The sequence below is a fragment of the Callorhinus ursinus genome, unplaced genomic scaffold, assembly GCF_003265705.2.
Source record: "Callorhinus ursinus isolate GAN/ISIS: 27379988/994484 unplaced genomic scaffold, GSC_fseal_2.0 scaffold51, whole genome shotgun sequence".
Classification (NCBI taxonomy): Eukaryota; Metazoa; Chordata; class Mammalia; order Carnivora; family Otariidae; genus Callorhinus; species Callorhinus ursinus.
The window spans coordinates 4,671,808-4,734,979 of NW_027397113.1; the positions used below are offsets into that span (position 1 = coordinate 4,671,808).

General features: G+C 47.4%; 3 protein-coding genes across 10 annotated transcripts in view; 1 reads left to right on the forward strand and 2 right to left on the reverse strand.

Annotated features, from left to right (window-relative positions):
• RBM14 (RNA binding motif protein 14) overlaps positions 1 to 11,199 on the reverse strand; it is a 15,855-nt gene extending 4,656 nt beyond the window's left edge. The window contains exons 1-3 of one of the 5 annotated variants that reach the window (XM_025879223.2): positions 10,743 to 11,196; positions 3,875 to 5,339; positions 2,214 to 3,098 (exon numbers count right to left, since the gene is read on the reverse strand). In XM_025879223.2, coding sequence (XP_025735008.1) covers positions 2,891 to 3,098; positions 3,875 to 5,339; positions 10,743 to 11,079 — 2,010 coding nt within the window. In that variant the 5' untranslated portion in view covers positions 11,080 to 11,196 and the 3' untranslated portion in view covers positions 2,214 to 2,890. Of the gene's footprint in view, positions 1 to 2,213; positions 3,099 to 3,874; positions 5,340 to 10,242; positions 10,381 to 10,742 lie in introns of those variants that run through there. The other 4 variants (XM_025879224.2, XM_073883425.1, XM_073883426.1 and 1 more) reach the window with 4 other exon arrangements.
• A 17,839-nt stretch (positions 11,200 to 29,038) lies between these two features.
• On the reverse strand, positions 29,039 to 40,234 carry CCS (copper chaperone for superoxide dismutase). Of its 4 annotated transcripts, XM_073883430.1 has the most exons (9): positions 40,098 to 40,158; positions 39,688 to 39,760; positions 38,846 to 38,896; positions 34,668 to 34,805; positions 34,273 to 34,450; positions 33,427 to 33,487; positions 29,653 to 29,730; positions 29,477 to 29,580; positions 29,039 to 29,362 (listed from the first exon to the last, which is right to left on the reverse strand). In XM_073883430.1, exons 4-9 carry the CDS (start codon positions 34,768 to 34,770, stop codon positions 29,209 to 29,211), a joined length of 678 nt encoding a protein of 225 aa, XP_073739531.1. In that variant the 5' UTR covers positions 34,771 to 34,805; positions 38,846 to 38,896; positions 39,688 to 39,760; positions 40,098 to 40,158; the 3' UTR covers positions 29,039 to 29,208. The 4 variants fall into 4 exon arrangements, with proteins under 4 accessions (XP_073739531.1, XP_025734684.1, XP_073739532.1 ...); XM_025878899.2 differs by lacking the exon at positions 38,846 to 38,896 and having other exon boundaries at positions 40,098 to 40,234; XM_073883431.1 differs by lacking the exons at positions 38,846 to 38,896; positions 40,098 to 40,158 and adding an exon at positions 36,422 to 36,490.
• Positions 40,235 to 40,338: 104 nt separating this feature from the next.
• CCDC87 (coiled-coil domain containing 87) lies at positions 40,339 to 44,518 on the forward strand. The gene has a single exon (XM_025878974.2). It carries the CDS (start codon positions 40,387 to 40,389, stop codon positions 42,970 to 42,972), a length of 2,586 nt encoding a protein of 861 aa, XP_025734759.1. The 5' UTR covers positions 40,339 to 40,386; the 3' UTR covers positions 42,973 to 44,518.
• The last annotated feature ends 18,654 nt before the right edge of the window (positions 44,519 to 63,172 follow it).

A 63,172-nucleotide genomic window follows, 5' to 3' on the forward strand; every position in this document is an offset into this window, starting at 1 on the left:
AGAACCAACAGTGTGTGCAAACACTGGTAGAGCTTAACTGATGGGCATGACTAGAAGAGCAGCCTACCCAGAGGCTGACCTCTCAGGGACAGTCCCATTACCTCCAGTACAAGGGATGGGGCCCCAGGCCTACCCCAGACAGAATTTGAAACAAAGTCCAAACCTCAGAAGAGAGCAGATTGACAAGGTTAGAAGCCTCTATTTAATCTTGTTCCAGGAATAAATCATCTTAAACTTCTCCAACGAAGGCCAAGTTGTAGAGGTAATAGATGCAGAAGTGCAAAAATCTGAAGGGACACTGGGAGCCCATATTCCCCACCTCTTACCCCAAAACACACATTAAATGTCTGTCCTCCCATTCATTCAACCCAACCATCTCCAAGTTATAGGACCCAGGAACTCAGAAATCCACTAAAAGCAAAGTATGAGGAGTGGGCTATAGGATTAACACAGGTGGCATAATTTAATATATAAGAGGGAAAAGCGAATTTTAAAACAATCTGCAAGAAAGAAGAGAATGACAAATGTTTTAGCTTTGTAGTCTCTTTTACTTAACGAAAAACCTGAGGGCTGAGACAGCAAGGGCATCAGGATCTAAAGATGACAGGCAGTTAAGAGTGATCATCTAGGCCAGGTCACTCTGAAGAATTTGGGCTGCAATAAAGAACACTGGCCCCAAGAGCACATTAAGCTGTTTTTCACAGGAACCCTGGGACTGGGGTAATGGCAGAACCCTCACTGGAGAAAAAGAGAGACAGAAAGCCACATGACAAAGAAATATTACAAATACACAGGCCACAATCACAGCCCTGTAACCAACCCTCTATTTTCCAGAGTAATAACCAGAGCTAAGCTTGTTAGCTTGGCCCTCAGATCACCCCACCCTCCCTGCAGAAAAGTGACAAGAAACCTATGAACTCCCCCTCCCAGTCCTGTAAAGAAATGAAAAGGAACAGGAAAGCACCTGGAAGCAAAGCAGTGAGCAGAAAGAGAAGGAAAGGAACTATGGCCCCAGTAACCTCTGAAATTACCCCAGTTAGCATCCACAAGAGCTCATGGTTATAAAGATCATATACTTTTGCCCGCTGGGCAGAGGGAAGAGAACATCTGGGGGCAAGCTACTCTGTCACAGGCAAATTCACGAGAAACCAGTGAGAGGCAGAAAAGAACCCACCTGAACTCCACTTGATTGACACACACAAGTCCCCAAAATCGCCTCCCCCAGCAGGCTCCCAAATCGAATCTCTAAAGCCCCCTTTCCAAAAGGAACATCGATAGGTTCATCCCCAGCCAGTCTTCTTCTATTCGCTCATTATTAGTAAGCCCAAGCCTCCATCTTGTCCCTGGCTGGAACTTTTTTTTTTTTTTTTTTTGGCCAGGCCCTCTCAACAGCCCCTCGCCCCCCATCCCAGAATAAAAGTATAAAAAGAATCTTCAATTCCTCACTCTAACCCAGGATCCCTACTTGGGTTATGCTTGTACCTCACCCCCTTCCCAAACTGTGAGGATACCTTCAACTATAAACCCAGCAAGAAAACATCTGGAAACCCTAACAAATGGAGACAGGGTGAGTCTCAGGGCACCATTATGGCAGAAGTTGGCAGGACGCAGGAAGGACGCTCCATGGTGATGGTTCAACAGGCGGAATACCAGGGCTATGGCCAGATCCCCCATACCTGCTTCCAATTGTCCCTGCTCCTTTCTCTAACCACAGGGAAGTACCAGACACTGACATCACCCCTACCCCACCACTGGCTCCCTTCTAGGTCCCAGCTCCAGCATTCACTCAAGTCCACCCCCTGGAGGATCCACTAGACTTGTAAGCACCAAAGCAGCCCATTTCCTCACTTCTCACTTGAGAAGCCACACCCAAGAACCACCCTGCTGGAGCACAGGTTGTTTCTGAACTGGAGACAAGTTAGGAGAAAATGGGCAGTAAATATACTGCATCTTGGTGTGATCAATTCAAGTTAAGGGCTGAGAAAAGTCCAAGCAACTTGGTCTGGACTCTCCAGTCCTAAAGATGGCAGACTAGCAGGACAATGATGACCTAAATCCCTCTGGGCAGCAGGATAATCACTAATTCCCACATTCAAACCCCTTTCCGTAACTGCCCTGGGTTCTCCAGCTGCCTTTCCTTTAGCTATCATGTCTTCCTGGATGTCAAACTGGCTCCTCTGAAACTGAGTGCAATCAAGACAATGACAACCAGGTTTCCAAACTGCAAATTGCCCCAAGTTTTATTTGTAGTCCATACAAAAGGGAAAAAAAAATCAAGGTTTTCTAACACCACCTACTTGGGGAGATGGGGATGTGGGACTGTGCCACTCAGCATCAGCTAGAACATCGGGGGGTCAGTAGGGATTTGGACATATACCAACCGACTGTCCCGACAGGAACTCAGTCTCAACACAGTCTATAGAGGGACAAAGTCAGGGTCCCCTGGACTGCTGGCACAGCTTGGCGCATAGGAAATGGTTAAGCTAACCCTTTCCTGGCCTCCCTCACATCTAAAAAGAAAAAGGCGCCGCCGACCTCAGCTGCAGGTTGCTTCCCCATCCAGACGACCTTAAATATCGCGCAGAAAAATAAAAGGGAGCCAGGAAAAAATAAAAACATAAAAGAAATTCCCATCCTGGGAGATGGGAGGCAGGGGAGAGGGGAAACCGCAGATCTAGAGCCAGTAGCAAGATTTGCTGCTGAGGCGAAGGAACAAAGTAGGTTACTGCCGAACACTCAAAAGGACCATCTCCTGGGGAAGGCCCACAGGGGAGAGGGGATGAAAAACCGCAAACAGGAGAGGTATGGGCCAGTGGTAATAACCTGGGTCTGCACCCTACCCCACCTTTCCTCTCCTTCCCTCCCTGTGGTGTCCCATCCCAGGACGGCCCTACATGCGGCGCTGGTAGCCAGAGTGCATCTGAGCTGCCCGCAGGTAATCATTATAGGAGCCCGAATAGCGTGCGTAATCGGAATGGGCATCGGGCAGGCGACGGTAATCCAGCGAGGACTTTGTCGGCGAGCGGCGGAACGAAAGCTGCGACTCTGATAAACGGCGGTAATCAGAGAGCTCGGCTAAACGCCGGTCGGAACCATACCTAGTCGAGAGAAGAAGACAGTTGGTGAATGAGACAATTGAGGGGAGGGCTCCAGGTGGGCATGGGGGAGATGCCAATGGGGATAGGGAGGGTGTGATCAGATTGGTCTCCAACAAACAAGATTTTGTCAGAAGGCTCATCACCCTATCCAGGGCAAGAAATCAAGCCTGGTTCAACTCAGTGGGAAACCAAGCCCACCACTGAAGCCCTCCCTTCTCAACTGGCCAAGGTGGATTTGGTCTACATTCCCAAACCACAAACAAACTATCCCCCCGGGCCCTGCACAGAAAGACCTTGGTTGTTTATCAACAGAACGGCGGACAAAAGCAAGGTCCCCAACTTCCCAAAGAGTGGACGCACCTCATACACCTTGCCTTCAGCCAGTGAGTGCCAAAGGGACTACTCTTTCAAACCCACCCCACCAAAGCCAGGACAACCACATAACAGGCTTAAGGATCCTTGAGACGGTGGGAAAGGTTATGGGGCCACAATCCTGCAGGCAGTAGCTCCAATGGCACTTGGGCTAGCCTAGACAGGTGACACTTATCCCAGCCTGACTAGCTGGTACTACCCCAGGCTGAGCACTAACGCTCCACCTGAACCCTGGTGACCAGAGAAGTTCACAGACATCAACCCCCTCAGCCTTTGGACATCCCACGGGAGTAAAGGAGAGAAGACCAAGGGAGGGGCCAATGGCTCCAGTTTCCCTCCCATGCCAACCTCAGCCCCTTGCCCTAAGCCCCAGCTGGGGGCAGAGGCGGGGGGGCATACAGTACCTTTTCGACATGGCGACAGCCTTTTTGTAGGGATCGTCGTAGCTGGCCCGGGGTGGGGAGAGGCGGGTACGCTCATAGGGCGGCGGGGTGCTGTTGGCGTTGGCAACGGCCCCCTGGGACATGGACAGGTAGGCTGCAGACGGCTGACCTGCCCCATCGTAGGCATTGCCCGGCTGGCCACGGTAGGAGGCAGCAGCCTGGGGATGCTGCTGGGCAGCATAGGAAGCAGCCAAAGAGGCTGACGACTGAGTGCGGTACGGAGCTGCCAGGGTGGCAGAAGGCTGGGCCCCGTAGGCAGCTGCAGCACCATAGGAGCCAGTGGCCGCAGCAGCTGACTGAGCCCCATAGGAGCCGGACAGGCCCATTGATGCTTGAGCCCCATAACTATTCAGCTGGGTCTGAACAACCGGCTGGGCCCCATAGGAGCCAGCCATTGGGGTAGTGGCTTGTGCAGCGTAGGCAGCTGGTTGGCTGGCATAGGCAGCAGCTGTAGCTGGCTGTGCCACATAGGCAGCCGGCTGGGAAGAGTAGGAAGCAGCCTGTTGTGCAGCATACGGGGCGGACTGGGCATTGTAAGAGGCCGAGGGCTGGGCATTGTAAGAAGCTGCCTGGGCCCCATAAGCTAGTGAGGAGGCTGCAGACTGGGCCCCATAGGAGGCTGCCTGGGCCCCATACGAGCCTAGGGAGGAAGCTGCTCCCTGGGTGTTGTAGGAGGAGGCAGCCGCGCGAACCCCATAGGAAGAGGCAGCCTGTGCGCCGTAAGAGGATGGCTGGTTACCATAGGAGGCAAGGGAGGAACCCTGAGCCCCATAGGAGTTGAGCGAGGAAGCCGCAGCTGGCTGACCCCCGTAGGAGGAGAGGGCCGAGGCCGAGGGCTGGGCTCCACCATATGGGCCAAGCGAGGAAGCTGCAGCAGACTGGGAGCTAGGGCTAGCCAGCTGGCCCCTGTATGGGGCCCCAAGGGAGACAGAGGGCTGAGCGCGGTAAGAGGCTGCCTGTGCGGTCATGGGCTGAGTCCGATAGCCGACACCCAAAGAGGCAGAAGGCTGGGCCCTGTAGGCAGCTCCCAGCGACACTGAGGGCTGGGCCCGGTAGGTGGCAGGCTGGGCCGTCAGAGGAGCCACGTAGGAGGCTCGGGGAGGTGAACGGCGCAGGGGGCTGCGGTCGCGACCAAAGAAGGGTGGTGTGGGCTGACGGGCTTGCCCATCAAAGCCACCAGTGCTGTTGCCAAAAGCCTGCTGGTAGTCGAAGGTGGCAGAGAAGCCACCAGTTCCAGGGAATGCCGCATCCCCAGCCCCTGGTTTCTTGGTCTTGTCCCCAGACTGGATAGCCAGGCCGGGCCCCTTCTTCTGACCCTTGGTTGAGAGTTCCACGTTGATGCGCTTGCCCTTCACTTCTTTGCCGTTGAGCTGCGCGATGGCGGCTTTGGCATCTGCTTCCTTCTCCATGTGAACAAACGCGTAGTCTGATAAAGCAGCAGACAGAGGGTTAGCAATTAGGGGGGCAGGGCATGCTACCTGATGGGTCCCAAACTGGACACACAACAGCACCCAGCTGTTGCCAGCTACCTCCAGGCCTCCAAACCCTCCTCTCCAGGAGTATGTCATAAAACATGGCTCCCACATAACAAAGCTTCCAGACTGTCCCAAGCAGTCACCTTTCCCTATGGCCTTCTCCCCACTCTTCCCTTTCCCCCTGCTACCTCACCCAACTTTCTGACGAGAGAAGAAAGAGCAAAGATGAACACAGGAGAAAAACCTTTCCAGCTCCTCTAAGTGTAAACCACCTAACAAAACACAGAAAAGGTTCCTGGATCACTCAATTTTTCAGTGTTCTCTAACCCAAGTCACCAAACACTACTGCTCACCTTTGAAGTTTAACTCTGAAACACTAGAAATGACCACTATGTCTTAGCATGCATGACCCATGTCTCAGCCCAGGGTCCAATTAAAGCGAGAGAGCTAGACTGCAACACACAGTTCATTAAATTCCTCCAATGTGATCTCCCCTTTTCTCAGAGTACTTCTGTTTTCAAAGTATTTCCATGCACAGGCCTTCATTTGGGCCTCACAACAATCCTGTGAGGCAGGCAGAGCAAAAGATCATTATCTCCATTTTACAGGTGGGCAAACATGCTCAGAGAATTTATATGGCTTGCCCTAAATCAAAATCAGAGCCAGGAACAAAATCTCAGTTCTTCCGTGCCCCTTCGCTATACCAGTCTATCCCTGAGAAGTCCTGTGTAAGGCAGGACCGTGTAACAGGACTAGAAATTTTAAACTTAGAACAGGAAAAGCTGGAACACATTTAAGCCAATGAGGTGTGGGAATGGAAACCAAGCCTCCTGGCTGAGTTCAGGCTCAAGCCCCCTCCCCCAGGCTACATCATATCCTCTACTTGTTCCTCTTCGAAGGACAGAAATATACCTTACCCCTTGCACTCCTGTTCACAGAGCGACTGTTTACAGGAAAGATCTGGTTTCCTAGCTTCAAGGTGAGAAGCTGCAATTACTGCAGCTTGCAGGCTCTGCTAAGCAGGTTACCCTTGAGGTCCTCATTCAGGATCTGAATGAGCTGTGGTGGGATATAGACTTAAGACAGGATGCTACTCTCAATGTCCTACTCATCTACCACACAGAAGAAGACAGTATTAGATTAGAAGGGGGAGGAGTGGGAAGAAATTCTTATTTATGTCCAAACTCACAAACCACAATGGTGCCAGTAGGATATGAAAAACAATGACAAGATCATGCTCATGGGAAATAAGGCCATGCACTTAAACCCATCTGAATCTGTGGCTACTTAGTACCAAGTACCAGGACCCCATCTCTCTCACATCAGTTTAGGAAATGAAGAACTACCTGAATGAAATCACTAAAATTCCATTCTTGAAGATAAGAAATCCTTTTAAATAGCCTTGAAATAAGTATCCTCTAATGTCTAGAAATTTTCATACCAGGATGCCCTCTCTAGCTGTTCCGAGAAAGTCATTTTTCTCAATGTGAGGCAATGCCACCAACCTGCGTCTCTTACAAATGAAAATAAAAATATAATCAACAAGTGAGAAGTATGGTATAGCACAAGGAATCCTGAGTTAGGCACTTAAAAGCCTCAGTTATAGATCCTGATATCACTGACTTGCCAAATCTGTTCTACCCACCTCAAGAGTTAGGAGATTCAAATAAGAAAATAAAAGTGACTTGCAAAATATAAATAGCTATATAATGGTAAAAAATTATGATGATTATTTAAAGACTGATTATGATGATTATTTAACCATAAGCTTCTCTCCCTACAGAACATTATCCTTCATTTGTAATAACAAAAAACAAAAGCTACCATACCGTTTGTATATGCAAACTTACAACTGCCGGAGATGATAAAAAAACAAAATGAACCATCACAACTCTCAGTCCTCACACCCCCATGGTCAGAACCTTATTTCTTACCTACCAATTAAGGCAAAAGTGTTCCTTTTGGCTTAGCCACAGGGTACTAGAACTCTCCTGTGGTCTCTCACCTCCACTTTGGGTAAAGGTAGCTAAAAATAGATACTGGTGGTCAGAGATCTGGTTAAAAGCAGAGGCTGGGCTGACCCTCCAGAGAATGCAATGGCAAACAGAAAATGGGAGCTTGTAGGCAGATTAAGGGAAATGGAAAAAAATCTCCAGGCAATGAGAGAATACTAACGAATGGTATTACAGTCCTGGCTAACCTACCCACAGATTCCTGAGACTGTAACAAGCTAGGGAAAAACACCCAAAAACAAAAACTTCAAACAGTTTACAAGAGCAACAAGACATCCCACTGTCTACTCCCTATTTAGCTGGGTTTTGTTAAGAAACGGACCAAATTGAAATTTGAAAACTGAGATTTCACAGGTAAAATTCAACTGACCACCCAGATGAGTTATATCACTGATTTTTGTCACTGATTTTTAAAAAAACCATCAGACAGAATTATAATCAATTTACATCAAAAAGTTCCTCAGCCAGACGTTATAAAGAAAAGTGTGACTTGGGTTGTCCAGCTGATTCAATCACATCGGGGCTAACCCTATCACAGCCAGCAGCCAAACCAAGACCTAGCCCTATCAAAAATGCCCAGGAACCCACTTAATCCTAGGATGAAAAACCAGAAATCTAGAGAACTCCAGGAACCCACCTGCCTGAAGAGCTAGTTCAGCGGCTAGTAACCACTGAAAGAAATCCACTGCATTTAAAGGCACTAGCAAACAATGTTTTACACAGATCATCTATTGATCTGGTGGCATCACAATTCCTCTAGCATCAAAGTTAAGAGAATCCAGAAAAATCAATTTCCCTATCCTGAGAAGAGTAGAAATCTCCTAACTTTAAACTACAGATTTGTGTACAAGAGGGTAAAATGGCCACCTACAAAAAAAAAAAAAAAAAAAAGGAAACCGTTTCCTCTTCTGCCTTTCAGACCTCCCCTGAAGCCTAAATGGTTCCTAAAGCTGTCAGCAACTTACATACTTCATCTTTGAACACCCAACAGAATGTAACCCATGGACAGTAGTTACAATCCACTGTTGCTATGGAGATTCTTGCTCTATAAATCAAATCATATCTAAGCTTCAGGGGTAACCAAGCAACTATGTTTTTCCTCTGTGAAATAAAACAGAACTGATTGTCCTGTGCAACCTCAAGCTTCTGTGCTTTTCAAAGACCTCACAGCCCAACACCTGAAGACTCGATCATCGAATGCCTATTCCCAACCCAAGAAATTAGTTTTTATAAAGCCAGAACCAGTCTCTTCTGCTACATTCCCAACTTAAAAACTTCACTTTCTTTCACCGCAGAGAGACAGAAAAGCCTCAGTGGAGAATATGATAAGTCAAATTTTTCCCAGAGCCTCTTACAGCGAAGTATATCAGGACCTCTGTTATGTACCAGGGTAACTACAAATTAACAGCTAACCACTACTCCCTGATGCAGTTAACACATTTCTCCTAGCTCAATGTTTACAAAAGGATAAAATAGACAAAGCTTTCACTTTTCACTAAGAGTGAGCCAGGAGTTCTATAAACCACATGCAGTGATCCACTTCACCCTCCCCACCACTGTCACTTGGTTTCAGTCCAGAGCGAATCCAGACAAATTTCTGGTTTCTCTACCATCTGAAAGCAAGCTTCTTGACCAATGAGTTCCATGGAGACTGTCCCCTCAGATGCTAGTTTCTAGATTCCCAATCTAGTAGTCATCTTGCCTAAGCACAAAAGAAACTTAGTAGATCAATTAAACACAAAACTCTCATAATGAGTCATGTACCCCCATCCATTTCCTGGCCAGATGCCCTTCCTACTCTAACTCTAAACAAAAGCAAAAATCAGTGCACCATACAGCCTGCCTTAGAGCACCGAGCAGGAAAGCCTGATTCCGGGTATTCGTAGACTTGCATAACCTGAGCTGAGGGAAAGAGAATGCAGTATTAATGCAGAGCAAGGAATTGCTCCTAGCAGTGGAGACCATGACCCTTTACACTCTCCCAGTTATAAAAAGAACAAAGAATGGCCCAAAAGATAAGCCTTTCCAGGAAAGCAAATGAAGTGTCTTGGTGGAAATAAGCACCTGCACTCATTTATTTCCTATCCCCAAAACTTTTCACACAGAATAAGGCAAGGTATGAATCCAACACCAGGAGTAGGGCATCAGATGCTCCCCCAGGTTGCATCCTTCAAGATGGCAAAGCAAAGTTAACTCTGATCTGTTCCCAGAGGAAAAGAAACTGGCCACAACCACAAGGGCTATCCCACCAAACCCTGCCAACATAAAAGAAAAAGAACTTACAGGATAGGAACCTAGACTACAAAAGTCAACTGGGTCCCAAAAAGGAAGTCAGGCCTAAATTACAGTGATACATTTTTCTCGAAAGCAAACTAGGGATCTACCCTAAGGATAAGACTACTCCAGCAAAAACGAACAGCAAGTAAATGTGTTTTGCCATTGTTTAAGAAGACCTCTCACGCACCCCTCTCCATGTCCCCCTCAGCCACAGAGTATGACCCCTCGCAAAATCACCGACCTTATAAAAAGAACACTGCCCCGAGGGCATGGGCTGGCAAGTAGAAGCTAAGGAAGAGGCCTTGATAAAACAACCCTCCTTCCACATTCAAAAGGTCCGGGTTTCCAGTTTATAGATGTAAAATCGAGCCCAAAGGAAAAAAACCCAAGTTTGAGGGACTTGGAAAACAGCGTTGCCACGCTTAACCCATCTAACAATACTGAAAGGCCAAAGTGATTCGGAAGGGGCCCCTCCTGTACCTACGAGTAACTACACCCATGAGTAGACCCATGCCACACAAAGCTGTAAGATCCCAGCCCGAGAAACGTCCAAGGGCCCCGTTACCTTCCGCTCGGGAGCATTCATCGGGAGGGAACACGAGGGTGGCCTTGGGGCGTCAGCCCCCACCTTTTCCCTCTTCCCTTGCTCTCTGACCGACGTCTGGAGAGAAAGTGGGGAAGTGGCGAAATCTTCCCCGCTCCATGATCCGGCTTGTGCCCGTCACTTCCCAATTTCCGCTCGGTGCCAGGCCCAGGAGACCAGTGGAAGGCGCGCCCCCGGTACACTCCCAAGTCTCTCAGGCGCGTCCCCGGCCCCGTAGCTCGGCTCACATTGGCCGCCGAACCCACCCAGAGCCGCTTCCTCCCATCTGGAGAATGGTGCTTGGACCGCAGGGGAGGAGGGTGGCTCTACCCAACGCTCCCCCAACACCTCAGGCCTCGCTCCCGCGGACTTCCCCACCCTCCCCAACCGCGCGGTGACCGACCCCCGGGAAAGGGGCGTGGCTAACAAGCAGAGTGCCCAGAGCGCGCCCGCGCCCCCGCCCCCGCGCGCCCCCGCGTTACCTTTCACCACGTCACACTCGATGACGCGTCCGCGGCGCTCGAAAAGGCTGCGCAATTCCTGGCTCGTGCACGCAGCCGACACATTGCCCACGAAAATCTTCCAAGTGTTAAGAGGCCGTGGGCGCGACATCTCCACCACAAGCGCGCGCCCCGGCCGCAGCTCGTGGCCGTGCAGGGCCTCGATGGCGCGCAGCGCGCCTGCGTTCTCGCGCATGTGCACGAAGGCGAACTGTTTCATGACGGCGCAGCTCATGACCGTGCCGTAGGGCGCGAAGAGGGCTGCTAGCTCCTCTGGCGTTGTATCCGCCCCATCGACGTTTCCCACGAATATCTTCATTTTGCCGCCGCAGCCGCCTTCCCGGAGAGCCGGGACCTCTCCTCCAGCGACAGGCGAGACGTCCGACCGGCCGGCAGTCCTCCCCAGGAATGGCTGGCGACCGAGAACCCCGCCGCGCAGGCGCTCTGACCTAGCCAATCGGGGCCGACATCCCGCGCGTCCCACATCCAATCAGAGAGGCTGAAAGAAGATGCGCTCAGGTGCAGCCAATCCCAGAGGGTCTGGAGCCCGCTCGTTAGCGGAGGGGGCGGGAAAGGGACGACGGCGCGCGACCAACCGCCACTGCCGGGGGGAGGGGGAAAAGAAGGGTTGGAGAAGGGGGAACGCGCGCGGGGAGCGTCGGCGGCGGAGAGGCCTAGTCGGTGAGACGGGGCCTCTGGCCCGGGTGGGGCCGGGATCGGCGGGCCGAAGGAAAAACTTTGTTCAGTCGGAAGTCAGAGCTCCTCCCATTCTGGCAACCTACGCCAAACCTGGAGGTGGCAGCGAGCGTGTCTACGAGAGGGTCAGGCCTGGCGGAAGAAATCAGGACAGCCGCCTTCAGTCAGCAAACTGCCGCCTCCAGGACTGTGCTGGGCTGTCTAAGGGGCCTGAGAGGCATCTGCCCCGGGAAGCCCTCGTGCTGTTAATTCATTCTTTGGAAACACATTCCCTGATGTTGCTGAAGTCGTGGCAGAAGACGGAGACTGAAAATCGGAGTTTCGTCTCTGCCTTTATGGAATTTCCAAAAGAGGAATAATGAGATGTATCTCTCTTGTGTGCGTTTGAAGTTTTCCACAATAAAAAGTTTAATGAAACAATATTAGGTCAGAACAGTCCCCGAGGGAAGAAAAGTTGAGCCTTAAAAAAAAAAATTTTTTTTAAACCAATAGATGTATGTAAATAAAAATATTTTGCATGGCAGAAGACATCAAAAACATAAATACATGTGACAAACTCAGGAAAATATCTACCTACATGTTCATTCTACTCATTATACTGAGCACCTACCAAATGGTTAGTACCAAGGATATAGCAGTGAACAAAAAAGTGACAAAAATCCTGACCTTGGCGTTTATACTATGGTGGAGAGAAACATAATAAACAATTAAGTAAAACGTACAGACTATTAGATGGTATTAGGGGCGCCTGGGTGGATCATTCGGATGGGCGACCCACTCTTGATTGCAGCTCAGGTCTTGATCTCAGGGTTGTGAGTTCCAGCCCAGCGTTGAGCTCTGTGATGGGTGTGGAGCCTACTTTAAAAAAAAAAAAAAAATGGTGCTAAAGATTTGAAAGACAGAGCAAGCCATCCGAAGGGGAACCATTCCAGCCAGAAAGTACAAGTCAAAAAGTCCTGGGGCAAGACTATGTCTGCCTGTTCAAGGAATAGCAAAGTGCCAGTATGGCTGGAGACAAACGGAGTAAATAATAGAGCATGAGGATGTAAGGGGAGGTTGTAGCATCCTGGGGGCCAGTGAAATGACTGGTTTTCACTTCTTTTTTTTTTGTTTATTTTATTCAACAATTCTATACCTCACCAGGTGTGCATCACAAGTGCACTCCTAAATTCCCATCACCTATTTAACCAATCCCCCACCCACCTCCCCTCTTGGGTAACCACCAGTTTGTTCTCTATAGTTAAGAGTTTGTTTCTTGGGGGGCCTGGGTGGCTCAGTCAATTAAGCGTCCAACTCGATTTCAGCTCAGGTCATGATCTCAGGGTTGTGAGGTGGAGCCCCATATCAGGCTCAATACTAGGCGTGGAGCCTGCTTAAGATTCTGACCCTCCCCACCTCCCTCTCTCTTTCTCCCTCTAAAAAAAAAAAAAAAAGAGACAGTGTTTCTTGGTTTGTCTCTCTCTTTTTTCCCTTTGCTCCTTTTTTTTTTTCTTAAATTCAACATATGAATAAATCATATGGTATTTGTCTTCCTCTGACTGGCTTATTTTGCTTAGCGTTATACTCTCTAGATCTACCTATGTTGTTGCAAATGGCAAGATTTCATTCTGAATTTTATGTATATATATATATATATATGCTATAAATATATATATGCTATTATATATATATATGCTATAATAGCAAAGTGCCAGTATGGCTGGATGGGTAGATGATAGATAGATAGATAGATAGATAGATAGATAGATAGATAGATAGATAGATAGATAGATAGATATGGCTGGATGGGTAGATAGATAGATAGATAGATAGATCGATCTATATATCTCACAGCTTCTTTATCCCTCAGCAATCGATGGACACTTGGGCTGCTTCCATCATCTTGGCTAATGTAAATAATGCTGCTATAAACATAAGGGTGCATGTATCCCTTTGAATTAGTGTTTTGTATTCCTTGGGTAAATACCCAGTAGTGCAATTGCTGGGTCATAGGTTAGTTCTATTTTTAACTTTTTGAGGAAACTCCATACTGTTTTCCACAGTGGCTGCACCACTTTATATTCCCACTAACAGTGCAAGTGGGTTCCCCTTTCTCACATTCTTGCCAACACCTGTTGTTTCTTGTATTGTTGATTTTAGCCATTCTGACAGGTGTGAGGGGATATCTCAGAGTGGTTTTGATTTGCATTTCCCTGATGATAAGTGATGATGAGTATCTTTTCATGTGCCTATTGGCCATCTGTATGTTGTCTTTGGAGAAATGTCTGTTTATGTCTCCTGCCCATTTTTAAGATTTTATTTATTTATTTGACAGAGACATAGCGAGAGAGGGAACACAAGCAGGGGTAGTGGGAGCCCAATGCGGGGCTTGGTCCCAGGACCGTGGGATCATGACCTGAGCCGAAGGCAGACGCTTAACGACTGAGCCATCCAGGCGCCCTCCTGCCCATTTTTTAATTAGGTGTTTTATGGGGTGTTGAGTTGTATAAGTTGCTATATAACTCATACAACTTATAAGTTGTATAAGTTATACAATTATAACATTGTAACTTATACAATTATAACTTATACAACTTATAAGTTGCTCATTGTCATCTTTGACTCCTCTTTCAGATATGTCATTTGCAAATATCTTCTCCCATTCCATAGGTTGCCTTTTAGAAGCTTTTTACTTTGATGTAGTCCCAATAGTTTATTTTTGCTTTTGTATCCCTTGCCTCAGGAGACCTATCTAGTAAAACGTTGTTCTGGCTGATGTCAGGGAAGCTGCTGCCTGTGCTCTCTTCTAGGATTTTTATGGCTTCAGGTCTCACTTTGAGATCTTTAATCCATTTTGAATTTATTGTTGTATATGGTATAAGAAAGTGGTCCAGTTTTCCCAATACCATTTGTTGAAGAGACTTTTCCCCATTGGGTATTCTTCCCTGCTTTGTCAAAGATTAATTCACTATATAATTGTGGGTTTATTTCTGGATTTTCTATTCCTGGATTGCAAGAGTGGTTCACTATTCACAAATTAATGTGATACATCACTTCAATAAGAGAAAGGATAAGAACCATATGATCATTTCAATAGACACAGAAAAAGTATTTAACAAAGTACAACATCCATTCATGATAAAAACCCTGGGTTTTACTTCTAAGTGAGGCTGGAAGTCTGTGGAGGGCAGAGGGCAGGGGGGTTCATCTGATATGGCTTATCTTCCATAGTTTTATAAATATCTTTTTTGGCTGCTATTAAAATGAGCGAAAAGCGGAAAACAGTTGTTTGTTCAGAACACTATTGCTAGAATCCAAGAGAAAGATGATAGTGACATGGATCAGGGTGGCTCCAGTAGAATTCAGAGGAAGTGGTCAGACTTGGATGTACTTGGACAGCAGAGCTAACACCATATGCAACTGTGAGAGAAAGGAGTCAAAGATGACAATGAGCAACTTGGGAGCATAGAATTGTCATTTACCGAGATGGGGGACATTGTGGGAGAAGCAGATTTTCTGTGAAAGACCAGAAATTCAGTTTGAGACATGATAAGTTTGAGATGCCTCTAACTCACCCAAGTGGAGATGCAATGAGCAATTAGATATGTGTGTGGAGTTCAAGGCAGAGGTCTGAGCTGAATATATAAATTTGGGAGTCTAAAGAGTTAATATCTGTACTGTACAAAGAACTCCTACAAATTGATAAGAAAAAATAAAGATTAGATAAATGGACCAAGGATATAAACTGGCCATTTTATAGGAAAGGAAGTGCAAGTGGCTAATAAACAAGAAACTTCATTGGTAGCCAAGGAAATGCAGTTTCCTAAGAAAATGAGAACATTTTTCACCCTCTAATTTGAAAAAAACGGAAAAAAAAAGATATCTATTGCTGGTAAGGGTGTGAGAAAAGTACATGCATATTGCTGATGATGGTGTAAACTCTACATCCTTCTTGGGAACTATTCTGGCAATATCAAAACTTTCAATGTGGTAATTCTTTAATATTTTTTTTATTTATTTACTAGAGAGAAGTGAGAGCAAGAGAGATCACAGAGGGAGAGGGAGAAGCAGACTCACCACTGAGCAAGGAGCCCAAGGTAGGGCTTGATCCCAGGACCTGGAGATCATGACCTGAGACAAAGGCAGACGCTTAACCAACTGAGCCACCCAGGCGCCCCAGTCAACGTGGCGATTCTTTATCATAGTAATCCTGCTTTGGAAATCTAGTCTACAAAAAAACTCATCAATAAGAATATTGGTATAAATTTATTGTAGCATTGTTTAGTAGCAAACAATGGAAGCAACTTGAATGTCTGTAAATAAGGGAATAAGGTATTGCCTTAAGATAGACTATTATGGGCATGCCTGGCTGGCTCAGTCAGTAGAACATGCAACTCTTGATCTCGGGGTTGTGGGTTTGAGCCCTATGTTGGGTGTAGACATTACTTAAAAATAAAACCTTAAAAAAAGATGGAATATTATGTTGCTACTAAAAGTAGTTCAGAATTTATTGACAAGGAAGGATGACCATAATTTAAGAGAGAAAAATACAATGTAATTGTATAATGTTATATCTTTCTAAGCTATAGGGGGGAAAATCCTCCATGCAGGTGCATATGATTTTTCAGCAGAGAAATAGCATTGGTTATGGATGAAATGGGGTTTAATTTTTTTTACACTTTTCTGTATCATTGGACTTTTAATTCTTCTTCTTTAAAACTTCTAATTCTTTTACAATAAAAAAAGTACCATTTTGATACCACTGTGGTGTCTTTGCAAATCCTAACTGCCGGCAGTATTCCCAGACTGGGTAGCAGCAGGCCCCTGGCCACCCAAGCAAGCACAGCCATTTTAAGGGTATTGTGGGGCAGTTCTATGTTTGTTCCTATAATGCTGGTAGGGTGTAGAGAGTCAGAATACTGTGAAACAGAAATATAATGTAAAACCCATATGTGCTTTTAATTTTTCTGCTATCCACTTTCAAAAGAAAAAGAAACAAGCAAAATTAATTTTAACAATATATTTTAACCTAATATATCTAAAAAAACCATCATGTAATCAATATATAAAAATTATTAATATTTTACATTATTTTCCTTGTAGTAAGTCTTTGAAATTCATTGTGTATTGTATACTAACATCTCAGTTTGGATTAACTAACTACATTTCAAGTATTGAGTAGCCACATGTGGCCAGTGTCTGCTGTATTAGCTACTGAAGGTTGAGCCTTCCTCCTGAAATGGCCTTCAGATCCTGAAAAGATCCTTTGGAAAAGCAGAACTTCAACATTGGTGATGTATCTGATTTTTTAAAATAGCCCACCATCAAGCTGGTGGTGATAACTGGAGCTAATTCGATATTCTTTCCATTATGCCACATCAAAGAGTTAGATCCTCATTCAAATCACAATTTGCCTTGTGAAAACTTGAGCAAGATTCTTCACATCTATGAGGATCACCTCCTTGCAAAACAACTGGCCTTCCTACAAGGATTTTGGGGTTTTGTTTTCTCTTTATTTCATTCATTCATTCATTCATTCAGTAGGCTCCACACCCAGCATGGAGCCCATGCTGGGGCTTGAACTCACTACACAGAGATTAAGAGCTGAGCTGAGATCAAGACTCAGATGCTTAACCGACTGAGCCACTCGGCGCCCCTTGTTTTCTCTTTTAACAAGTTTTGTGTGTGTATGCAGTAAAAATATACATGACATCAAATCTACCATTATAACTATTTTTTAAATATTTTATTTATTTATTTGACACAGAGAGAAAGCACAAGCAGGGGAAGCGGCAGAGGGAGAGGGAGAAGCAGGCTCCCCACCCGAGCAGGGAGCCCAACGTGGGGCTTGATCCCAGGACCCCTGGGATCATGACCTGAGCTGAAGGCAGAAGCTTAACTGAGTCACCCAGGAGCCCCCCCATTATAACTACTTTTAAGGACAGAGTTCAGGGGCATAAAGTACATTCATTCACATTGTTGTGCAACCACTGCCACACTCTATATCCAGAACTTTTTCATCTTTTCCAAGTGAAAATCTGTACCCATTAAACTCTAATTCCCCATTCCCTCCTCCCCTCAGCCCCCAGCAACCACCATTCTCCTTCTGCCCGTATGAATGTGACTACCCTAAGTTCCTCATATAAGTGAAATCATACAAATATGTGTCCTTTTGTGACTGGCGTACTTCACTTAGCATAATATCTTAAGGTTCATCTATGCTATACCATATGTCAGAACTTCCTTTTTATTTTTTTTTACTTTTTTTAAGATTTTATTTATTTATTTGTCAGAGAGGTTGAGAGAGAGAGCAAGCACAAGCAGGGGGAATGGCAGGCAGAGATAGGAGCAGGGAGTCCGATGTGGGCCTGGATCCCAGGACCCTGGGACCATGACCTAAGCTGAAGGCAGATGCCTAACTGACTAAGCCACCCAGGCACCCCATAGCTGAATACCGTTCCATTGTACGTATATACTACATTTTGTTTATCCATTCATCTGGCAGTGGACATTTGGGTTGCTTCCACCTTTTGGCTGCTGTGAATAATGCTGCTATGAAAACAGGTGTACAAGTATATATTTGAGTCCCTGCTTTCACTTCTTTTGAGTATATACTCAAGTGAAATTGCTGGATTTTGTTTTTAATTAAAGTATAATTTACATACAACAATCTCTCTTCTTTTATGTTCCTTGAGTTTTGACAACACATACAGAATCACCACCGCAATTCAGATAAAGACAGGTCCATCACCCTGAAGTTTTCTTATGCTGTTCCTTTACAGTCAACCTCCCCTCAAACCCTAGGCCCTGGAAAACAATGATCTGTTATCTTTCATTCTAGTTTTGTCTTTTCCAAAATGTTATACAAATGGTGTCATAGGGTATTTAGCTTTTTGAGTCTAGCTTCTTTCACTTAGCATAATGTATCTGATATTCATCAATGTCCTTGCCTATTTCAGTAGTTAGTTCCTTTTTATCAAGGATTGACATTGTCTGGATGTACCTCAGTTTGTTTTTCCATTCCCAAGTTGAAGGACATCTAGATTGCTTCCAGTTTCTTTTTTTAAGATTTTATTTATTTATTTGACAGAGAGAGACATAGCGAGAGAGGGAACACAAGCAGGGGGAGTGGAAGAGGGAGAAGCAGGCTTCCCGTGGAGCAGAGAGTCCAATGTGGGGCTCAATCCCAGGACGCTGGGATCATGACCTGAGCCGAAGGCAGCCGCTTAACCAACTGAGCCACCCAGGTGCCCCGATTGCTTCCAATTTTTGGAAATTATGACTAAAGCTGGCACACAGGTATTTGTGCAAACAAAAGTTTTAATTTCTCTTGGTAAAAAGCTATGAACCACAGGTCGTTCTGAGCATTAAATGAGGTACAATAGTGTTTAGCACCCTGTAAGGCATATAGTAAGTTCAATAAATGGAGGAATTAGAAGAGTTTGCCATAGAATTCTATTATAAGTCAAATAAAAAGAACCTGTAGTATCCCGACTAGAATTTTACTAAGCACCTACCATCTGCCAGGTGTTCTTTTTTTTTTTTTTAAGATTTTATTTATTTGACAGAGTGACACAGCAAGAGAGGGAACACAAGCAGGGGGAGTGAGAGAGGGAGAAGCAGGAGAAGCCCGCTTGTGTGCTCTCTCTCTCTCTCTCTCAAATGAATAAATAAAATCTTTAAAAAAATAAAGACATTTCTAGTAAAATAGTACATATCATATGAAATATTTATAGCAAAATACGTCTGCTGGTCAGCTATAAATGTAGACTGATACAGAGCTATTGCATTGGCAACTCAGATGGTACTAACACTGCTACCACTGGCCATATCATTCTCCAGAATGGTGAACAACTTAGTAATATTCTAAACCAAACAAAGAACAAGATAAGCCAGTGTATATTAAAACTGCACCAAAAATACTGTGTTTATAAATACAATAATACATTAAATAAATTGGGTTCTAATTATACACATGTTTTTCACCTATAAGGATATCTGGTAGGACATTTGAAAGTTGTGCAGGCCAGACCACCTTGCACACAGCAGGTTGGCAAGGATCCCTAGCCTTCCCCCACTAAATGCCAGGAACACCCCCCCCAACACACACACACACACACACACACACACACACACACACACTCAGCATTGTCACAACCAGAAAAATCTCCCTCACAAACTCTCAAAAGTCTCAAAAGAGCTAAGTTTGGGTAAAAATTCATGTCCTTTATTAAGTGAATAGAAGGAAATGTTAGAAATTCTGTCCTCTAATGGAGGGAAGAGAGCCCAAGTTTATTTATGACATTTGCCTCAGTTAATTATATTAACAACCCAAAAGTTCTTTGGTTTAATAGGTCATGATAACAGGCCAAAGGTTTCAGGTCTTAATCACTGGCATCTGGAAATATTACCTTATTTGGAAAAGAGGTCTTTGCAGATTAAGTTAAGGATCTTGAGATGGGCAGATTATCCTGGATTATTTGAGTAGGCCCTAAATACAAGCACATGTATCCTTATAAGAGGGAAGCAGAGGGAGCATTGGCACAGATAAATAGAGGAGAAGGTGTTGGGAAGACAGAACAGACAGAGATCTGAAGATCTGGGCCTTGAAAATTGGAGTGGTGTGGCCACAAGCCAAGGAATGCCAGCCATCACCATAAATTGGAAGAGGCAAGGAATATACAGTCTCTCTCTGGAGAGACTATGGCCCAACTGACACCCTGATTTCAGCTCAGTGATAGTAATTTTGAGCTTTTGACCTCAAGAACTGTGAGAGGACGAAGTTCTGTTGTCTTAAGCCACCCAATTTGTGGTAATTTGCTATAGTAGCCACAGGAAGCTAATAGTCATAAATTATATTTTCTTAACAACATGGATGAAGTCATTTTCACAGCATGGACATACACGATGTTCCATAGATGTTCCTCCCTGATAAAGGGCAAGAGCTTTTCCCTTTTCACCTCCTTTCTTCCTGCTATCCACCTTGACCTTGTCATGTGTTAGCATGTGAGAAAGGGAGGATTCGCCATGCAACCAAAAAGGAGAGGGGTGCTAAGGGAAACCACAGTTCAGGATGATGTAGTGTCCTGACACCATGAGCCATGGGACCCACTCTGAAACCTCTAGTCTGCTTATCTTATGAGATAATTAAAATGTCATTATTGCTCTGGTCACTACTAGTCAGAATTCTCATTACTTGCAGAATTCATCCTAATATAGAATTCAACAGCCAATATTAAGACTGCAAGTAAGAAATAGCAATACAGTCATGTAACCTAAAAATATGGAAGTAAATCCCAGAAGAAATGGCCAAGGGAGTTAGTCGAATGCCATTGCCTCTAGGAACTGGATTTCAGAAGAGATGAGACAAGGGGTGCTGTTTTCATCATAAACCTAGTAGCACTATTTGACTTTTTATGTTGTATGCACCTATTATTTAGATAAAAATAAAACTAAGGGGTGCCTGGGTGGCTCAGCCCATTAAGCGGCTGCCTTCGTCTTAGATCATGATCTAAGAGTCCTGGGATCAAGCCCCGCATCGGGCTCCCTGCTCAACAGGGAGCCTGCTTCTCCCTCTTCCTCTGCTGCTCCCCCTTCTTGTGCTTGATCTCTCTCTCTCAAATAAATAAATAAAATCTTTAAATAAATAAAACTAAAAGTTAGGGGCGCCTGGGTGACTCAGTTGGTTAAGCATCTGCCTTCAGCTCGGGTGGTGATCCCAGGGTCCTGGGATCAAGCCCTGCATCAGCCCTGCTCAGTGGGGAGCCTGCTTCTCCCTCTCCATCTGCTGCTCCCCCTGATTGTGCTCTCTCGCTCTGTCAAACAAATAAATAAAATCTTTAAAAAAAAGAACTAAACTAAAAGTTAGGGGTGCCTGGATGGCTCAGTTGGTTAAGCATCCTACTCTTGATTTCGGTTCAGGTCAGGTCATGATCTCAGGGTTGTGAGATGGAGCCCCGTGTTGGCTCTGCACTGGACATGAAGCCTGCTTAAGATTCTCTTTTTCTCCCTCTGCTTCTCCCCCCCCCTTCCTCTCTCTCTCTGTATAAAAAAAAATAATAATAATAAAATAAAATTTAAAGTACTTTTAGTGAATGGATGCCTGGGTGGCTCAGTCAGTTAAGCATCTGACTTTGACTCAGGTCATGATCTCAGGGTCTTCGGATTAAGCCCCGAGATAGGCTCCCCCTCTGCAGGAAGTCTGTTTGTCCCTCCGCCCCTCCCTGCCAAACCACCCCCCACTCTTACTTGCTCTTTCTCTCTCAAATGAATAAATAAAATCTTTAAAAAAATAAACAAAGTACCTTTAGTGAAAATAAAAGAAAATCTACAGGACACAATGGGCATTTGAAAAAAACTTTGAATTTTTTTTTTTTTTGAGAGAGAGAATGTGTGCACATGCATGCGCAAACAGTGGAGAGGTGAGGCAGAGGGAGAAGAGAGAGAATCATTTTTTTTTTTTTAAGATTTTATTTATTTGACAGAGAGAAAGACAGCCAGAGAGGGAACACAAGCAGGGGGAGTGGGAGAGGGAGAAGCAGGCTCCCCACTGAGCAGGGAGCCTGATGCGGGGCTCGATCCCAGGACCCCGGGATCACCACCTGAGCTGAAGGCAGATGCTTAACCAACTGAGTCACCCAGGCGCCCCTAACTTTTAGTTTTATTTATTTATTTAAAGAGTTTATTTATTTATTTGAGAGAGATCAAGCACAAGAAGGGGGAGCAGCAGAGGAAGAGGGAGAAGCAGGCTCCCCATTGAGCAGGGAGCCTGATGCGGGGCTCGATCCAGGACCCTGGGATCATGACCTGCGCCAAAGGCAGACGCCCAATGACTGAGCCACCCAGGCGCCCCGAGAAGAGAGAGAATCTTAAGCAGTCTCCACACCCAGTGTGGAACCTGATGGGGGCGTGGGGGGGGCTCGATTTCACAACCCTGAGATCATGACCTGAGCCGAAATCAAGCACCCAGGTGCCTCAAATTTAATTTTTAAAGTACTAAGTTTGTTATCAAATAAGTTAACATTGGACAACATGTACATTTTGCTGACGTAAAAAGCACAGAAATGAAGAGATCAGAAAGATGGGGGAAAGATCTTATTTAGTGTTACATTTATAAAGATTCTACCTCCTCATGTAAAGAAGCAGCGGCAGAAAGCTTCCTGAGATGGTTGCAGGTTCTTCCTTAATTCCTTAATGAATGAATGAATGAACGAGTGAGTGAATAACAAAATAATAATAGTTAACAATGAACTAAATTTGCCAGGTGCTGTTCTTTGCACGGGCAATCTTATTTGATTATCATAGTAGGCCCAGGAGATTGGCCTATTGTAATCCCCATTCCACAGAGAAGACTGAGAGGCATTGCCCAAGGTCACACAGCTAGAAAGCAGTAGACCTGGGATCTGGACCCAAAGCCCGGCTCATCGCTGCGTATATGCATGAGTAAGAATGATTATTAAACATGGCCATACATAGAACATAAATGCAGTGTTGATAACACTAGCAAGGAATTCATTCATTATGTAAAGATGCTTCTTTGTGGTAAATACACTTTCAGCGCCAGAAAAAGATCTGGCCTTGGAATGTCTTTAGGATTATGGCCAAAAAAGAAAGAAGAAAAGCCAGCTTCTAATAGATTACTTGGGTTTAATTTGATCAAATCAAGAAGAAATCTACAAGCGTGGGGGGGTGTGGGGACAAGGAGGCAGCCTACACAATTTTTATTGCCTAAATCAGGTAATAAAATTAAGAGATTATGAAAACATACCTTACAGGCTTAATCTGAATTTAGGGACCATAGTTTGTAAAGCCAAAGCCATCTATAGGGTTTGACCTTGGAGTTCCCTGTTACCACAGCAACTTTAAAGAAGACCCAGATGGGCGCCTGGGTGGCTCAGTTGGTTGGGCAACTGCCTTCGGCTCAGGTCATGATCCTGGAGTCCCGGGATTGAGTCCCGCATCGGGCTCCCTGCTCGGCGGGGAGTCTGCTTCTCCTTCTGACCCTCCCCCCTCTCATGCTCTTTCTTTCTCTCTCTCTCTCTCTCTCTCATTCTCTCTCTCAAATAAAACCTTTAAAAAATATAAAAATAAAGAAGACCCAGAAAAAAAAAACAAAAAACAAAAAAGAAGACCCAGCAGGTCCACTTATTGCGTAGGAAGAATTGGCCTTGACACGTGCAGCCTCGGAGGTGGGTAGCCCCTGTCCTGGGGACTGTAACCCCAACTTCTTTTCAGCTGAAAAAGTGTCCCTTTAGTGGGTAATCTATCTTAATACTGGGAAGATGTTGAATTAAAACTGAACATGCTGAAGTAAATGAAACACATAGTGGTAATATTTTTAAGCTCACAAGTAGATTTTTGTCATATTTGAGGAAACCTGAATATATTTGGCATTTAAAGTATGTGTGATGTTAAAGAAATGTTGACATATTAGAGAATCTGACAGACCAGTCTTGGTTTTCTAATTTAAAAGGTGTAATCAAGAAACTGATTTTATAAGCCAATCACAGAAGAACAAATATTATCTGATTCCACTTAACATGAAGTCCCTAGAGTAGTCAGATTCATAGAGACATTCAGTAGAATGGTGCTTGCCAGGTGCTGGGGGAGGGGGAATGGCAAGTTTGTGTTTAACAGGGACAGAGTTTCAGATTAGGAAGATGAGAAAGTTCTGGAGATGAATGATGGTATTGGTTGCACAACAGTGTGAATGTAGGCAAGCCAAAAAATGTACACTTAAAAATGGTTAAAATAGGGGCACCTGGGTGGCTCAATTGCTTAAGTGTTCCACTCTTGATTTCCACTCAGGTCCTGATCTCAGGGTCCTGAGATCAAGTCCCGCTGTGGGCTCCCCGCTGGGGGTGGAGCCTACTAAAGATTCTCCTCTCCCTGGGATACCTGGGTGGCTCAGTCGGTTAAGCAGCTGCCTTGGGCTCAGGTCATGATCCCAGGGTCCTGGAATCAAGTCCCACAGGGAGCCCGCTTCTCCCTTTGCCTGCTGCTCCCCCTGCTTGTGCTCGCTCTCTCTCTCTGGCAAAAAAGTAATTAATTAATTAATTTAAAAAAATTCTCCTCTCTCTCCCTTTCCCCCCATCACCACTTGCTCGGGGGCATGTGCCTTCTGTCCCTTCCTGCCTCTCTCTCTCAAGGAAAAATAATAAAAAGGTAGGGCGCCTGGGTGGCTCAGTCAGTTAAGCGTCAGCCTTTGGCTCAGGTCATGATCTCAGGGTCCTGGGTTCCAGCCCCGCATCCGGCTCCCTGCTCAGTGGGGAGTCTGCTTCTCCCTCTGCTGCTCCCCCTGCTTGTGTTCGCTCTTTCTTTCTCTCTCAAACCAATAAAATCGTTTTTAAAAAAGGTTAAAATAGTAAATTTTGTTATTTTTATTTTGCCATAATAAAAAATGATTTTTAAAATTTTATTTATTTATTTATTTTTATTTTTTGACAAAGAGACACAGCGAGAGAGGGAACCCAAGCAGGGGGAGTGGGAGAGGGAGAAGCAGGCTCTCCGCTGGGCAGAGAGCCCGACGCAGGGCTCGATCCCAGGACCCTGGGATCATGACCTGAGCCTAAGGCAGACGCCCAATGACTGAGCCACCCAGGCGCCCCTAAAATTTTATTTATTTTTATTCACCTAATTTTTTAAAAGATTTTTTATTCATTTATTTATTTATAAAGATTTTATTTATTTATTTGACAGAGAGGGAGAGAGAGAGCACAAGCATGGGGAGTGGCAGGCAGAGGGAGAGGGAGAAGCAGGCTCTCCACTGAGCAGGGAGCCCGATGCGGGGCTCGATCCCAGGACCCCGGGATCATGACCGGAGCCAAAGGCAGATGTTTAACCAACTGAGCCACGCAGGCACCCCAGATTTTTATTTATTTCAGAGAGAGAGACAGCGTGAGCACACGTGGCGGAGGGGCAGAAGAAGAGGGAGAGAGAGAATCTTAAGCTGACTACACGCTGAACACAGAGCCCAATGCGAGGCATGATCTCAAGACCCTGAGATCTCGACCTGAGCCGAAACCAAAAGTCAGACACTTAACCAACTGTGCCACACAGGTGCCCTTATTTTTATTATTTTTTTAAAGATTTATTTGAGAGAGAGAGAGAAAGGGAGGGAGCAGAGTGGGGAGCAGAGGGAGAGGGAGAGAGAGTCTTAAGCAGACTTCATGCTAAGTGCAGAGCCCTAGGTGGGGCTTGATTTCACAACCCCAAGATCACGACCAAAGCCAAAACTGAGTCGATGCTTAACCAGCCGTGCCCCCTGCCAATAAAATTATTTTAGATACTAAAACCAGCAGGCAAAAGTCTGATGAGAAACGAGACGTTTACATAGTCTCCAGGCAGCAGCTCCCAGCAAGATATTTACTAACTGCAAAGGGAAAAATTTTAAGGTTATAGTGAAGAAACTCAGAAGACCCCACCCTAACCAAGTGATCCCATTAAATCACAGCAGTAATAAGATACGTCAACGCAATGTACTGAGAAAGGCACAACTTCACTTCAGTGGTATTCAAGCCAAAGAGACATAACCTCAACCTAATCACAAGAATATGTAGACAAACCCAACTGAAAGACAACCTACAAAATATCTGACCAGGACTCATCAGAAGTATCAAGCCAAGAAAGTGAAGACAAGGAAAGTCGGAGAAACCATCACAGATTGCAGACCAAGGAGACAGGACAGCTAAAAGCAACGTGCCATCCGGGATGAGATCCAAAAACAGAAAGCGATCGTTAGCCGTAAATCTGGAACATCTGCAGTTTAGTTACTAGACTTGTGTCAATGTTAATTAACTGGGTTTGATAACTGCACTATACTTAAACTAGTATTAGAAGAAGCTGGGTGAAGAGAACAGTGAACTCTCTACTGCCTTTCTTATGTACATGATTTTAAAATATTGAGATATAATTCATATACCATAAAATTCACCCTTTTAATGTACAATTCTGTGGTTTTTAGTATATTCACAGGGTCCGGCAACCATCACCACCATCTAATTCTGGAACATTCTAATCACCCCCAAAAAAGCAACCCTTTACTCATTAGCTCTCTATTCCCTCCTTGCCCTAGACCTTGGTGACCATGAATCTTTCTGACTCTGGATTTACTTATTCAAGACATTTCAAATAGAATCATACAAATACATGGCTCTTGTACTGGCTTCTTTCACTTAGCAGGATGTTTTCAAGATTCATCCACATGGCAATTTTTTTGTTACTCTAATTTCAAAAGAAAAAGTTTCTAAAACCTGATTTTTGGGTTGTGATTTTTAGCTAACATATATAATCTTTTTTAAGTTTGTAAACATAATAGTTTCACTGTAGTTATAAATTTAAGAAGGACTGGGCCTCTTTAGCTGCAGTTCCACACTTGCTTCACAGTTGGGCCTTCAAGATGGCTGAACCATGTTCTGTGGTTTAAAACCAAAGTTTAAAAACTACACGGTTAGGGGGCGCCTGGGTGGCTCAGTCGGTTAAGCGGCTGCCCTTGTCTTGGGTCATGATCCCGAGGTCCTAGGAGGTCCTAGGAGGTCCTAGGATCGAGCCCTGCATCGGGCTCCCTGCTCAGCCCGGAACTTGCTTCTCCCTCTGCTCGTCCTCTCTCTCTCTCTCTCTCTCTCTCTCTCTCTCTCATAAATAAAAAAAGTAAAATCTTTACAAATAATAATAAAATAAAAAAACAAAACTACACGGCTAAAGGGCACCTGACTCAGTCAGTGGAGCATGCAACTCTTTTTTTTTTTTTTAAGATTTTATTTATTTATTAGACAGAGAGAGAGAGAGAGCACGCACAAGCAGGGGGAGCAGCAAGCAGAGGGAGAGGGAGAGGCAGGCTCCCAGTGGAGCAAGGAGGCCGATGCAGGGCTCGATCCCAGGCGCCCTGGATCATGCAACTCTTGATCTCAGGGCTGTAAGGTCGAGTCTCACATTGGGTGGAGAGAGCACTTAAAAATAAAATCTTGGGGCGCCTGGGTAGCTCAGTTGGTTAAGCGTCTGCCTTTGGCTCCAGTCATGATCTTGGGGTCTTGGAATCAAGCTCCGCATTGGGCTCCCTGCTCAGTGGGGAACCTGCCTCTCCCCCTGCTTGTGCCTGCTCTCTTTCTCAAATAAATAAATAAAATACAATCTTTAAAAAAAAGAAAACCTACATGGTTAAGAGTTTAAGAGAGAAAAGCTAATGGGGATGTTGATTCTTTAGAGTGGAAAGAGAGTGGTAGGGTTTGGTAAGAGGTTTGGCCATAAGAGGGTTAAACCAGCTGTCATTCCAGAACAAAGGTGGGAGGAGGTCAGGGGCTGGCTGTGGGCAGAGTCCAAGAGGAGCTCCTGCAATGATCTAGGGCCGGGAAAGACAGCCTGGACCCCAGGCTTAAAAGGGGTTTGGTTCCCAGGAATCAAGGGAGCTGGAAAGCAACCAGCATAGGCTGGCAAGAAAGAGCAGGGTCCAAGAGCTAGGGCTGGACGCAGAGCCAGCAGCCCTGAGGGAGAAACAGGCAAGGCCTAGGGAATGGGAGAAGAGCCAGGCACATCTTAGCAAGGCCAGCTATCTGGAAAATCACCTGCCTAGTTCCAAGCAGACACAGTGAGGGGCAAAGTTTGTATTTTGACAGCGCACTGTGTTATAAAAGCAGTTTTGTCATGGGTGAGCAAGCTTGACAAAGTCAAGTGGGAGGTGGGGGGGGGGCAAAACGACAAGTGGGGAGGCCCAGAATCCCTGGCCCCTCACATTAGTGCTTGGATACTGGCCATCCCTGTGAGACGGGGGCTTGGCTGCGGCAGCCTCCAGGGGCCCTGTTTGGCCTCAGAAGCACAGCCACTGTTCCCTTAACTTCCCACGTGCCGGGTCTGCACTAAGCACTTTGCTTATTAGGTTAATTAAGAGCCTTTTACTTGTGGGCGCCTGGGTGGCTCAGTTGGTTAAGCCGACTGCTTTCGGCTCAGGTTCATGATCCCAGAGTCCTGGGATCGAGTCCCCCACTGAGCTCCCAGCTCAGCGGGGAGCCTGCTTCTCCCTCTGATCCTCTCCCCTCTCATGCTGTTTCTCTCTCAAATAAATAAAATCTTTAAAAAAAAAAAAAAAAGTCTTTTACTTGTGAATAAAAAAAAATCCACTCAAGCCAAATTTATTTAAAAAGCAGGAGGAGGGGATGCATGGGGAAAATCTAGGAGTATCTCCTGACCCCCAGGTCAGGAAGCAGCTGGCCTCAGGAAAGGCCCAGAGCGGGCACCCGGGGGCATCGGACATTATCTAACAACTTGTAGGTTCTCCTGTGCGTCTGCCTCATCCCTCTCCTCAGCATACAGGCTTTTTCTGATACTCAGCTGACAAGGCAGAGGGCCACCTGCAGCTCCCAAATTCCCACATTACAGGTCCAACCACAGGGAGAAACTAAAGCAGGATGTGCTTTGACAGAAACATGGCGGCTGTGCTCCCGCACTATGACCCCGACGAGGAGGATGCTGCCCTCAGTACGTGTGCAGATTTGAATCCAGTTTTGTTTGGCTCCAAAGCCAACAGGTGGTCCTCAAAGGGAGGAGAGAGGCAGAAGGACTGTGTTCAGCAAGCCCACAAAGGGACACTGGGACACAGACAAAACCCAAAGTTCTGTATGAAAATAAAACTTTAATTTGCCAAGGGAACATTACAGCGACCCTTCACCCCCTGTACCCGAGTTCTCCTGGGGCCGGGCAAGCAGGGCCTCCCTCCCTTCTCTCTGGAAGCGGACGGTGCTCAGCTGGGGGAACAGTCATAAACCCGAGGCTGAGGCCATGCTCAGAGGTGGGCAGGGGGCTTGGCCGGCTCCTTCCGTCCCTCACCAGCGATAGGCCGGCCTCGCTCCTCCCAGATGGTGAGGCCATCGCAGGAGCAGATCTGCTTGGGGTTCTGGAAGAGGCCAGCAGAGCGTGCAATGATGCCACAGGCCAACCTGAGGAAGAACGGGTGGTCAGGAGTGGGCCCTGGGCACTCGTCTGGGCTCCGCCGGGGTTGACCACGCACCACTGGCCAAGCACAGCCTCCTGCTGGGGGTGGCATCACTCACCTCTCTCCTGAGTTCCCCGTGACCTTGGATAAGGGATGGCCACCCCGGCCCAGGTCGTCTTCTCCCTCATCGATGACCAGGCTTCGGCCGATCACATCCCATACCTTTGAGGGCACATAACAGCCTCAGACAGTCGACCCTGTTAGAAGAGGTCCCCACCTTCTTTTCCACCGTACCTTCAGCTGCTCATCCTCTATCCTGAAGCTGGCTCGGCCATCAGCATCAGCGTGGACGTTCCCCAAGTCTCCACGGTGCTGCAATGAGACCGAGGGGCGAAAAGAGGGGCACATGGGGCACAGCTGCTAGCTTCTGGCTTCCCAGAATCTGATCCCCCTTCCCAAAAGTACCAATGTCCTCCTCTGGGTACAGTCTGGTAGGATAAAGGGATGACCTAGGACAACACCAGGAAGGCAACTGGATGCTCCCTCCAGGGAACTGAAATCCGGGACAGCGACTCCCTTCCTAGGAAGTCATGCCCACTGGACCAGACTGTGTCTCCTGCGAGGCTACTGCCCTCGCTGCATCTCAGCCTCAGAAGCGGTCGCTGCTGCTTTGAGAGCCCAGTTCTCCAGGCTCTTGTTGACTCCTAGCCCTTGGCAGTCTCTAATTCCCCTGGGCATAAGCTGGCCAGGCTTGCCTTCCTGACCACAGAAAGCAGCCAGCATCGTTCCCTGACTCCCAGCCTCCAGGAACAGAGAGAAGAAACACAAGGAGCAGGGGGCCTGTCCCCCCCCCCAGAAACTGGCTCTGCCTACCTTCTCCCTTTTAAGGTAATAAAAATGTCCTAACACATCTACCGAGCACCTACATCAGACATATGCTGCCAGCATGGGGGTGGGGTATGCGTGCCGTTCCCACCCTCAAAGAGCTCGAAGCATGGTGGGGAGATAGACACAGAACAGACCAGTGATTATGAAACACAGACTAAATACAGCAGGGAGTAGGTTTTCTGCTGACCAGACCTTACTGGCAGGTCACAGAGACCCATTTCTGTGCAAATAAATTGTCTCCAACCGGACACTTTAGGCAAAAGCAGATGCTGTGCCAGTGTGGGCTGATGCACACAGCCTTGCTATGAGGCATGGTCACAAAGTATGTCACTGTGTGGCGGGGCTGACAAGCAGCAAGATGCACCACCTCTGCTTTATTCGCTTTTCCAGAAAGACATCTGTGCTGACACCTGGCACCCTGTGTTACCCTGCACTGGTAGGCTTTCTGGTAGAAAGATCAAGGAAAGATCAAGGAAAGGGAGGTGATACTGAGCCCCGAGGAGCATCTTCAGGACTGGGCTGAAGGAGCGAGCAGCCTGGCAGTGCAGCTTAGAGGCATGACCCAGCAGCAGGGTCCTGTCCCTCCCCTGCACTTGGCCAGGAAGAACTGGGCCACAGGGACGTGAATGTCACACCAAGCAGCTGGGCTGGGCCTATATACCCTCAGGCACCAGGGAGCCAAAAACAGTTGTGGACAGGGGCATGCCATGGTTACTCTGCTTTGGAGCAATCCCTCTAGCACAGTGCACGAAGAGGAAGGACTTGGGGGGAGACGAGAGAAGAGAAGGCACCTTGGAGATCAGTTAGGAGATGTGCAAAGGGACAACCAGGCTCTGGGGTAAATCCCCACACTGAACTCACTTCCTGCTGGGCAACAGCAGATGCAGAAATCCCAAAGGAACTCATCAGGCATCATGGTGGCCTTGGCAGTCCAGATGTTACTCGAGTCTTCCTCCACCTCTGTCAAGGACTTGGGGACAGTAGGGCAGCTGGCTCCAGTCCCTTCTGCTTCCTTGCCCTGAGAGGGGCCAGGGCCACAGCAGGCCAAGGCACAGGTGGCAAGGCAGTCTCTGATCTCGACTCCACAAGAGACGCAGTGCTCCCAGTTCCCAAATGCTCCTTGTTGGTTCGGGGGCGCTACCTATGGAGTTTTCCCCGCTATGCCTGACATTCACACTCTCTGTTCTTCACCTGCTTAATTTCTGTGCAGCACCTTTCAAGGCTCAATGAGGACGACAGCCTCTACGATGCACCTTCCCTTATACTTACATCCTTGTGTGCCTCCACTGAGTATGCACTGGACCTAGTGTCACTTGCTAGATTCGGTTACAAAAAGAGAATGGCTTGGCTCAGTCTTGGATGCCCTCTCTCACGCACTTGCTCTGAGGGAAGCCCAGCTGCTGTGTTGTGAGCCGCCCTAGGAAAAGGCCCACGTGGCAAAGGACTGAAGTCTCTGGCCAAAAGCCAGGGAGGACCTGAGACCTGCCAACAGCAACACGAGCCTTCATATGACGGCAGCCCCAGCCAACGCCTTGATTACAGTCACCCTAAGCCAGACGCCCCCAGCTAAGCTGCACCCAGGGTCCTGCTCCAGAGAAACTGAGATGATGAATGTTTCTTTGTTTTAAACCCCCAAGTTTGGAGTATTTGATGCATAGCAATAAATCGTTGCTACACTGAGCACAACCACAGCACCACACAGTGGACCCAACAAAAACTTGTTTGGCTTCCCCAACTTCCCAGGGCAGAAGGGGAAAGGAGTCAAACTTCTTTTTTTTTTTAAGATTTTATTTATTTATTTGAGAGAGAATGAGAGAGAGAGAGAGCACACGAGAGGGGGGAGGGTCAGAGGGAGAAGCATACTCCCTGCTGAACAGGGAGCCCAATGTGGGACTCGATCCCAGGACTCCAGGATCATGACCTGAGCCGAAGGCAGTCGCTTAACCAACTGAGCCACCCAGGCACCCGAAAGGAGTCAAACTTCTAACCCTTTGATATGTCACAGAACCGTCCAAAAAATCAGGTATGTGAAGTAAGAAACATGCACCATAGGGGCACATGGGTAGCTTGGTCCATTAAGCATCGGACTCTTGCTTTCAGCTCAGGTCATGATCTCAGGGTCATGAGATCGAACCCCACAATGGGCTGGGCGCTCACCAGGGTGTCTGCTTGAGATTCTCTCCCTCCCTCTGCCCCTCCCCCACATGTACACTCACTCTTTCTCTCTCTCAAATAAATAAATCGTAAAAAAAAAAAAAAAAAAAAAGAGGAGGAAGAAGAAAAAGCAGGCCTTCCGTAGTCCCCAGACCTTGCAGGTCAGAATCCAGCAGGACTCTACTAACATTTATTTGACCACCACTGACTGTTTTTACAATGAGCCTACTCCCATGGCTACAAGAACTGGTTTTCCCGTCTCTTGTTAAAAAACAAGTCTACCTTAATTACATGAAATGATGTCTTGATTTGCTTCAAAATAATGACAGAGAAAGGCTGGAGGTGTAGATGAAACAGGACCAACCAAGAGTTGGTCACTGTTGAAAGTGGGTGATGGGGACACAGGACACAGGAGCTTGGGACAAGTTTCTGTACTTTGGAATGTTTGAAACATTCCATGCTGGACTAAGACATTAAAAATAACTAAATTTACCTCAGGGAAAAACTGAGTTAACTTACAGCAGAATGCGACGTTAACTAACAGAACAAGCCGTACGCAGATAAGCAAAAACCAAGGCAGCGTGCAACTCACTGCCGATGGGAAACTGGTGAAAAGTGAAACTCCAGGCCGGGAGTTGCACCATCAGGAACGGCCTTTTTAGTTCAAGTAAGATCTTCAACTTCCACACCTTCAGCTTCTCCAGGAAGCTTCCTCCCACTGCCCTTGTCCTGGGGCTCAGGCCGGATTGATGCTTTACTCTGGGCTCCCGGGGCCTCCTACAGGCTCCTGCAAGGATCACCTCTCTGCCCTGCAACCATGGGGTTCTCAGGGGTCCCCCTCACAGGACTGTGAGCTCCTGGGGGGCAGGCCTTGACCACAGAAAGGGTTGATGTTTCTAAATGGAACAAAATAAAGCGAGGGGACCCCACCAAAAAGGAATCGCATGCTAAGGCCCTGGGAGCGGTCTGCTTTGCCTGAGGCTTCAGGCCCTCTCATAGCCTAAGTCCACGCAGATGGATACTTACCCGGTCAGAGTCCTGAGGGCCCCCGTGAGATGCTCCATCAGGGTTAAAGTGGTCCCCACAGCTAAGAAGAAAAGGTAGCAGGTGGGCAGCAAGACACTGGCTCCCAGGCCAGCTGACCCACCCTCTCACTTTAACTCTATTTTTATTTATTTATTTATTTAATTTATTTTTTAAAGATTTTATTTATTTGACAGAGACACAGCGAGAGAGGGAACACAAGCAGGGGGAGTGGGAGAGGGAGAAACAGGCTTCCCGCAGAGCAGGGAGCCCGATGCGAGGCTCGATCCCAGGACCCTGGGATCATGACCTGAGCCAAAGGCAGACGCTCAACAACTGAGCCACCCAGGCACCCCTAAACCCTATTTATTTTACTTGCTCACTCACTCATTCAACAAACAGACTCACTCTGTGCCAGGTTTTGGGGTGAGGGCACCAAGAATCAGATGTAGGTCCTGCCCTCAGTAAGCTTTCAGGGGAGACACAGATGAGGAATCAACTAAGTGCATCACAGCACGACAAACACCATGGCACAGGGACCTGCCCTTCTGTGTCTAGGAGTCACTGCCACTTGAGAGGCAATAAGGTGGCTATGAATAGGAACGTTAAGGTCAGATTTGGATTCAAATCCCACCCCACCATTCATGTGCCCTGGGGCCTCTGACAAGTCCTTTAACCCTCTGAGCCTCCATTTACTCGTCTGTAGACTGGGCCTGGGTGTATACGCCTCACGGTACTTGTGAGGACCAAGTGTGAAAATGTGTGCAGGTGGCTGAATACAGCCCCAGCAATTGTGGATGCACGAGTGGGGGGATGAAGATGCCATGGGGGAGGTTACAGGTGACTCACCTGTTGCAGTTCCCTGTGAGGTCCCCAAACTGATGGACATGGAGTCCATGCAGCCCAGGCTCCAGGCCATCAATGGTCCCCTCGATGAGGCAGCGTTCAGGGCTCAGCTGCAGGAAGCGCACCACCCCTTGCACAGGACCAGGGCCCTCCAGAATGGCAACTGCTGCCCCCAGATTCTCTGTAAGGTATCAGATCCCCAGGCTGGCTCACCACCTTGGCTAGCCCCACACCTCCAACAGCTCAGGAAGGGCAGGGAGAGAGCTCCACATAACTTGCATGCCTTCCCCAAAGCCACTCGAACCCCAAACCCCCAAATCCTATGGTTTATACGTGTACCAGCTCCAGGCCACCTCCCTCCCAGAGAGGCCAAGGCCAGGGCCATAGTGGCTACTCACGCAAAAGGCCACTGCCCATGCCCTTGAGCACCGCCTGCCGCCCTGTGCCTTCCAGAAGGGCCTGCACCTCTTGGCTGGGCAGGGTGGTCTGCACCAGGACCATCTGGTTCTCCAACTGCACTTCCACACTCTGGACACCTAGAAGGAGAGAGAGGGGAGAAGGCAGCAGAGGGCGGACACCCCTGCGCTGGGAGCAAGGAAGAAACATAAGGTCATCCCCCACCCTCATCTTCACCAACCCTCCCATGGCTGGAGGTAAGCTCGGAAGCTGCCTTCTGGCTGTGTGAAGCCCTCATCCTCTCTGAGTCTGTATTTTTATAAATAAAGTGGGGATAAGGCCTCCTTACCCCCAGGAGTGTTGTCTGTCCTTATTACGTGCGAGGCATTCTTTATAACTTAAGAAACATAGATAAGTGTTTTAAGATGTTTTTATAAAAGCAGGCCATCAATAAATAGTCCATTACTCATGATAGCCAAAAGGTGAAAATAACCCAAATGCCCATCAGTGGAAGAAAATGTGTATCCATTATTTCTCAGCCATAAAAAGATAAAAGGGAGAGCGCCTGGGTGGCTCAGATGGTTAAGCATCTGCCTTCGGCTCAGGTCATGATCCCAGGGTCCTGGGATCGAGTCCCGCATCGGGCTCCCTGCTCCTTGGGAGCCTGCCTCTCCCTCTGCTTCTCTCTCTCTCTCTCTCCATCTCTCTCTCCCTCTGTCTCTCATGAATAAATACATAAAATCTTAAAAAAAAAAAGAAAAAAGGAAATGAATTGCTCATAATGCTACCACAGGGAAGTCCCTTGAAAATGTGATGTTAAGTGAGCGCCAGTCACAAAAGCCCAAATGGTAGGTGATGCCATTATGGATGAAATGTCCAAAACAGGGAAACCTACAGAGATACAGAGTAGATTAGGAGGTGGGGGAATAGGAGGCTGATAGCTAAAGGGCACAATTCCTTCACGAGGGGCTGAAATGTACCAGTGGTAATGGTGATGGCCATACAACGCTGAACATATTAAAAACCATTGAACTGTACACTTAAAATGGGACTGTTTTATGATATTTGAATTATATGTCAATAAAGCTGTTATACACATCAAAAAAGAGAGGTGAGCTATCAATCACCATCATCGTGAGAGCTCACATCAACCGTAAGTGCGCTGTGGGCTTTTCTTGTACTTTACCCCTATTAGCTCATTAGACACTCAAGCAACCCTGTGAGGTGGGTTCTATGGTCCCTGTATTACAGATGAGAAAACTGAGGCACAGAGAGATTTAAGAACGTTGCTCAAAGGCCGCGTAGTAAATTGTGGAACTGGGAATTCATCTCAGGCAGCCTAGCTCTGGCGCCTACCCGGACACGGCTCACCCTGAGCAGCAGCCCCCACCCTCCAGGCTGGGTTGGGACCCCCTCCTCTGTCCTCCTGTAGCAGCTCCCTCCTCCCCTGAGTAACTCACGCTGCACTGATTACAATCCTCTGTGAGTGTGGGAGCTCTGTGTGGTCCATAAGGGTCAGGTTCAAAAGTTAGTCTCAATTGCCTGCCAAATCCCCGACATCATCCTGTGTGCACAGAGACTACGGGATGATTCTGACACACGCTTGGCTTTGGGGGCCACCGAGCCAACTCAGAGAAGGAAGAGAAGGGGCTTCTCTTTCATTCAGCTATTCAGGGCTCCCAAACCTTTTACGAGAACTCTCCAACCCTTAGCCAGTGCACAGGGGATGGACTGAGAACGATGCTGCTGCTCTCACCTGCAGGGCTTACACCGTTCTCTCTTTGATCTTAGTGTTTGTTGCTCTGCAGGGTAAAGCCCAGGGGAGCTGTGGGCAGTCCAGAAGACAAAGGTTAAATAAGCCAATTGACGCTGTTGAGATGGTGCTCTGTGAACCGAAGGCTACAATGATTGTTGGTGTCCCCTTCCTCTTTGGTTTCCCTCCTCCGTATTCTCTCAATAAATGTGTGCTGGGCTTGGAGAAGGCCAGGGTCAGGAAAAGCATTGGTCCTTGTCCTCAGGGAGCTCACAGGGTGCAGGAGAAGCGAGGCTATGCCTGGATTAACCATCAGGCAGAGACAGGAGTAACAACCCCCAGGCTACGGGCAAGGTACTCTAGCTGTTCAGATTCCTTCCAGCTCAAAAGGGGGCAAAACTGGGCGATTAGGGAGAGGCAGCACCCGAGAGAGGAATATGTGGCGCGTGGTTACCAAAGCTCTCACAGGCTGGTTTCTCCAGACCCCCTGCGGGGGCGGCAGGGACACTGTTGGGGGAGGGGCAGAATTTGTAAGACATCAGAGGAACACACGCAGCCCCCCCCCACAAGTACAGGGTATTCTGTGAGAAGAAACCCCCCAGGTTACCAAACTGGCCCTCACTTCACACAAAATTTTATCCTGTGCCACCAGGCAGCCTGTGGAGCATCAGGAGCTCTGGGTCCACCTAGAGATGCCTCTGGATGTCCATGGCTGCAAAGGGGGTACAGGGAGGATGGGGGAACTCTTGTGGTCTGAGCCTCCAGGGGATGCCAAGAGCTGTGCTCTGCCTTACACACATCAGAATGATGATACTGTCCTCATCTGACAGGTGAGGAAACGAGGCTAGGCGGTGACACACCTGGCTTGAGGTCACAAAGCTTGGAAGGCAGCCTGTCCAACCCCCAAGCTGATGCTCAGTCCCCTCGCCCCATAGAAGGTAAGGTTGAGCCCTCGAGGCTGATTTTCGGAGGCTCCCAGGGCCCAGTGAAGCACACAGTGCAAGAAACTTTGCTCGCCTCATTTAACAAGCAGACACTAAGCACCTATCACAGGCAGCGTTCCAGGCCGTGGAAGCAGAGCAGGAAACAAGTCGGGCAACATCTGTGCCCCATGAGATAGCATGCGTTCCAATGCAGGGATACAAATGTCAAATAAACACACAAGAGAGATGCAGAGAGTGAAAGGTATGATCAATGAAACAGGTGTTAGGGAACAAATGGGGGGCCAAGCCACTGAGGCTGGTCAAGGAAAGTTTCTCTGAGCCTCTAAGCCAAGGCCTGGATGTAGTCAGGTAAGGGCCTTCCAACAGAGAGAACAGCATGGGCAGGACACTGACATGTTTTAAGAAGAGAAGGCCCGTGTGGCTGAAGCCAGGAGTAAAGACGGTAGTAGGACAAGGAGCTGCAAGTGGAGACCAGTCAAGCAAGGCCCAACGGGAAAGAATCTGGATTTTAATTTTAATGCACTGGGAGGCCACTGGGAGAAGGCACAGTGTACAGCGGTTGAGAGTGTGGACTCTGGAGTTGAAATCCGGAGTCTGCTTGCCACATACTAGCTGTGTGGCCTTGGACAAGTTACTCAACCTTTCTGTTGAGTTTTCTAGTCAGCTGCTTCATCTGCAAAAGGAGATAATACTACTACCTACCTAAGAGGGTTACTGAAGGCCTAAATGAGCAGGGCAGTGATAGTATCTAAGGTATAATTTTAAAAATCACTTTAGCTTCTGTATGGAAAAGCTATTGGAGGGGGCAACAGAGGCAACAGGAAGCCCAAAGATGAGGTTTGTGTGTGGGTCAGGGAGAAGGAAGGTGGCTTGGATTCGTGTGATGGCCAAAGTATGGAAAAAGAGAGGCTGAATTCTGATTTTAGATACACAGCAGACAAGACTTTCTGATGGACTGACTTCCACGCAGGTGGTTCCTGTCCTGGGGTCTGATTCTCTGCTCCTCAAGTGGGAGAGCCCACTGGGGCAGCTCCCCATAACTATGCACTTCCTGAACTCTTGAACTGCACCTGAACCAAGAAGGCTGGCTCCCCAGCTGAGCAAGATTCAGTGCGGCTGGTGCAGTGTGCCCAGGCCAGCCCTTGCTTAGCTCAAAGCCCAGTAAGAAAGAAAACATAAGGCCACAGGGAACTCTAGGGTGTGTGATAAGGGTTCGAGGAAGTGGGCCTTGGGCTAGAAGCTAGCTCCTCCCACTTATTCCTAGAGGAGCAGAACCCTCTTCCCCAAGCCCCAGGCCTCCTGGAGAGGGCAAATTTCTCTCTCTCTCTCTCTGTCGCTCTGCTTCAGTATCTGTCCCCAAATGCTTCTGCCCAATCAGACTGCCACCTGTAAGCCCTTCCTCTCATAACTTCTAAGATTTAGTGAGCTCTCACTGCATGCCAAAGATTTTTCTAAAGTGCTTTACATGTATTAACCAACTTACTCTTCGTGACAATCCTCCGGAGTAGCTTCTATTATCATGCCCATTTAAACGCTGAAGAAACAGGCAAAAGTAGTAACCATGCATGAAGTCTAAGTGCCGCTAAGTGGCAAAGAAGAGATTGAAGGCAAACAGTCTGACTCTAGGGCACATACCCCTATCCACTACTACTGCCCTGTACCGGCCAAGCGCTACCACTGTCCCAGCTCAGAACCCATCTTATCTCTTCCCAGAACTGCTCTTCCATGAGCAACGCTTGCATGCTCATCCTTACCTGAGGGCAGGGACTGTGTCTGAAACATGTGTGAACACTTCTCCCTAAAAAGTCCCCAGGGTCTGGTCCATACCTGCTGAATGACTGGACGAACATTTAACAGAATCAAAGGCAAGCAGTTCCCAGCGCCGTGCTGGTGGCTCTGCCTTCTCAGATATTTCTTGATTGTGCAAGGTCACCTCCAGACCAGTTAGCTGGCTTATAAAAATTGGGAGCTGCATAGGATGGAACATGGCCAGGGCTGCTGTTTTTGTCAAGATTATGCAGTTTCGCAAGCAAGAGCTGCCTGCTATCCAGGGAACCCCCTCTGTAGGTGGGGCTATCTATACTCAGCCTAGCTCCTCATTCCCTGGGCACCTAAGATTAAGATACCAGTGTGTCAGAGCCTGTAGAGGGCTCTGGCAAGGCAGGCTTGAGATCGGTACTCTAGGCTCTGCCTCTGGGTCTCTATGTGACTCTGAGGACGTTCCTTCCCATCTCTGGGTTTCAAAGTAGTGTTGTTGTTCTAAGAGATTTGCCGGCTCCTTCTAGAGGCCTCCAGTCTGTCCGCACAAGTTTTTCTGGCTCTTACCTGCCACCCCTTGCAGGGAAGTGCGCACCGCGTCCACGCAGCTCTGACAGGTCATCTGCACTGTGAACTCCAGCTGCAAGGGCGGCAGGGACTGGCTGATGAGAGTCGGGGACCCCTCTTGCGTGACTCTTGTTTCACTACTACGACCACCCCTATGACCACCCCTAAGGCCTGGGGAAACGCCCTCACGTGACCCCTTCTCAAGCGCCCTCATTATCAGTCGTGATCGTTCCAAGACCAAACCCCCAACGTTAACGCCAAGGGCCCTGCTAGTCTCGCACCCGTTTCCCGCGGAGGCCCCAGGCCCTGCCCCAGGTGCCTACTCCTTCCCCTTTTTCTGCGTTAACAATCACCCCAGGGGCCGAGGCTCTCTGCCCAGAGAGGCTCCCACACGAGGCCTCGACCCTCACCGTGCAGGCGGTCCCGCGGTCCCCGGAGTCCAAAGCCATCTCGGACCCAGCCACCACCCGTTGGACCTGCACTGCTCCGGCGCAGAGGCGCAAACCCCTAACTGCGTCGCGGGGAGGCGGAGCTTCGGAAGCCACACTTTGCCCCGCCTCCTGGTACGCGCGCACGTCAGGCCCGCCCTCCGACGTCACGCGTTGGACGGTACTGGCTGCGCAGGCGCGCTCGGTCCCTGGTTGCCTTAGTAAGCGCTTGGCCACTTTTGCCCGGACCTCCCGCGCCTCCAGGGCAAAAATGGAGCCCTATAAACCAGAGCCCGAGCTTCAGCGGTTTTACCACCGGTTGCTGGGCCCGCTGTCGCTCTTCCCCCGCAAGGTGACGCGCCCAGACTCTCAGAAGCACCTCCCGCCGGAGGTGCCGATGCTTTTGCCCTTGCCCGTCTCCCGGCTGACGGTGGCGTCGCTGTGCAGCCAAGTGACCAAGCGGCTGGCCCGCAGTGGGCTGTCGGTGCGCGTGCCTACCGAGAGCCGACTCCGTTTCACTGAGGTCATCCTGGACGAGCTGAAGTGCAGCTGGCAGGAGCCTCCCACAGAACCTAGTCTGAGCCACTTGAACAACCAGAGACTGCGGAAACGGCTCCTGGCCTACGTACTGCTCAGCAGCGAGCAGCTATTCTTACGCTACCTGTACCTGCTGAAGACCATGTCGACCCGCAGAGGTGTCTTCACTGAATCAGCCACACTCACCCGTTTGACCGCCAGCCTCGCCAGGGACTGCACAATCTTTCTCACCAGCCCTGAGGTCTACCGTTGCCTGCTCGCCGACTTCCTCACCCTGCTGAAAGTAGAACAAGCCCACAGTGGCATGCATAAGCTGCGCCCAGTAGGCCCTACTGGGGCTTTCAGGCTTTACCCTATCCCATGGCTTCATAGCACCAGCTTCGCCCAAATACCAAGCAGCAACCTCAACCTAAACTACCTCATCCAACTCAGCCGCCCGCGGGAGTTTCTCAGTGAGCCTGAACTGGATCCGGTGAAGGAATTGAAGTCCATCCCCCAGCCGAAGAGGAAAAAGCCTCTCCAATGGCTGTCCTCTATGCAGAAGAAGAGAGAGAGCAATTTCAGTTCTGCACAGATTGTGTCACTGCCCAAGTACTCTGTGACTCCCACCAGCAGCGCTCCCTCCACCTCGCCCCACTTGCCCCTCTACTCCCAGCTCCAGAGGAGCCATTCCATGCCCTCTCTGTGTAAGGGCTGGAAGCTAGCAGATGAGTTGGGCCTTCCTCCACTCACCCCTCGCCCCTTAACCCCACTGGTCCTGGTTCCAGAAAGCAAAACAAAGCTGGCAGGGGACACAGTGGCTGAGGACCTGAAGCAGATGATAAAGAACATGAAATTGGAGAGGACTCACTACTCACCACTGGACTCAGGCCTACCCCCACTCCTGGGGGCCCTGACCCGCCGCCCAGCTGCAGCACATCGCATGCAGGAACTTCAGAGAATGTTGAAGAGCCTCGAAGAAGAAGAAGCCACTGGGCAGTGGGGCCTCCAGTGCCCCAAATCCTTTCTACTTCAACCACAGCCAGTGACTGTTACTTTGAAGCTAAGAAATCAGGCAGTGGTACAGGCAGCTGCTGTGCAGATCTCTGAGAGAAACTTTCTGGACTCCTTCCACGTTGACGGGGCCGGAGTCCTATACAACCACCTGGCCGGTGAACTAGAACCCAAACTTATCGAGGAAATGGATATTGATTGCTTTGTTGGCAATAACATCAGAGAGGTCTACAAGGAGTTGATGAGCCGTGTCTCTCTTGACCACTTCTCTTTTGACCAGGGATCCCTGGTTGAGCCTGCAGCCAATAAAGACTGGTCAGCCTTCCTGTCCTCAGCCTTTCTACATCAAGAAAAACAGTATCACATCATCAATCCCAAGTTAGCTGGGCTTTATTCCCAGAGAGCAAACATTTTACAGTCCTATGATAAGGCAGCCTCCCTCACATCACTACAAGCAAGCAAAGGCTGGGAGAAGTGGTCCAACAAAATCTCATGGATGAACTGGTGGAAAACCACCTTGTCTGTGGATGACTACTTCAAGTACCTCACCAGCCAGGAGACAGATTTCCTCCATGTCATCTTCCAAATGTATGAAGAGGAGGTTCCTGTGGAGACCATAGCCCCTGTCAGAGAGTCCCTAAAGATTCAGTACCCACCTCCCTTGCTGGAAGATGAAGAGCCAGACTTTGTGCCAGGAGAGTGGGATTGGAACACAGTGCTAGGGCACAGCCTGGGAAGTAAGAGAGTCAGCCTCCTGGGAGAACCCTACAAAATCCTGAGCCTACAGAAGCGTCTGGAGCGCCTGTGGTCCATGCTTGAGGTCCCCCACAAGGACCGACTGGACTTGGCCATCAAGTACAGCTCCAACGCCCGTCTGAGGCAGCTGCCTTCATTGGTGAGTGCCTGGGAGCAAACCCTGAAGCCCATTCAGCTGCGGGAGATGTTGCTGGGGAGACTAGAATGGTTTGAGCGACAAGCCTCTGACCCCAACCGCTTCTTCCAGAAGACTGACATGGGCCTGAGTCGCTTCCTGGAGGAGAATCAGTTCCGCAGCCGTCTACACAGGAAGATCAATCTAGTGCAGGCTCCTTTGGCTTCCCTCCTGGAGGAGATTGAATTAATCTTTGGGGAGCCAGTGACCTTCAAGGGGCGGCGATACCTGGACAAGATGAAGCATGACAAGGTGGAGATGCTCTACCGGCTACAGCAGAGGCAACGGGTCCGCCACCTGACCCAGGGGCAGAAGGCCTCCCACCAGCCAAGGCTGTTCAAGAAGCTCAGCAGCCAGCCTTTAATAACTCCTGGGAATACTCCTGTTACTCTGTGACAAGGCCAAGTGCCCTCCCATCCCTCCCTAACCCCCAAACACCCGGCAGATCCTCCAGACCTCTTGACTGCTTCAGAAGACAAATTATCTGGGAGTGCAGGATTTGGGAACATTGTGCTTCCAACTACCAAGGGACTGAGATTAATACTTTATTTTGACTACAAAGTGCTCATAAAAGAATCCCCAAGCCCAGAAACCCAGTATTCCCATTTATTTCAAGCCATGCACACTGCAGCCAAAATCTCATACATCCAAAAAACTGAGACCATCTGTTGGAGTTCATCGTAATGGTAAATGTCAGACAGAGGCAAACCTTCACCTTTGGAACCCCTCAGCTTAGCATTTATCACACTACATTCAAGTTGGCTGATTAGAGTCCCAAATCAAGAGGTTCTATGACATGATGCTTAAGAGCTAGTAGGGCTCTGGAGTTAAGAGATACGGATTTAAATCCTGCTTTGTAACCTCAGGCAAATTCCCTAACTGCTCGGCCCCTGGACCATCATAAGATGAAGGGGTTGGGTCCAGGTTGTCACTACCACTTCTAGGATCCTGTTGGTAGAGCTAAAAATTTGTATTACATTTTTACCAGTTAACACAAGCACATGGTACAGAGAACACAAGGGTATATATTGAAAAGGAAGTCTCCTTCCTGTCTCAACCTCCCATACCTCAGTTCTCCTCCATGGGGAACTGTAAACATCTACATTACTCAGGAGAAACAGACCATAAGCCATAAACATAGTACCCAAGCACACTGAAAAATAGAATGCTAGAAGGTGGTAAATACTACAGACAAAAGAAAAAGGAGAATAAGTAAGGAAACAAAGGCTGAGGGATGTTGTTTTAATTAGGGTGGTCAGTGCAGGCCTCACTGGGAAGGGAAGGTTTGAGCAAAGGCCTGAAGGAGAGGAGAAGTGAGCCCTGTGGACATTGAGGGTAACTTCCTCAACACCCACTACAAAGCCCTAAGGCAGGCAGGTGCATGGAGTGTCCCAGAAAAGCAAGGTGGCCAGTGCAGGTGGAACAGAGCAAGGGGGGGGGGGGAGAGGAGTCAGAGCCATCATAAGATGCGAAGGAGCAGGTTAGATTATGTAAGGCCTCATAAGCTATTGTATGAACTAGTTCAGAGAGAGCCTATGCACATATGAGCATGTATGCATATATTATCCATGCATATGTGTATAACTACACCAGCAGTAGGACACTATTCTGCTATTTTGCCCCTTTCTTATTTTACCTAACATACCTTGAACTCATTTCATATCGATACACATAGAGCTGCCTTATACTCATGATGGCTATATAGTATTCCACTGTGTGTATTTTTATTTAACTAGTCCCACATTAATGGACATTTACAAACACAAAATGCTCTAGAAAACATCCTTATTCATCTATTTAGAATGTGCAACTATTTCTATAGTATAAGTTCCTGAAAGTGGAATTGTGTATAAGCATTTACATAAAAGCGTAAGTATTTGTAATTTTGATAAGATATTACTGATTGCCCTCCACAGAGGTGATAACAATTTGCAGTATTGTTAACATTGCATGAGTATATTTCTTTCCCCACTCACCAATAGAATGTTACCAAATTTTTCAACCTTTACCATCTAGCAGGCGAAAAATAGTATCTCATTTGAGTTGTGTTCTCATTTCTCTTATGAGTGAAGTTGCACCTTTTCTATGTTTAAAATCTATTTGTATTTCCTTTTCCATAAAATGCCCATGTACTTTGCCCACTTTTCAACTGGTTTTGACTTTTTCTTGATTTTTCAGAGCTCTTTATATATTCAGGAAATTCAGCTAACATGTCAGTAGTTAACATGTCAGTAGTTAACACTTATTAAATTCTTACCTTGTGCAGAACACTTTCCCTACATGATTTCTTAGACTCCTCACAACTACCTTGTAAAGTACATATTTTAATCGCCATTTTGTGCTGAGGAAATGAAGACTCGGATAGGTAAAGTAACTTACCCAGGGTCATAAAGGTAGTAAATGGGAGAGCCAGGACCCAAGCCCAGGTCTGTCCGACCCAGAAGGCTACAGGTGTCTTTTTGGTATACTGATTGTGTGAGATATGGTAAAAGAGCTCTCAGACACAGCCTACCTTATCTGCCTGCACAGGTATTGTGAACACCTCTGATTTCCTTCACTCATCATTGGCTGACACATAAACTTCCACTTTGTTTTCCCAATAAAACAGCATTTCTCAAGCGCTTCCAACCCAATTCCCCTTAGAATGGAGGAACACAAGCATTTTGGTGAGGTTTGAGGGACTGGGGTCAGGGAGGGTGTGTGGGTGGAGGGAAGCAGTGCTAGCTAGCCTGAAGCCTGAGCAATTTCTCTCTCTCTTTTTTTTAAGATTATTTATTTATTTATTTGACAGAGAGAGACACAGCAAGAGAAGGAACACAAGCAGGGGGAGTGGCAGAGGGAGAAGCAGGCTTCCCACCAAGCAGGGAGCCCGATGCGGGGCTCAATCCCAGGACCCTGGGATCATGACCTGAGCCAAAGGCAGACGCTTAGTGACTGAGCCACCCAGGCGCCCCGAAGCCTGAGCAATTTTTTTATAAAGTCTTTTATTTTTGAAATTTATGCAAAATATGCATTCTACTTCATAGTATGTCCATTTTTTAGATATAAAAATGACACTTGAAATTACTTTGAATTAAACTGGCCCTCCAGGTAGCTATGCTATATTTAGTATTTATATTGTGGCTTCACGTCTCTCCTGGCCATAATGCTGCATTCTCCAGAAGTTACACATAACCCAGGTGAGAAACACTACAGTAGGGGTCAGCAAACTTTTTCTGTAAAGGGCCAGATAGGAAATATTTTAGGCTTTGTGATATGTTCTCTCTCATGAAGCTCAACTTTGCTTTTGTTGTGTGAAGTTATAGACAATACGTTGAATAAATGGGGCAGGGCTGTGTTCCAATAAAATTGTATTTGCAAAAACAGGGCCGGATTTGGCCCTCATGCTGTAGTTTACTAACCAAACACCAGCGCATCAGCCCCTTTAAAAAGCAGAGATACTCAGGAGGAGCGAGATAGGAAATTTGTGCAGCTATTTCCCAAAGTGTGTTGCATAGTAAACTAATTCTGGGTGACAGTCCTTGAATGATGGTTCCATGGTCAAATAATTTGGGGGAACAGTGCATATGCATTTCTGCATTCCCTCAGAGACTGACAATACATATTAGCATATTGAGAGCTCTGATAGGTCTTGCAAAAAATACAGTTGTTTAACTTTGACCAAAGAACTCTTTTATTCCTTGATAGCCATTATGATTCCTGGGAAGTTTTTGGGAAACAGTACCTCACTGTGAATTAGTCCTTTGGAATTCCCACTGAACGTTCTAGATAGGGTTAGTGCCCAGAGATAGGACAGGAAGGATACATTCCTAGACACACAGGCCTAGTTGAGATATCTGAGTCTCAAGTGGCATAAAAAGGTATCCTAAAACCCAAGACAGGCTTGAGATGAGAAGCCACAGGAGATAGAGACTCTTAGGCCTGCTTCAAAACACTCCCGCAGTAGATTCTGCCCTTCTACCGGGCGTTCAGATGTGGAAGTATATAGACCTAGGACCGCCTCTCCCAAAGTTTCAGACCTAAGCCCATGTCTGTGTGATCCCGCACTGCTAATCCTGTTTATGGTTTATAAAGTGCTTTTCATGTTCATTCGGGTAAGAACCAATTGAATATAACTTGCTCCCAAAGTCGTAAAGTCTCAACTTAAACCCACGTCTGGGGACTTCAAATTCTTGGCCCTGGCTGCCCGGCTGTGGTGGGGGTCCTTGCTTCTCGCCAAGCCTCCCTGTAGCCAGAGGCCCCTGACCCCATCCGGGCAAACTCAGCTGTTTGCCAGGTGTCGTGCTCAGGTGCTTTAAGGATATTCTTTCCTTCTTTTTTTTTTTTTTTAAGATTTTATTTATTTATTTTGAGAGAGAACACGAGTGGAGGCAGAGGGAGAGAGAGAATCTCAGTCAGACTCCTCGCTCAGTGCAGAGCCCAATGTGGGGCTCAATCCCAGGACTCCGAGATCATGACCTGAGCCGAAATCAAGAGTTGGGCGCTTAACCGACTGAGCCCCCAGGGGCCCCAGGATGTTATTTCATTTAATCCTCGCAACAATTGTGCAAAGCAGGAGGAGGCATTATTACCTCCCTCTAAGGAAACTAGACTCTAGAATAACTGGATGAAAATCAATTCTCTAAATTCCTGAGGATTTTTGTAGACATTAATTTTGTGCCTGCCAGAGGCTGTCAGACAAATACTTTCAATCCGACTGGGATGATTTGCTGCAGCCCTTTTGCTGCCCAGCCAGGGGCAGGGACCAAAAACCTGTAAAAGCCCAATATCTTCTCTATTTGTTACATTAAAAGGATGGCTCGTTCATTTGCATATTTAAATATATATTTATTATCTACATTAACATGAATCTCATTATATATGAACAGAAATAACATGTTTTTATAAAATATAACTTTTGGGGCGCCTGGGTGGCTCAGATGGTTAAGCGTCTGCCTTTGGCTCAGGTCATGATCCCGGGGTCCTGGGATCGAGTCCCGCATTGGGCTCCCTGCTCCTTGGGAGCCTGCTTCTCCCTCTACTTCTCTCTCTCTCTCTCTCTCTCTCTCCCCCTCTGTCTCTCATGAATAAATAAATAAATAAAATCTTTAAAATATATATATATAAAATATAACTTTTCCCAAACAAACAAAAAGTAGTGAAGCAGTTTTACTCTTTTGCAAATCTTTTTAATGTCTGGTTTAGTGGGAGAGAGCTGGATTCTCCTACCTGTTGCTGCATGCATCTGTTGCAATATCCAGAGGTCATGTAGCCTCTGGAAAACCCTCTACTCAGGAGAGTGTGAGGGTAGAAAAGGCACATAATGTCTTAGCAATATTATGAAAAAAGTTCTGACATCATGAAACCCCAGAAGGGGTCTGGGGACACTATTTGTATTGTTTGTTTGTTTGTTTTAAGTAGAAGAAGGGGCAGACATGGGGACAAAGGCAGTCGTGAGGGTGGTGGTAGGGGCAGTGGGACATGTTGGATCCGGGGCCTGGGCAGTTGCTGGGGCAAGGGCAGTAGACGTGGGGGAAGGGTTGGTTGAAGAGGAATGTCTGTTTGTTTATAAAATGTCAATGGCAAGGCCAGAGGTCAAACCACAACTTCACACAAATCGGAGGGACGCCTGGGTGACTCAGTTGGTTAAGCATCTGCCTTCAGTTCAGGTCATGATCCCAGGGTCCTGGAATCAAGTCCCACATTGGGCTCCTTGCTCAATGGGGAGCTTGCTTCTCCCTCTCCCGCTGCCTGCAGCTCCCCCTGCTTGTGCGTGCTCTCTCTCTGACAAATAAATAAAATCGAAAGAAAGAAAGAAAGAGAGAGAGAAAGAGAGAGAGAAAGAGAGAGAGAAAGAGAGAGAGAAAGAAAGAAAAAGGAAAAAATCAATCGTCTATCTACTGGACAAGCAGATTGGCTTTTGGGTGATCTGGCCACCCTGGGAAGCTGGGAAGCTGAGAGCTGAAACCAAGTGCTGAGGCACACAGGTGCTGGCGGGGACCGGGGACCAGATCTGAGCCCAGGTGTTTCTAACTCCACTAAGCCTACAGCCCCACCCCCCTTGGCCCTGAGGTTTCTGCATTGGTCCATCTTTTCCTTGTCCTATCATTTACCACTTTTCTTCATGTTGAATTACTTCTTAAGCTTATTTTAAAAGGCAGTTTAATGGGCTCCACTCTGTGAATGGAGCCTACTTAAAAAAAGGAAAAAGAGGGGCACCTGGGTGGCTCAGTCGGTTGAGCATCCAGCTCTTGATTTCGGCTCGAATCATGATCTCAGGGTCGTGGGATCAAGACCTGAGTCGGGCTCTGAGCTCAGCTCGGAGTCAGCTTGGGATTCTCTCCCTCTCCCTCTGACCCTCCCTGCTGTGCTCGCTCTCTCTCTCTCCAAAATGGATAAATAAATCTTTAAAAAAGAAAAAGAAAGGGTGGGGGGATGGGTTAGCCTGGTGATGGGTATTAAAGAGGGCACATTCTGCGTGGAGCACTGGGTGTTATGCACAAACAATGAATCATGGAACACTACATCAAAAACTAATGATGTAATGTATGGTGGTTAACATAACAATAAAAAAAGAAAAAAAGAAAAAGAAAGGCAATTTAAATCATATCAGCTAACATTTATATAGTGATTATTAAGCACCAGACTTGGTTCTAAACATTTTACACACAGTAATTCATTTAGTCCTCATGGCAATGCAATGAGGTAGGTACTACTATTATTTCAAAGTCCAGATGAGGAAACTGAGGCACAGAGTGGTTATATGACTTGCCCAAGGTCACACAACTAGGGACATAGTCTAAATTCAGACCCAGGGGTCTGACTCCCAAATACATGCTTTTAACCACTATACTGTTTCTTATAAAATCTAGAAAACAAGTCTGCCCAGTTGAAGGCCATAGGATGATTCTGTATACGATCAAATTTCTGACTTTCATTTTTGCCTGTACCCTGAGGAAATCTGGCTCTGTCAACCTGATTCCCAGAAATGACTCTGAGGCCCTCAGCATGATTCTTTCAGGTCTAGAGCCCTTTGCCTGAGCCTCTCCTGAGGGCCAGATGCTCTGCCTGGGGGAGGGAGGTGGGAAACTGGAGGAAACCAGAAAGACCCACTCCCTGTTGCTGAGGAGTTTAAAGTTTAGTGGGGAAGATAATTTCAATAATGTAGCAAGTAAAGGACACAGTGGGACCCCACAAAAAGGGCATTCAACAGAGCTGGTAGTGAAGGAACAGTGGTGAGGGAGAGCCTCCCAGAGGAGGCTACACCCACGCAGGATCTAGTTTCTAGAAGGTTGAGCAGGAGTTATCCGGCACATGGTGGCAGAGGAGAGGAGAGCTTTCTAAGTCCAGAATGAGCACATGTATGGCCCATGAGCACGGTGTACGTGGAAGAAGTACAAGAACATTGGTATTAACAGCCTTTAAAGTTCCTGGAAGGGAGTGAGGCTGGAGTGGGGGGCAGGGCCAGGTGGAGTTTGGGCTTTGTTGTGTAGCCATGTATTCCTCTGCAAATGCCTGCTGACCACCTGCCCCATGATAGCACAAAAACAATACAGACAGGTGGGGCACCTGAGTGGCTTGTCCGTTAATCATCTGCCTTTGGCTCGGGTCATGATCTCAGGGTCCTGGGATCAAGCCCCAATAGGGGGTTCCTGTCCAGCCAGGAGTTGGCTTCTCCTTCTATCTCTCCCCCCACCCCCCACTTGTGCTCTCTCGCTATCTCTCAAATAAATAAATAAAATTTTAAAGATTTTGTTTATTTATTTGACAGAGAGATAGAAAGAGCCAGAGAGCACAAAGGGGGGGGTGGGGGAATGGCAGAGGGAAAAGGAAAAGTAGGCTCCCCGCCGAGCAAGGAGCCCGATGCAGGGCTCAATCCCAGGACCCTAGGATTGTGACCTGAGCCAAAGACAGATGCTCAACCAACTGAGCCACCCGGGTACCCCAATAAAATCTTAAAAAAAAAACACAGACAGGGATGGGGCACCTGGGTGTCTCAGTCGGTTGAGCATCCAGCTCTTGGTTTTGGCTCAGGTCATGATCCCAGGGTCCTGAGACTGAGCCCCACGTCAGGCTCCATGCTCAGTGCAGACTCTGCTTGGGATTTTCTCTCTCTCCCTCTGCGCCTCCCCCCGCTCTTTCTCTTTCTCAAATAAATAAATAAGTAAAATCTTAAAAAAATACGGACAGGGATCTCCCATGTTCTGGTGGGTGAGACACAGCAGTCATACAGGTAAAACAAATCGTATGTGTTATGATGACAAATGTTATAAGGGAAAAAAAGCAAAAAGGGCAATAGAAAGTTCAGAGGTAGCAATTTAAAATAGGGTATCCGAGGAGGGAGTATTTGAGCAAAGACTGGAAGGAGTGGGAGGAGCCCTGTGATATCTGGGGAAAGAACATTCTAGGGGGGAGCTCGTGTAAGTGCAAAAGCCCTGAGGTAGGTGTGTGCCTGGTGGGTCTAAGGAGGCTGGTGCTGCTGGAATGGCGTGAACCAGGTGGGGAATGTCTGGGAATTAGGTCGGAGAAATAATGGGCTTTTAACAGGCTTTAGTCAGGTGACATTTGGCTGCACCATGGGTGATGGTTAGCAGGTTGCCAGGCTGGAGGTAAGCAGACGAGGGAGCAGGGCCACTGCATTGGGATGATGAGAAGGAGTGGAGTGTTTCAGAAGCAAATTTGGCAGCATCTGGTGATGAGTGGGTGTGGGGATGAGGGCAGAGAGTCAAGTGCACCTCCTGGATGCGTCTGGCTTGGGCTCTAGTGAAGCCCTTCTTGAGATGGGGAGAGGGAGGGTTTGGTGGGAGTGGGGGGCGGATGGGGGTAAGGGAAGATGTTGAGTTCAGCCCTGAAAAGGTTAAGTTTGAGGTGCCTGCCGGGCATCCGAGTGGAGACCCAGGGGCACGTGTTTTTTCATAGACTCTGACAGAAACTGCTAAAGATAGGAATCCACTTTGAACAGCATGCTTATCCACACATGCCTTGTGTAGCTCCTCTCATATCTCAAATCTGTAATTTTCTAGGCTATTTTTAGAGTGAACGTATCAATCTGGGACCTAAAATATGTGTAGAAATGACTGGTTTAAAATTTTACCAAGGCTATACTTTTTTAAAAAGCTTAATATGAAGTTCACCTAATACCTAATACCACTGAGTCAGGCACTGCTATGACTAAAGGTTTGTGTCCCCTACAAACTCATATATTGAAGCTCTAACCCCCAATGTGCTGGTATTTGGAGGTGGGACCTTTGGGAGGTAATTAGGGTTAGATGGGGTGATGAATGAAAGACAACTCACAGAATAGGAAGAAATATTTGCGAATTACATAGGGAATTATATCTAGAATATATTTTTTTAAAAATCTCTTACAACTCGATAATAAAAAGACAACCCAATTTTAATTTTTTTAAATATTTTATTTATTTATTTGACAGAGAGAGAGAGTACAAGCAAGGGGAGTGGCAGAGGGAGAGGGAGAGGCAGGCTCCCCTCTGAGCAGGGACCCTGTCGTGGGTCTCAATCCCAGGACCCTGGGATTATGACCTGAGCTGAAGGCAGATGCTTAACTGACTGAGCCACCCAGGTGCCCAACAACCCAATTTTTATTTTTAATTTTTTTTTAAGATTTTATTTATTTATTCATGAAAGACAGAGAGAGAGAGAGGCAGAGGGAGAAACAGGCTCCCAAGGGGCAGGGAGCCCGACGCGGGACTCGATCCCAGGACCGTGGGATCATGACCTGAGCCGAAGGCAGACGCCCAACCATCTGAGCCACCCAGGCGCCCAACAACCCAATTTTTAAATAGGCAAAGCATTTGAGAACATTTCTCCAAAGAAACGATGCTCAATATCATTATTCGTTTGAGAAATGCAAATCCAAATTACGACGAGAAACCATTTCACAAAAATGAGGATGGCTACAATAATAAAGGGACAACAAGTGTTGACAAAGATGTGGAAAAACCGGAACCTGCGTACGCTGCTGGTGGGAATGTGAAACAGGGCAGCCACTGTGGAAAATGGTCTGGCAGTTCTGCAAAGTGTTAAACACGGAGTTACGGCGTGACCCGGCAATTCCAACTTGTAGGGACACACCCAAGGGGAATGAAAACATATGCTCGCACAAAAATTTGCACATGAATGTTCATGGCAGCATTATCTATAATGGGGCATCTCAATGTAGTGATCTGAAGGGGCACCTACAGCCCAAAGTTTATAGCAGCAATGTCCACAATAGACAAACTGCGGAAAGAGCCCAGATATCCATCGACAGATGACTGGATAAAGAAAACGTGGTGGATATATACACAATGGAATATTACTCAGCCATCAGATAAATGAAAACTTACCATTTACATTGATGTGGATGAAACTAGAGGGTATTATGCTAAGCAAAATAAGTCCATTGGAGAAGGGGAAGAGAGGAAAAAATAAAACAAGACGAAATCAGAGAGGGAAACAAACCATAAGAGACTCTTAATCATAGGAAACAAACTGAGGGTTGCTGGAGGGGAGGGGGTGAGGAGATGGGGTAACGGGGTGATGGACATTAAGGAGGGCATGTGATGTAATGAGCACTGGGTATTATATAAAACTGATGAATCACTGACCTCTACCTCTGAAACTAATAATACATTATATGTTAATTAATTGAATTTAAATTAAAATATATATATTATTATAATGCAGTGTTTCCATACAATCGAATGCTATTCAGCAATAAAAAGTCACCACGCACTGACACTATATCATGGATGAACTTTGAAGACATGATGTCCAGTGAAAGGAGCCAGGCACAAAGGGACACATCCTGTATAATTCCATTTATATGAAATATCCAGAATAAGCAAATTCATAGAGGGAAAAAGTAGATTAGTAGTTGCCAAGGGCTGGAGGAAAACTGGGGGAAGTGGGGAATGACTGCTAATGGGTATGGGGCTAATTCTGGAATGATGGAAATATTCTATTTTTTTTAAAGATTTTATTTATTTATTTGAGAGAGAGAGACACAGCGAGAGAAGGAACAGAGCAGGGGGAGAGGGAGAGGGAGAAGCAGGCCTCCCGCAGAGCAGGGAGCCCGATGTGGGGCTCGATCCCAGGACCCTGGGATCATGACCTGAGCCGAAGGCAGACGTTTAACGACTGAGCCGCCCAGGCGCCCCTGATGGAAATATTCTAAAATTATTGGGGTGATGGTGGTACAACTCTGAGAATATACTAAAAAACATTGAGTTATATACTTTAAATGGGTGACTCATATGGTATGTGAATTATATCTCAATAAAGCTGTCACATAAAAAAAAAAATAAGTGGTAGAGATTGGGCAACTCCAGAGCCTGTGTCCCCCTGTTACTACATGGGGCGGGAGAATGAGACACCTGATGATCCCTTTTGACATTGGTGCCCCCTTCCCTCTACCAGGGCCCGGTACTCATTGACTGTCTAGAGGTCCCCACTACCGACTGCGTTCCCCTCCTCCCCCAAGACTCTCCTCCAGTCTCCTAAATTTGTGTCAGCTCTTACCTCTGAACTCAGAGAAGAGACTAGAGCACTGGTGTGCGAGGGAAGAAGAAAAACCAACCTTACCGAGCATCAGCAATGTGCTGGACAAGTCACTGTGTCAGGTAGGGAGTTTCCCACAATCCTCTCATTTAATGCTCACGAGGATCCCCTAAGTCTCAGGGCTCATATTCTTTTCGCAGAGCCATGCGGCCTTGAAGGCAGTGACCTGAACCAACCTTATTTTTAGGTCTGCCATTTGGGAACTTGGGCAGATCACTTCTCTTGGTTTGTATCTGTCAGCTGAAAGGGTGGCTGGGGACCATCTCCAAGGTCTGCTCCGACTCTGACATGCTCAGTCTCTATAAACGAGTCAATAAAAGCTACTCATGAAAGTGTGATGGATTCATAAAACAACAACTAACGTTTTGAAGGGTTCACTACATGCCAGGCCCTGTTCTGACAGTATTTCGGGCATGAACTCTATTCGGGCATGAACCTGTGTCACACCAACATCAGCCCCTGTTTTAGAGATGCGGAGGAGAGGTACCATGGTTGGGTTCCAGTGTTCATAGCACGATTCAGGGCAAGAACACAGGCTCTCAGGGAGCTTTGCTGTATCCCTTAGACAACTTAATCTCTCAGTCTCAGAGGCCACGAGCTCAGAAGAGCTAGGCTCTGGTGACAGAGGAGCTCTCTCTGAAGCCCAGGACTGGCTCAGGTGTTCCTGGGAAATCTGTTTATAGAAAGACACCTGCTGAGGACCAGGATTTGGCCCTGGGGGAAGGAGGCTGCTGCCTGGAGTCTGGAGCCAGCCGGAGGACAGGGGCAAGGAGGAGCATGGCCAGAGGGCTTCCCAGGGAGGGGGGGAGGAGGCTGGCACTGAGCTACACTGTGGGCATGCAAGGGACCCCGGCCCCCAAGGCTCTGGACCAGGACTTGGGGATGGGTGTGCTCTGTGCTTCTCCCCAGCAGATGGAAGCCAAGTGACTGTCATTTTGCATGGGTCTGTATTCCCCCGACCCCAGGAGAGTCTCTATGCCAGCTAACCCCACACCACCTGTGGACAGCTTGGCCTACGACGAGTCCCACCAAACTGTCAGATGCTGGTTTTCCTCGGACAAGCTGGTTTCTTGCAGCCCTTGCACACAGACTCCCACACTTGCTCCCCCAACCCCCACCCCACAAATGATGGTACTGGCCTAGACTTGGGTCTAGTTTCAGATTTTTTTAAACTTTTTTTTTTCTTCAAGATTTCATTTATTTGAGAGAAAGAGAGAGAGAGAGAGCATGAGCGGGGCGGTGGGGGGGGGACGGTGGGGAAAGGGAGAAGCAGACTCCCCGCTGAGCAGGGAGCCTGATGCAGGGCTCCATCCCAAGACCCTAGGATTGTGACCTGAGCTGAAGGCAGGCGCCCTAGTTTCAGATTTTAAAATTGCTATACTTCATTTGACCAAATCCTCCAAAATAACAACTTGCTTAAAGCAGAGATTTAAGTGGTTTCCGTTGAGGAAGTCTTAAGATGTCAGCCTCTCCTAGGCCTGAAGGCCTTGGATCACCTGCAGATGACCTTTTTAAATTAAAAGATAATTCCTGCGAAGGATGTAGCACACGGCACCGAGTAAGCACCAGCTCTGCATTATTTTTATTTTTTATTTTTTAAAGATTTTATTTATTTATTTGAGAGAGAGAGAATGAGAGATAGAGAGCACAAGAGGAAAGAGGGTCAGAGGGAGAAGCAGACTCCCCGCTGAGCAGGGAGCCCGATGTGGGACTCGATCCCGGGACCCCAGGATCATGACCTGAGCCGAAGGCAGTCGCTTAACCAACTGAGCCACCCAGGCACCCCCAGCTCTGCATTATTATTGTTGCTGTGATTGGATGACTCTTCTCAGTTCTGCAACACTGAGTTAAGGTCATTCTGGGATTAGGGTGTAGCAGGAATCTTTTGAGGCTCTCCAAAGCTGCTGTAGCCTGGGATTTGGGCCACAAAGCAGGGAGGATATGAATCAATTTATGCACGAAGATCTGGAGCACTTGGGCGTGGAGGCAGGAAAGGTCGGAACCCTGCCCCTTAGCCTGATGATTCAGCCAGGGAGACCTGGAAGTGGACCATAGCTGCTCACTCAAGGCTGAGAGACAGTCCGTGAGATAAACTCACCTCCAGGAAAAGAGTTGGGGCTCAAGACCTGGGGCCCAGAATCGCCAGCCAGCCAGCTAGCCAGCCAGCCAGCCATCTGGTCATTCAGCAAATACCAGAGCAAACCCACCAAGGGTCAAGGCAGCATCATTTTTTGACCCTTGTTGGTCTTAGTTCCTCACCTCATATCTTGTTACATCTGCTCAAATGCGCCCATGTCCCAAATTAAATAATATTTTGCTGCAAAATTTTTTGAAAGGAATGTTATAGTTTTGCTTTTGAAATTATCTGATTTCACGTAACTTGTTTAAATTATGATTTGCTGTGGTGTTTTTAAGCAGTCACCCTGTATATTCCAGATGGTCTTGGGTTGAGAGATTATATCTAACTCAAAAATCCTTCTTGGTTATACTGAAATATTTATGAATATCAAGTTCAGCAATATGGTTCACGAAATGACTTTATTCTATAGGCATTCAGTTAAATAGAAAGCAATTTTTACTTTTCAGAAAACTTTGGATTCAGTAAAAGTTTCTGAGATGGAGGGGGACTCCTTTAGACGCGGTGGTCCTACTCTGAAGAAATAGTGTTTAGGTGGAGACTGGACAGTTGGGAAGGAATGTGATGTGTACAGGGCAGAAGTCTCTCCAGGTAGAAGGAACAGACAGTGCAAACGGGGAAGCACTTAGCTAGAGGACAGGGAAGGGTGACTTGTGGCAGGGGCATAGTGAGGGGTGGCAAGAGAGGCATGAGATGAGTTCAGACAGGAGTGAGGGACCAGATCATGCCCAGCCTAACAGGTCATGGGATGGAGCTTGGATTTCATTCTAAGTGCAGGATGTCACCTAGGCTGGGCTCCCCAGGGAGCAGACTCTGAGATGGATATTGGCAGGCAGGATGTCTGTTAGTGGGTGCTCTCAGGATCAACACCAGGGAAAGAGAGGGAAAAGAGGCAAGACTGGGCAGAGAGTGAGGCTGAGCTGCTATGCAGTCTCAGTGGATACTATTCCTGACCCTGCAGGGGGTTCTGAGGCTAGGGTGACCCTTCAGATTTGTCATTAGGTGGCAGCTGCTTGGGGCCGGGGAGCACGACAATCCCTGAGGAACTGACAGGGAGGGAAGCACTCCCAGTAGCTGGACACCAAGTTCATTCACAAAGGGGGATCTGGTCTGCACATCATAGCCCACACTCGGTCCCGTTTATGTTTAAGGAGGTCCCTCTGGCTGCCCCATGGAGAGTAAATCACTGCGGGCAGGAGTGGATCCAGTCAGGCTAGCCAAGATGGTGGCTTGATCATGAGCCGCCGCCATGGGAATGGAGGTAAGTGGATAAATTGGGAGATATTGGGAGGTGAATCCAGAGCACTTGAAAATGGGTTAGATGTGGGACATGAAAGGGAAGAATCAAGGACACTTCCCATCTGTGAACTGAACCACTGGGGGAAGAGTGATGCCCTATGCTAAGATGGCGGATTCCAGAAGTGTGGCGGGATTAAAACGATATGCAGTTTTGGCCAAGTTTGAGATCCAAGAGTGGACGTCAAGAAGCTGTGTGAAACTCAGAAGCCAGAACACTGCTTTAATTTTTAGACGCGTGTAGGGGATGTGAATTCGGGCTAATTTTCATCCAGTGATGCCAGACTCCCCTCTGGCCTTGCCTCCCTCGCTCAGCGATTGTACTTTGGAAGACAGTGGCTGCGTAGGAGGTGAGCGGGCACAGGGATAGTGTCCCGTAACTTCTTGTAGGGATCTCGGCGCTCGCAATGTCCCGGACCAAACCTCAAGAGCGCCACCGTGTGGCGGTGATGAGTCACAACGGCAGTCCGAGACTCCAGGTCCCTGAGTGGGGCGGGAGGAGGTCGGCCCACAGCCAGAGCCTCGCCCGCCGAGCCCCCATCACTCGCTATTTCGGACTGAATAAATCAGTGAGGATTCTGGACAACTTAGAGCCTGGAGGGAGAGGAGGAGCCTCAAAATACAGACATAGCTAGGCAATGGAGTTTGAGGAATTATTTAAGAAGGATACAAGGGTTTTAGTATAAGAGTGCCATACAGAAATGGATTTATGTGGTAAATGAATTTGAAGCTACCATTCAAGGAGCGCGTATGAGAGGCTGCATGATCTCATGCAGTCTACAAGGACGCTGAGCCTCAGAGAGGTGAAAAGATGTGTCTCAAGTCACGTAGTAGTCAGCTTAGCCTACCAGTGGATCTCAACTGAGTCAGATCCAACAGGCCATTTAACAACAGATATTTTGCGGTGCCCTGTCTACACCCCCAGCATCTAGATAGTGCCTCGTGCATAACATGCATTTGGCCTATGTTTGTTAAATGAACGAAATGAAATTTATAGATAATATCCTACCTACCCACATAATTTTAAAAATCAAGGGAAAATAAAATGGAAATAATTTGTGCTATAGAAATCTGCATTTCGGGGCGGCTGGGTGGCTCAGGCATTGAGCGTCTGCCTTCGGCTCGGGCCCTGATCCCAGGGTCCTGGGATCGAGCCCCGCGTTGGGCTCCCTGCTCCGCGGGAAGCCTGCTTCTCCCTCTCCCACTCCCCCTGCTTGTGTTCCTGCTCTCGCTCTCTCTCTATCAAAAAAAAAAAAAAAAAGGAAGAAATCTGCATTTCCACATGTACATGCCCAGTCAGGATCACAAGAGAAGATATAACTGAAACGATCGTTGTGAACTGAGTAGCTCCAGAGACACAATCTCCTGAAACGGTGAACGCCCTTTGTAAAGATCTGGACTCATACGAGGAAAATTCTCTTGATTTACCCTTCAGTAGCATTCTTGAATAATTCAGTGTATACTAAAACACATGTAACAGCATTAAGGTACTCGGTGCAGATAATTAGAAACAGGTTTTTCCCACTTACTTAAATGACTGGTAGTACATTAGGAAGTTGTGTAGGACATGGAACAATTCTCGGTAATGTGGATCCATCCCAAACGTCGAAGGACGTTAGGAATCTCTGGTCCCTATCCGCTAAAGACCAGAAGAGCCCCATCAATGTGATAACCAAAAATATCCCTACAAATTTCCAGTTCCAAATTTCCAGGGACAGCAGATGTCCCTTTGAGACTTCTGGTATGTTACAAGCCCAAACGTCTACACTTGGTTCTTTTGATCTTTCCCTCTTTCAGAGGCCCTCCCAAAGACCTGGGCTTCCACCCTCTGACTTATCCTTCCCTTTAGGATTCTCTCTGCAAGTGGTTTTTGGTTTTGTTTTGTTTTGTTTTTGCTAGAAGGTTAGAACTGATGTGATAAATGATGTAGTTTTGGAACATAGGTGAGGTTTGGTGGGGTGAGGTCCGGAGTTGACAGCCAAGAAAGAATTCTTGAGATGTTCTGGGTGCAAAATGGTGGTTTTATTAAAGCATGGGGACAGAACCCGGGGGGCAGAAAGAGCTGCTGCACCGGGGTTATGGGGTGTGACTGATTAGATACTTGGGAGTTGGGGCTAAGGAAAAAGGGAGGTTTTCAAACATGTATGCTAAAGAGGACCTACAAAATATGGGAGGCCTTGCCATGATCAAGTTAAGTTTGTGGCTCTCTCTAGCAAAGCATTAACATTAAAGACAGTTGGGAGTTTCCTTTTGGAAGTTAGGTTATTGATAAGAATGCTTTTTTCTTGTAAATCACGAAGACATTTGTAAACGGAGGGAGACACAGATCTTGCAGGACTGTGAGCTCTATGAGTTAATCATTTGTTTTTCCTTCCCTTAGCTTTAGGGCAGCCAGGAGTGCCTAAGAAACGTCAAACATATCCCGCCGGGGAGGGGGAGATTGTGGGGTGTCAGCTTGTGCTTTGAGCTCAGCTTGCCTCCTGCTCCCTCATCGTAAATGAGGTACAGTTCTATCTTCCTGTTTCTACAAAAAAAGACTCAGAGAGGTGAAGTAACTTCCTCGAATTCATGAGGCCAATCTGAAGTGGCAGAACTAGAATTAGAACCCAGGTCAATCTGACTCTGAAGCCTGGGATTTTACCATCTTTTCTAATCCCTTGTCACTGTCTTCCGTTTCCCAGTCCCAGATTTCTGTTATAGTGGGAACCAAGGCTCAGAGGGGTCTGGAATGTGCTCAGACCATACAGTTGTTAATCGTCATTCTCATAAATCAGGTCAGCATTTGCGGAAGGAAACCCCGCTGTTTGCTCCCTTGTCCTAGGAAGCTCAGTCCCATCTGGCCGTGACTTGGGTATTGCTTCATCTCCTGGATATTTTCATTTCTGGGCAGCATTTGCCTCAGTGTAAATGGTGCAGACCTTCTCAGACCCTAGGGGCAGAAGAGAGTGAAATAAACCCCTTAGTGTGGGACTTAAGAATGAGCTGCAAGCAGCTACCATTTCATTGAAAACTCAGGTCTTAAAAGACGTGCTGCAAATTGTACACACCATCTCAAATATTTTGGGGGCATGCCCTAATAGAACATAAATTTTAAAAAATGAAAAAAAAAAAAAGGGGTTTCCTGGGTGGCTCAGTTGGTTAAGCATCTGCCTTTGGCTCAGGTCATGATCCCAGGGTCCTGCTCAGCGGGGAGCCTGCTTCTCCCTCTCCCTCTGCCCTTCTCCCCTGCTCATGCTCTTTCTGTCCCTCTCTCAAATAAATAAGTAAAATCTTAAAAGTATATACATAAAAATAAGGTAGAAAAATAAATAAAATGAACTTCATCCCAGTGTAGAAAGTCATGTACGAAGGCGTACTTTTTCAAACACGAGTGCTCCTAAGATTCATCACATATTCCAGATTCCTTACCTAGACCTCCTGAAGCCGAACCTGGGACCTTGCATTGTCAATTCCTCTCCCACCCTTTCCCCCCACCCCATTGCTCCGAGGTGACAGAGCCCTTAGTCCATTTAGCTTGCTTGGAGGAACAAGGCTCCCTTTATGCTCTGGCTTTCAATAGCCCTGGGGGTCTGCAGAGGCCAGTTTGAGAAACAGAATCTTTATTGGTATTAGAACTGGATTCAAACCCTGCTTCCCTTATTTACCATTTCTGCAACTTAGGGAAGTTACTGATTGTCTTGTTGCCTGTGTTTCCTGTCTCAAGGGGGCGGTTGTAGCGTTACATGGGCTAAGGCAGGTACATAGTGAGGACACTGAGGGCCTAGCACATAGTTAGTGCTCACTTAATGTTAGCCATTATTTTTACTGTTAATATTTTAGTGTGCCGGGCACTCTTCTGGGGAGTGTGGCAGGCAGACACTAAGGTGACCCCTACGATCCATCCCAACCTCCTGGGATTCACATCTTTGTGTAATCTGCCCTGTAGAGCCGCTTTTAGGCAACAGGCTTGAGCAAAGGAATATAGATAGATAGAAAGGGCCCACGGCGACCACCACTGAGCTGAATACACCCACCTCCATAGGCCCTAACTTACAACCGGGCACAGTTACCAAAAAAGGGAGAAGTCCCTATAACCCCTCACCTTCCCCCCGCCCTTTTTTAAAAAAGATTTTATTTATTTATTTGACAGAGAGAGACAGTGAGAGCAGGAACACAAGCAGGGGGAGTGGGAGAGGGAGAAGCAGGCTTCCCACTGAGCGGGGAGCCCGATGTGGGACTCGATCCCAGGATCCTGGGATCATGACCTGAGCCGAAGGCAGACGCTTAACGACTGAGCCACCCAGGCGCCCTCACCTTCCCCCTTTAAATACGACCCCCACCCACTGCTTCGCTGTCCCATCCTCCGCTCCACTGCTGTATTCATACACTTCCATCTCCTCTGTTCTGCCTCGGGTTCACCGCCCACACCCCAGCTTCCTCCCTATCCAACAGGGAGAGACACCGCATTCCCCCCTCCCCTTGGGTGTGAGAGGGATCTGTGGCTTGCTTCTAGAACCCGTAAGAGTACACCACAGCAGAGCAGAGGTGAGACATAAGTGATAACATGTACGTGATTATTTACAATCATTACAAGATTGTAATATCCTCACTTCCCCTTACTGGCTTTGACGAGGGAGCAGAAGGCTAGCTGAAGACAAACCACAAGCTGACACCCTGCGACCTCCCCCCCTCCCACTCCTGGGTGGGACCTGTGTCACATTCTTCCAGGAATCTCCCAACTATCTTATTGCTGAGGGGAAAACAACCTTAACTTGACAGAACGGCAAGGCCTCTGATATCTTGTAGGTATCTTGTAGGTTAGTCCTCTTTAGCCCGTGAAAGTTCTTTTGAAACCTCCCTTTTCCTTACTTCCCAACTCCGAGTATATAATCACCACTCCTCAAAACCGAGGTGCAGCAGCTTTCTGCCTCCGGGTCCTGTCCCGTGTTTTAATAAACCACCGTTTTGCACCAAAGATGTATCAAGAATTCTTTCTTGGTCGTTGGCTCTGGACCTCACCCCACCGAACCTCACCTATATTCCAAAACCACATCAGCATTGAGGAAGCAAGTCCATGTTGGGAAGGCTCACGTGGCAAAAAACTGAGGACAACTGATTGCCAATCAGACAGCAAACAACTGAGGCCTCAGTCCGGCAGCCCTCAAGGACCTGAAGGCTGCCAATAACCACTGAGCTTCCAAGCGGATCCTTCCCCAGGCCAGTCTCCTGGGACACTGCAGCCTTGTGAAGCAGGCTTGTGATTCATTTTGTAATGTTTCACACAGTAACAGATAACTAATACACCACCCCTCACCTTCCAATCTCTTTGCTCCTGCAATTCTATCCCCTTTCTCCTGAATCATTAGTATCTCCCTTAACATTTGGTCACTAACACCAACCCGTAAGCATGCTCTAGAGTCTGCCATCTTTTTTTTTTTTTTTTTAAGATTTTATTTATGGGGTGCCTGGGTGGCTCAGATGGTTAAGCATCTGCCTTCGGCTCAGGTCATGATCCCGGGGTCCTGGGATCGAGCCCCACATCGGGTTCCTGGCTCGGCGGGGAGCCTGCTTCTCCCTCTCCCTCTGCCTCTCTCCCTGCTCATGCTTTCTCTCTCTCTCTATCTCTGTGTCTCAAATGAATAA

Bases quoted from the DNA above. Each gene is read 5' to 3' on its own strand.
- CCS (XM_025878899.2), bottom strand. From the start codon at position 40,136: ATGGCTTTGGACTCCGGGGACCGCGGGACCGCCTGCACG. The intron at 34,806-39,687 runs GTAAGAGCCAGA...CTCTCCTTCTAG, and splicing joins TTCCCTGCAAGGGGTGGCAG to GTGTCCAGAGTGTGGAAGTG. The intron at 29,581-29,652 runs GTACGGTGGAAA...GTGCCCTCAAAG, and splicing joins TAGAGGATGAGCAGCTGAAG to GTATGGGATGTGATCGGCCG.
- CCDC87 (XM_025878974.2), top strand. From the start codon at position 40,387: ATGGAGCCCTATAAACCAGAGCCCGAGCTTCAGCGGTTTTACCACCGG.